Source organism: Apodemus sylvaticus, chromosome 10, assembly GCF_947179515.1.
Source record: "Apodemus sylvaticus chromosome 10, mApoSyl1.1, whole genome shotgun sequence".
In the NCBI taxonomy this organism is placed as follows: domain Eukaryota; kingdom Metazoa; phylum Chordata; class Mammalia; order Rodentia; family Muridae; genus Apodemus; species Apodemus sylvaticus.
This window is the reverse complement of record NC_067481.1, coordinates 100,250,777-100,322,865: the sequence shown is the minus strand read 5'-3', so window position 1 is coordinate 100,322,865 and position 72,089 is coordinate 100,250,777.

The following is a 72,089-nucleotide window of genomic DNA, read 5'->3' as shown; positions in this document are numbered from 1 at the left end:
ACCCTTCCCCATGTGGCATTATCTACAGAGCATGGCTCTAGCTTGAGTCTAAACATGCTGCCAGGCTGACAGACTTTCTGGCTCTGGTTTCCCTCATGCCCCAGCTTGAGTCAAGAGATAACCAAAGATGTCACTTTAAATTATAAAATGTCAAGGGACACCCTGGTCAGTAGCAGGCTTCCTCTCCAGGGAAGCTCAGATCCTCCAAAAAGCTGGACCAGGGAGGCTCCCTCTGCCTTCTGGAGGCCTACACTGGCAAGCTGATGGCTTGCCCATCAAAGCGTGTGTGTCTGTGTAGGAACTGGAGAACAGCTTGTCTCCACAGTCTAGTATAATTACCACTAAATGCTCCAGAAACTTGGCAGTTTTGAATTCCATCCCACCCATGACTGACGTTCCTAATTAATACTATTGTTTCTTTCCTCTGGCTGAATTCCCTGAATGCCAACATACAGGGCATAGACTAAAAACAGACATTAAGGGAAATAACATCAATGTTCATCTCTAGCAGAAACCGATATGGTGCCTCCATGAATGATGTGGGAAGGTCTCTGATTCCCATTCAGAAGAGACCCACTTCGCCTGACCTCCTCTCTCCTCCCACGGGAGCCAGAGGGTCACCCCACACACACACTTCTTCCTTGTGGCTCTCTACAGTTAGATTCCAGCCAGCACTTTTGGGGGAAGTACACTCTTGGCTTCTTTATTCTTTTGCTTTGATTTTAAGTTCCAGCTCAAAACTTCCAAAACAGACCTTCCAGTACATGAGGAATGGCAAACACGGGGTACATTATAAACAGGAAGTCCACCTTGAACGAAAAGAGTCATCTCACAATCTGCTTCAGAAGCTTCTGGGGATGGCTGTGAGTCATAGCAGCCAGCATCTGCAGATGGCTTTGTTGACTTTCTGGGGTTGTGCCCAACAGGGAATACAGTACAGAGCCTAAGCAGGCTGAAGATAGGACCATTATCTGCCACCTAGCTATTGGATCCCTTACTTGGCCCTTCTGAGCCATAGATCTTTCCACTGTGATGTGAATGCTAGCAATACAGATATGACAAGGCTGACTGCATCACAATGAGGAAGTCATGTGGTTCCAGTGAATGCTAAATAGATGCTAACTTTACCTAGTCCTAGGCACAACTAACTCACGCCCTTGTTTGAGGGACACGTCTGAGATCTGAGCTACAGATTAGGATCACTCTGAGCTACAGATTAGGATCACTCTAAGCTTATGTGGTTAAACAATAAGGTGGAGTATGTGGTCCCCAGGAGAGGAGCACATGGCAGTTCAGGACCAACACTGCAATGTCATGATGTACATCACATACTCTTGTGTTTGAATAATGCACAAAATTGGACACACAGCTTCGTCCAGTAGTCCAGGCCTTTCAGCCCAGCTACTTGAGATACAGTGGTCAAGGGAAGGAGATCAGCTGAAGATATAGAGCTTCCTGGGCAGCTTAACAATCCCTTATCCCCAAATAAAGAACAGAGAGAGATGCTGCTCTGTGGAAGAGCACTTGCCTAGAACTCACCAGTGAGAGGCAAGGGACTTACCGCAGTGGTAGATCGCTAGCCCAGCTTGCAGGGGCCCTGAATGCTATCCCCCCACCACCACATGCACAAAAATAGAAACATACGAGTAAAATCAGATCCCATTGCTTGCATCTTATCTTTTGATAACAACAGGCTCTCACTCTGTAGCACAGGCTGGGCTCAAACTTGATTCTACCGCTGAAGCAGGCAGCCAGTTGCTATAGTCACAAGCATACACCGCCACACTCAAGCTCTGATTTACCCTATTGGTCAGTGTTGAGTTCCCTGTGGGTGTGGCTGAAGGATGACTCCAACCACTCAGCTTTTCCGTTCTTGCTCCCTCCTTACCTTGTCCAATTAAAAATTCTATGCTCCAAGGGCACCTGAACTCATGTAGCATACATACAAACAGATACATACATACATGTTGACTTAGAATAAAACTAAAGATATATAAAAGAAATCTAAAATGGAATTAATACTCATTCTGCTGAGGTGAAGTAGATATTGCATAGAATTAGCCACTGACACACTGGTGACACTGGTGACAGCTGAGATGCTCAATAGTGATTATCATTGTTATCTCATTCTAGAATAGTCTCATCACCACCAAAGGAAACATTGCACGTACAAGTTCCTATACCAAAAGAAGAACTAGGTTGTCACAGGACAACCCTGTGGACTCTTTCTGGTCTTCACACCACAATTTTTTGTCCTTATTTTTTCCACTTGTTTTGCTTTTTGACACTGAGTCTTACTGTGTAGCCCAGACTTACACTCTCAATCTTCCTGTCTCAGCCTCCCACCTACTGGGCCAGCAGGCGTGTCACCACACCTGAGCGCTTTACACCTCACTTTTGCACTCAGGAGCCACGTCTCCATCACACTTTGACATTTGTAAGTGAGCTCGTGACCTAGGGCTGGGACAGGTGATCAAGCGGTCTAAGCTCTGTGTCCTGTAAGAACTCACTCTCCAAATCAAAAGTCACAGCTTTTGGCTGTCATTTCCTGGGGGAAAGTCAAACATAGCATAAGGACTGTGTAAACCAATGCCTCTGGTATCATCAGTGCACCCAGTTCCCTAGTACTGGGGGAGGAAGCCTGTACCCCTGGGCCATCAGTGAGTCATACTAGAGCACACTTTGGGTGTGTTCAACCTAGTTATAGTTGAGAATCCTGCTGGTTTTGGCCACCTATCATGTAGGTGCTCAGACAATACCAACAGACACCATGATTATAGAAGGGCTCTTTCAAAGTAAATTTTATAACCATTAATGTGACCTAGACCACCAATTCCAACAATGCTATTTCTAACCAGACCACAGAAATACACATCCAGAGAGGTGACAAGAGATCAAGAAAGCAAAGAAGACCTGGAGAGTTGGCTTAGTCAGTGAAGCTCTTGCTTTGCTAGCACAAGAGTTCAGTCTGCAGAGACCCTATAAAAATTGTGAGCATGGTGATATGCATTTGTAATCTGGCCCAGGGGAGGCAGAAATAGGTAAATTGCCAGGGCTTGTTGTGTAACCAAATGGTGGTCTGGATTCAGAGAGACCCAGTTTCCAAGAAAGTGGACTGCCTTCCTGAAGTCGATACCCCAGGTTCTCTTTGAGCCTTCACATGAGATACACACACACACACACACACACACACACACACACACACTTCTTGAGTTAAAAAGGAATCCCAGCAGCATCAAATGCTGGGAAAGTGAACAGGTTTACATGCCCAGGCACTTCAGGTCACCAAGATAATAATGAACGATCAAGTGTGTTAAACTAGGCACAGGAAACCCAGATGAGAGGAAGGAGAGGAGGGGCCTGCTGTCAGCAAGCTGTCACACATGCAGGAAGAACAGTGACATCTTCATAGCAGTGGAGAGAAATCAGAGAGCTAACTGGTTCCACTAAATGAAGAGTTGCATGAGGCCCACCCACCTGTCAGTTATGCAAAACCTTCCAAAACTCCCCTTCCACCTGGAGAGGAAGCGGATCTACCCTGTTTAGACTTCCACTAGGAGGTGGGTGGCTTCCTGGAGGCGTGGTGTGTTTCTGGGAGTACTTCCCAGCAGCATTTGTGGTTAGCCAAACCACCTTTGATGCTGTGGGCTTCACCCCAAGGTCAGCTCTCTCTCCCATCTCCAACGCTGCTCCTGAATCTTTGGAAGCAGATACAATCTTTGCTTCAAGGTTGATTCCACCCAAAGTTCTCAGAATGACCCTAATTTTTTATTTCAGAGTCCTTTTGAAAAGTTCTCTTTAAAGCACACAACTTGATGATGCAGTTGCTTTGGTTTTTATTCCCTGCTGGACAAAGTGCTATATTTCTGGAAATGCCTCATTAAGAAGGCAACCAACACCTCCCTCCCCCCATCCATTCGCTAAAAGCAGTCCAGAGGCTGGCTGCTCAGTCCTTGCAGGGCCGTCCTTGCCATGGGCAGTTTCTCAGCATCAATAAGTGCAGCCTGGCTTCTCTGGAACACTGGATCTTCTCATTAGCAGACACGGCCCCTTGACCAACCCAGGGAGGGAAGAATATGGCTGTGCCTTTTTCTTGTTCTTCTTTTGAAATCTTGGCTTGGTGACAGAGCTAAGCAAGAAGAAAAACTAATCCTAATGCAATTCCCCAGCAGAGACATAAACTCGAAAGAGGTGTTGAAAAGAACAGCAGAGATCAGTCAGAGAAGGAAGAGGTAGAGAGTTTGATCAAGCCCACGAACACAAAGCAGATGTGTGAAGTTCAAAGCACACTTTATAACAGTGGCTGTGTCCCAGATCAGAAGGAAAAAGAAAACAATCTCAAGAATTTTGAGAGCTTGACAGCTGATGGCCCACATTCAACCCTATCCATCCTATAAAATTAACAACTGATGGGGACCCGGAGAGATGTTTCAGTTGGCAAATGCTTTCAGCAACGTGAGGACTGATATTTGGTCCCCAGCACCTTCATGAAGGCTGTCCCAGCGTGGCAGTCCTCCTATAATCTCATTGTGGAAGGCACAGCGAGAGGATTCCCCAGGGCAAACTGACTGGCCAGACAAACATAACCCGGGAAACTCCAGGTTCAATGAGAGACCTCCACCTCAATATATAAGGTGATGAGCTACCAAACATGACACATGACACCAACCTCATGTGCACATGCACAGGCTGGCTTTTAAATAGAGAAGGTGTCTTATCCTGGGAAGAGGTTAGGAAACCTGTTTGTCAAAGGTCTTCATCTACTTTTGAAAACTCTAGATCATCCCTCGATGGAACTGGCCAAAGCCCCAAGGCCACATGCAAGCAAATACCGTCCCCTTAGTTCATCTGTGTTTAAATAGAAGACTCAACAAAACATACAGGCCAACCCTCAGCCCAGCTGAGAGATGTTTAACACACACACACACACACAGACAAGAGAGAGAGAGAGAGAGAGAGAGAGAGAGAGAGAGAGAGAGAGAGAGAGAGAGAGAGAGAGAGAGACTGAAGAAGAGCTGAGCAGGCTGTTCATCTTGAATGGCCAACAACAGTCATCTCTCTCCCACTCTTACATTTCCAAATAACTTATCAGGAGTCTTGAGCAGGAAGTGTCTGGGTGTCTCCTCAGTGAAGTGTTTGCCTTGAAAACACGTGGACCTGAGTTCCATCACCAAGAAGCACATGAAGAAAAGCCAGACATGACGGAAGGTGCCTAAAATCCAGCACTGGAGAGGCAGAGACAGGAGGACTCCAGGGACTCCTCAGTCAGCCAGTCTCACCTGCTGGGTGAAGACCCACTCTCAAAACCAAAGTGAGGAAAACCACCTGAGGAATGAAGGCAAGGTTGGCCTTTGGCTTCCATGTGCTCATGTACACACACACACACACACACACACACACACTCACACACACACACACACATACACACACACCATACAAGAGCCATGGACTGCAATCACATCCTTCAGGTTACTGGCCACATCTAATCTTTCTCTCAAGTAGACACCCCACCCCAGGGCATTATCACTTCACCCGTGTCCTTACCCATGTCCTTCTATGCAATCAAATCCACACATGTATCAAGTGCCTTCATTCCTGGGTGTCCATTGCTATATTTTCTCCCCACACACAATGGGATGAGGCTTCAAAGGAACAAACAGATGAGTGCCGCCTGGTTTACTCTGTGCCCACCAAGTTTAACACTGGACCCACATGAGTTGCTTTTCTAGTTGCTGTGACAAAGTACCCTAGCAAAGCCATTTAAGGGAATGTGTGTGTTGGGTCATGGTTCTAAGGTACAGTCCATCATGACTGGGAAGCCATGGTGGCTCCAGTGGGAAGCGGGTAGTCACATGGTCACACTGCACTCAGAAGCAGAGAGAGATGGGTGCTGGGGCTCACCTCACTTTCTCCTTTTACTGAGCTTTGGACACCAGCCCATGGAGCAGTACTGCCCAGAGGGACAGTGGGTCTTCCCACCTCAGTTATCGTCGTCTACAATCTTCCTCACGGACATATCCAGAGGCTTGCCGCCTGAGTAACCCTAAATCCTGCCAAGTGAATAGTCAGTATTAACATCCAGGACCAGAGAACTACACACTCATGTGAAGACGGTTGATGGAGCAAGTGCCTGGTGAGAATGGAAGGAGCCTGCAACCTCAGAGTCGCCCTTAGCTCTGTGTTCTGAGCCATGGATGGCAGACGCTTACCTTTGTTTTGGGGTAACAGCATGGCACAGAGAGGGGGAACATGGAAACAGGGTGATGGGGCTCCATGCAGGCACTGCTCCACATGTGGGGAACCTATGCTGAATCCCCTCACCTCGGAGAGCAGCCCTCCCCTTCTCTCTGGCCACAACCACTCAGTGCTGACTGTGTCCAGCCAGCTCATAGGAGGCTCTAAGCAATCAGACCTACCCCCCAAGCCTCCCTCAGGCACGCCCTCGGTCTCTTGTGTGAGAGCAGCTCTGCAGTTGGCATGGCTGAAAGATCTCTCTTGTAGAGTCTGACAGACCCAAGTGGGTGGCAGTTTTAACAGGCGTGGTTTGATTAGCACCCCACTGACATTTCCATGGTTCAAATCCACTGCTCACATACCCACCAAAAGGCCTTTGAGAACATGCCTCTGAGAGACTGAGGCATGCTGACACCAGCTTTCACCCCTGCAGGCTCTAAGGATTCCGAAGGCCTGGCAGAGTTCTGCCTGGCTCTGGCAGGCAAATGGCGTAAGGCTTCCAAACACAGTCAGCCAGGACCTACTGTGAGTGCTGCCCAGGAAGGCCGAGGTGGTCTGTAATTTCCAGGACCTAGTGTAAAATGCCTATGCTCAGCAAATATGGGGAAGCAACGGGAAGAATTTGAGCCTTGCATGCATGAGTCCACACATCTGCCCATCCATTGACCTGCATATTCATATACACTTCCATTCATCTACCTATATATACATTCATCCATCCATCCATCAACCTACATATATACATACATATATACATATATATATACACATACATATATATATACACACATACATACATACACCCACATATACATACATGCTATTCATCCACTTACATATATATATATATGAATCCGTTCATCAATCTACATATATATATATGAGCTTCCATTCATCCACCTACATATACATGCATATATCCATATATCAACCTATATACATCATATTTATATATATATATATATATATATATATATACATATACATATATATACCCACATATAGATTTATTCATTTACATATACATATGTGCAGCCATCATCCACCTGCATATATACATAAATATATATGTATATATGAGCTTCTGTTCATCCAGCTATATACACACACATACATATACCCACATATAAATACATACACCTACATATATGTACAAGCACTTACCCATCCACCCTTCTTTACCTACTAACATACCCTTATCCATTCATCCGTTCATCTGCCTACCCATCCACCCACCCATCCATCCTCAAAATATTTACTAGTGCCAACTAGATTAAACACTAAGCCAGACTGGTTCTACAGTGTTTCACCACTCCTGAGCATTAGCCGGCCAGAGATTCAGCGTGCATCCAACTCCTTGCATTCCATCAACTGTGACTTTTTCTAGAGGTAAAAATACTAAGACAGGGGCTGGTAAGGTGGCTCAATAGAAAAGGGGTTTGTCGTCGAACCTGATGATCTGAATTCAATCCCTGGAACCCACATGGTAGAAGAGAACACGTGTGTGCACCATGGCAAACATGCCCCTTAAAGCAAATCAATGTACTAACAAGGTGGTGTGTAAGGTAATAAACAGAGCTGCTTTAGCAGTAGGGGTTATCAAAGGAGATGTTTCAAATAAACTGCCCGTAAGGCTTCCCCTTAAGGAGGATTCAGAGCCCATTTCATGCTGCTAGAACAAAACACTCTAAGGCTGAGTTCTTTAGAAAGGAAATAGGTGTTCTTGAGGTTCACAGTCACGGTGCCTGTGGCTGACTGTCTCTGGTGAGAGTGGCCACACCCTTCCTGGAGAGTGTTCTGGTATGAATGTGTATACTTTAGTCTATTCACTGTTACCGGTGTGGAATACCGAGGTTTGCTCTGGTCATGGGTTTGCTATTAGGTGTGGGGAGGAGTTGTGTATGAAGTAAGAAGACTTAAGTTACAGCTTCACCTCTCTCAAAGGTAGCATTGCCAATGATGTCTTATTATTATTAGCCGTCAGATGACTGTCCCAGTAACAGATACCTAAGAGGAACAGTTTAAAGCTAAAGAGGAAGGTTTTGTTTTGATTCGTGGTTTCAAAGGCTTCGGTCCACAACCGGCTGGCTCCGTTGCAATGGGACCATGGAGAAGCAGAGCATTCTGGGAGTGGGAGCAGGTGACATCTACACAAGTTCCATTTCTTAGTCATTGTGAATAATGCAGTAATGAATATGAAGGGAGGTCGGCCATGTCTCAGAGCCTTGCTGTTCTTGCCCAGGACTCAGGTTTAGTTCTCAGCACCTCAATCAGGCAGTTCAAGACTGCCTGTAATTCCAGCTCTTCTGATCTCTGTAGTCACACGCACACACACACACACACACACACACACACCACTATAAATCTTTTATTAGGGTCCTGTGGGTATACTTCCCAGAGAAGAACTCATGTGGTCACTGGTCATAATGTAACTGTTTTATAAGCAACCCCCATACTGACCCAGTGGACCTGGACCAATCTGCAGTCCCTGCAACAGTGTGTCAATGAGCAGGCCTTTGTATACTCGGTGTATACGGATGTGTGGCTATATAAAGAGAACAATCTTTGTATAGGCTACAGGCGAAGTTTTCAGAGTTCAAATCTGCAGTGAGACACACATACATGCATACATTCATACATACATACATACATACATACATACATACATGGACACATCCTGTAGATAAGACATCCAAGGCAAAATTGCCAAATTCCTTAGTTCTGGGTAGTGTGTATGCATACTTTTTATTATTCATTCATTATTACTCTTTTTAATTATGTCTAACATTTTTTAAGTTGGAAAATGGTGAGATTAAAAAAAAAGCATAGAAGCCATTTTGGGGAGCACACACCTGTGATACCAGCACTGAAGAGGTGGAGGCAGGAGAATTGGGACTTCAGGGTTATCCTGGGCTAATTGGAGGCCAGCCTGAGCTACGTGAGAAAAAAAAAAGTGGATCTGAACTAATTCACCCTTGAGTTGTAAAGAGATAGATCATGGTGAGAGAAGACAGAACTGTAGACTCTTTTATTCTAAACTTACTCAGTAGAAAATGGCAGAGATGGTGTGAGCAGGTAAGTGGAGTGATGTTTCACTGCAGCTGTACCTCTGACCTTTGACCTTGCCAAAGGAAAGTTTCAGACTGACTCAACATGGTGCCTCCCTTCTAACCATTACCTCCTCCATCCTTGGATGGGCTCTGTGGGTTGGTACTCCTTTATTCCTTTATTCTGTCCGTTCCCTATTCAGTCTGCACACACAGAGACCACAGCAATTCCCAAAGCCCTGCTGGGCATTACAGTGAATCTCCCTGTCTGCCCCTCAGTCTTTGGGCATGCTGGCCCACCCAGTTCTCTGCCTGCCTCCACTCACCTCTCAGGCACAGTGGGCATCTTAAAGGATCATCCATGGCCCACTCTGCAGATCTGTTAGTGTCATCAGCTTAGCTCTAAAGTGGATAATTTAAGCACTTGATCTCTATGGCAAATAAAAAAAAAAATAATGAGCCGTGCGGGGGAACGAATACCAAACTTATCTAAGCCGAGTCATATCCCTTCAGGAGATAATGGGAACACTCAGTGGCCATGGTACCAAGGAAGGCATGTTAATAAGCCCAACAGAGCATTGTACACAGGGGTCTGCTAACGGAGATGAAATGGGAAGTCCTGTGACAGCATCAAGTGGGCCGGATCTCCCCCTGGGTTCCAGCCATGAAATAACTAACCAGATTCCATTATAACCAGTGGGATCCCATGGGGGGTTGGGATTACTCCAGGAAGATAAAATTTGACAAGGAGTCGAGAGCTTGCAAATCATCCCTTTAACATGGCACATAGAAATACCATTCAAAACTATCTACCCATTCAAATGACGTTGGAGCTAATACCACTGTCCTTACCTTGATTCTCTGTTTTTAAACTCTTTACCTGTGTGTGTGTGTGTGTGTGTGTGTGTGTATGTGTGTGTGTATGTATGTGTGTGTGTATGTGTGTGTGTATGTGTGTGTGTATGTGTGTGTGTGTGTATGTGTGTGTGTATGTGTGTGTGTGTGTGTGTGTGTGTGTGTGTTCACATTCACATGGGGGCAAATATTGAACTCAGCTCATCAGGCTTGGTAGCAAGCCCTTTGACCCACTGAGCCATCTAACATGTCCTTACTTTGATTCCCCAGATCCCCTAATCCACCTGTGCTAACATCTAAGTGCAGACAAACACCGCCATGTCTGAACCTCAGGGGTCCCAACTTTTAGTGAGTGCCTTAAAGCCCTTAGGTGTGTTGAAGACTGGGAAACTCTCCGGAATGTTCCAGTGCTTAAGAGCAGAGTACAGAACATATAAAAGGCACCACGAATATGGCAGCACAGTTATCAAAATATTTTAAAGACAAACTAGTGATTTAGAAGTACATGTTTATTAATGCTTTCAATAACAGATCGAGCAGCAGACCTAATGACCACCACAATTCCCCAGCGGTGACGAGTAGAAATAATATGTTTGAAAATTTGCAGCAACTGCAATGTGTATGAAAATAGCTATGATTTGATTGGTGACAAAGGCTCAGATTCTACTAGAAACCACTGTCATTTGCTGCCTTCCTTTATCATGAAAGGAAACTCTTGCACTTTTTGGTTACAATTAGTGTCTTTTTCCTCATATTTGAGTTTACGTGTCCTTGAGTCCTATCCGTGAACACCAGTTTAAAAGGGGTAGACCTGAAATCTGTGGTCAGAACAGACCTGAAATCTGTATGCTGTGGTCAATCTACAAGGTACAGGCAGGGGGATAAGACACCAGTATTGCTCCAGAGCATCTTCCCAGACTCCCCCTCCTACTCTTCCTCCTCCCCTCTCCTCCTCCTTCTTCTTTTTGCCTTGCATTCACTGGCATATTTCTATGTGATTTATTCATGGATTTATCCAACACATCTTTTGGGTGGCTACTGCATGACATGGATGGATGGTGGATGGTGGATGGATATTTGTATGTAAAGATACTACTTGAATAGTCAGATATATGGATGAATACATGGATAGATACATGGATGGGTGGATGAATGCATGAACAGAGAAATGAATAGGCAAATTGATGTTTCTATCTTTCATATTCACTGGAATAGCCTAAGATATACCAATCAACTAATAGCCAGTTTGGTACTGGAGCACTGAAGATCCTTCCATGCAAACCCTCAGGTCAAACCCCTTTCTATAGAGAAAAAAAATAAGAATAAAAGATGTATCCAAAGGCTGAATTAAACTAGAAACTTGTCATGTACCCATGGTCAAGAAGCATCTCCTTAAATAAATCAAGTAAGCTAATTTGATGATCCAGGTGACCTTAGAATACAGTTCAAGGTCAAGGTCATGCATTTGCAGTGTGGCCTGATTCCCCTTGCCTTGATTTTGCTTCACTCGTAATGAGAGTTTTACTCAGCTTATATCAGGGAATCTTTCAACCTAGAGTGGTACCTTGTTCTTTGAGTCTGGCTTCCTATAGCACTAATGCCTAAGTTCTCAAGTAGTCAATAGAAAAGAGCCAACATAACAGAACCTACAGCTTGTTCTATATGTGCTTGCCTACTGTGTTGCTGATTTGAAGAATTGTTTTTATTCAGCTCTGGGTTCTATTCTATCAATTATGAGATGGTGACAGAAAAACCAACCACCTGGTGGTAGAGAGAGCATAAGAAACACTGAAATGTATCTACAGTAAGAGGTTTTAGATTGTCTATTATTAGTGCCATTGCTGTAACTGCCAGGAACCTATGAATGTAAGGTCACAAAGAGAGTGGTTGGAATTTGGTGAAGTTTCACTATGTATAATTATTGCACATGGTACAGCGTTGGAGAATGGTATTTTTTTCTTTTGATTCAGTTTTGTGGTGTGTGTGTGTGTGTGTGTGTACTGATTCATGTCCCTGTGCACATGGGATGTATAGGTAGGTACACATATGCATCTATGTGGTCTGAAGACAGCCTCTGCCATTCTTCCTTCTGTGTTGTCTTTTCGTTTTTGTTCTTTTTCTTTTCCTCCTCCTCTTCCTCCTCTTGTTTTGTTTTGGAGACAAGGTCTCTCACTGGCTTGTAACACATCAAATAGATTGTCAGTCCAGGTGACACACTTCTCTCCCCATCCCCAATGCTGAGATTACAAGTGTTGCCACATCTGGTTTTTTTTTACATGGGGATCTGAGGATTAAAGTCAGGTCCATGAGCATCTTAGTAACCGTGTCATTTCTCCAGACCCAATTTCTTTTGTTTCTACAAAACATAAGAGGTTAAACCTAGACCCAAAAATTCCTCCTTGACTGGGGGTTACTATTGGGTAGTGGAGAGAAGCTTGCTACCAGAGAAAGGCCAGGAACAAGTATTCCTCCATTAATCTCCCTGTTTACTGAGTTCCAAGATGGAGGATCCCTGACTTACGGATTCCCGTGGTTTAAGCAAGTTCAGCTGCTTAACATCTGGCTCTCAAGACTCCTGAGATTTAGCATACAGCTCTCAGAAACTAGTATCCACATGACATAATGTGGATCAAAACATGTCTCCAAATACTCAGTATGAATTACCTCCAACAACCAGGACATGAGCCCATTTCTCAGACAAAGGTCAGAATAAAGTGAGTTGCACAACAGCACAGTGAGAGCAATACTTGACCTGGGTGTATCCCACTGCAGTCTGTGCATTCTCCCCTGCAGGCAGGCAGCAGGTACATCAACCAAAAGTTACCACCAGCTAGGTATCATAGCTAGCCAGGTGGGCTCTCAGGTTATGCACAAAGAGAGAGGAATGTACCAGCTTTATTTTCTCATCTTTTAGAGCCTGAGCCTTTATTCTCCTGCATCCCAGTTTTGGTTGAGCTGGGCACAGGCTCTTAACTCGGCCCCAGTACAGAGAAGGCATGTATGGCCTGGCCCAGGAACTACAGGTGAGCCAGCTAGGCCTGTGCCATCTATCTTAGTTAGGGATTCTATTGCTATGAAGAGCCGCCATGACTACAACAACTCTTATAAAGCATTAAATTGGGGATGGCTTATAGTTCAGAGGTTTAGTCCTTGATGGTCATGACAGGAAGCATGACAACACATAGGCAGACAAGGTTCTGGAGAAGTAGCTGAAAGATCTAAATATGGATGAGCAGGCATCAGAGAGAGTGATACTAGTCCTGACTCTTCTGAAAACCTCAAAGCTGATCCCCTGTGACATGCTGTTTCCAACAGAGCCACACCTTCTCCAACAAAACCACATCTCCAATAATGCCATCCCTACGAGTCTATGGGGCCATTTTCATTCAAACACCAACCAGTCCCAACTCCAACTGTGGGAAAGAACAGTTCCAAGAACTTCTGGGGAACATCATCTGGCTCAAACCAAGCCTTGCAAAGAGGGGAGTGGTTGATAATGTGGCAGAAAATCTTCGGTTCTGTGCAGGGAAGGGATCCACAAGGTGAGTCAGTAGAAGGAATCCTCCCCAAGCCCAGCACATAATCAGTACCCCGATCTTCCCACAGTAGCCTGGCACATTCACATGTATGTGAAGACTGAGGCAGAAAAGGGATAATGGGAGCCTTTCCACTCAGCCTGACATGAAGAAGAATTGGCCCAGCACTAGCCATCTGAGTGCTAAGTTCATTCTTCCCTGGGTGGTGTACATGCAGTGTACCCTGCAGCCTGGACATCATGCAGACAAAGTGTCTGAGCAGAGGCATAGAAAACCCACAACCTTGCAACTTCTAAGTAGCAGGCTTTGCGTTTAGCTGCAAGACTGTCTCCTTCCAAAGGTGGTGGGCAACTCTGTGAACCACCCTGAAATGGACACAGTGTTGAGAGCTACACCTAACTCTTCAATAGGCTTGCCCTACTTCCTGGATTAGCTCACACACTCCCTAGATAAACTTACTCCACTTCCTGGATCAACTCATTCTATTTCCTGAGTATTTTCTTATTTCCTTAAGAAACTCACTTCACGTCCTAGATAAGTTTGCCTACTCCCAGTAAAAGTTCACTCCATATCCTATATAAACTCACCCTACTCTGGATAAGTTCACCCAACCCTCTGGATAGTTCCACCCTGTTGTCTGGGTAAGCATTTTGTTCCCTGGGTGTCCATCTGCACCTTGACTGGATGGATAGAACCAGAACACAATGTGCAAAGACTTCTGAGTTATAAGGAAAGGTATGTGGTACCTTCTGGGTCAACCAGAGACTGTCTACACATACATACCTTGCTTGCTGAGGGAAGACTCTGCTAACATGATGAAGTAACACCTGCATCTTCCCTACACCCCACTATGCCAGTGAGGAAGAAAAGCCAGGAATCAAACAGGCCTGCGACCACCTCTCAGATCTGGTCCTCTGAGTTCATTAGCAAACCTCACAGAGCTTCCACTTGCCCACCTCTAAGACAAGCTGCTAACAGCAGCCGCCTTATGAAGCCCCCATAAATACTGAATGAGATTGAACATAAAGTGCTGCCCAATGTCTCTGTTGACTGCTGTTCTCTCAGATTCTGTCAGCTGTGTCAATGGCATCATCACCATTGTCCCTGACCAAGAGTGTTACCGTTAGCATTACGCCCTGCCTCTAGTATGCAAATGGGTGCCCCTCTTTGCGTAAGGATAGGCTGAAAGGAATTCTGACATATGAAGCCCTTCTGCATCCAGGGGAGAAAACACAGTACACAGACAGATGGAGAGCCAGCATGGATGTGGGTGACTGTTAGGAGTACCAGGGTTGGAGGACAGAGGCTCAGTGTGGCCAACAAGGTCACCTACGGGATAGGACAGGAGCTGCTGCTGACAACTGTGGTCAGATGCTGACACAGCTTCTAAAAGGAATCTGCACTTTGGGTCCTGTGGTTCTTCAAGATGGTCTGAAGCACAGATGGGCCAGTCTTGGCCTTTAACAGAGTCTGGAGGCCACTGCAAACCTTAGGGCCTGTCCTAGAAGATGTGCACTCTCCATGGGGAGAGGGTGGGGAGCGCAGTGGGAAGGAAATGGGGAGGGGGAGGAAATAAAGTGGGGAAGACGTTAAAAGTTAGGAAGGAGAAAGGCAGGCAGGTGCTGCCAACACACACACACACACACACACACACCCTCACTGCCCACCCTAAATCCCTTCCATGAGAGGCAAGGAAGGAAGGAAGGAAGGAAGGAAGGAAGGAAGGAAGGAAGGAAGGAAGGAGGAAAAGAGAGAGATTAAAAGAGAAAGAAAAATCTTTTAAGAGAGGAAGAGAGGAAGAGATGAGACAGGGAAGAAAGCAAGACAGGAATGGGAAGCGAGGAAGGAAAGAGGAGAGACAGAGGGAGGGGACTACGAGGAACAGACTGGCCTCCTGTGAGCCGTGGTGCAGAGCTCGGAGGCAGTCATCCATCCCTTCCCTCTGTGTTTATCTAAGCAGCTGGCACAACTCAGGCAGTTTTGCTTAAAAAATCATTTCCCAAGGGATTAGCATCCCCTTTCACACTTAAAAGCCTTCCCCAAAGCCAAAGAATGAATTGATTTTCCTATAACTAATCACACTCCCGCTTAATAGCAGGAAGCCACAGCTTTATTCTCCATCTCTGCAGCTAAAAAAAAAAAAAAAAGAAGAAGAAGAAGAAGAGGAAGAAGAAAAGAAAAATAGAAATGAAAAGAAAAAAACTGCAGACTGTGCAGCCAGGCAGCCGCCTCTCTCCCACCTGGGGCAGGATGTGGAATGATAAAGGGAGCACTCGGCAGAGGAGCACTCGGCAGAGGAGCACTCCACAGAGTCTGCTCCCGCTGCCACCATGGGCTGTGGCTGCCTCTGAAGGTCACGACAAGTGTGACCTCCTATGACTGAGAGAGCAGCAGGTCACCTCGCATCTCTGGACAGCACAGTCAGCCTCCAAGCCCAGGTACGGATCTCTTGGAGGAAGGGCCTATTCCCATAGTGTGCCAGGAGCACAGGTTCAAATTGCTCCAGATATCATGTTCCAGTGTGATAATGGCTTCACGAAGTTTCTATAGTAACAGAATAAAGAAAATCACAAATCAAGGTACTTTTAAAATACTTTGTAAAGGCTGAGAAGTTGATAGAGTAGTTTCCACGCGAGCAGGGAGTACCTGAGTTTGATCCCTTAAATGCATGTTAAAAAAATAAAAGTGGGGATTGGTGAGATGGCTCAGCGGTTAAAAGCGCTGACTGCTCTTCTGAAGGTCCTGAGTTCAAATCCCAGCAACCACATGGTGGCTCACAACCATCAGTAATGGGATCTGACGCCCTCTTCTGGAGTGTCTGAAGACAGCTACAGTGTATTTACATATAATAAATAAATCTTTAAAAAAAAAAAAAGCTAGGACCAGGGAGATGTCACTTGTAATCCCAGAGTAGGGTGCCAGAGACAGGTGGGGACTGCAGGCCAGCTAGTCTGGTAAACTCATGAAGCCCCATGCCTAGTAAGAGATACTACCTCAAAACAAAACAACATAGATAGCACCTGAGGAATGGCAAGAGAAATTTCCTGATAGCCTACACACACACACACACACACACACACACACAGTATGGATGGGAACATCAGGTTAAAACACGGTAGGGAAATCACTGCTGTAGTCCTTGGACGTTATTTGACATCATCCTTAGGCTAAGTCAGGCGAAGGATTCACCCTTCCTCTGCATTTTGCCAAGGCAGCGGGCAACCCCACCCAGCAGTCCATGGGTTCTGGCACTTATAAAGGACCCAAACATGAACTAAAAGGAAATTGAATTAAATGAAAAGAAGTGGAACGGGCAACAGACAGAGCTTATCTCTGGTCTTCCCCTTCTTTAATTGAAAATATTAGGAAAGACACATAACCACCCCCAACCGGAGAAGAGAACAGCATAATTTAGTATTATCTGGACTTTAAAGTCTTAATGGATTTATTCTGTGCATGAGCAGTCAGGTGTGTCATGGCACACCTGTGGAGGTCAGAGGACAAGTTTCAGGAGTCAGTTTTCTCCTTCCAGCATGTGGGTCTCAGGGAATGAGCTGCCTCCAGGTCCCCTTACCTATCGACCCATGTCATCTGACCAATGCTACCTGTACTTGGATGTGCTTTTAAGTAACCGAGGATGGTTATAAAGATGCAGATAAAAAGAGGAGAGACAGAATCCAAACCCAACCATCACTGTGCCCTCCATTTGAGGTCCTACCCACACATGGTTTCCTGTGTTTTGTCCTGCTTCTGGGTGGGTTTCTCAACCTAGTATCATTGATGATCTAGACGGGTAGCTTGTGGGAAACCATGATTTATAGACTAGGGCCCTGGGGGGCACTTAGGGTCTCCACGCCTCTGATGGTCAGTGTTGATTATCAACTTTACAGGAACTAGAATCATTTGCCTGAAGCAGGATTTGATGATTATGAGTGTTTACTGCTGTATCAAAGGACAGGGTGGACCCTAGCACCCATATGGGCACTTCACAAACCCTATTACACCAGCTATCTCTCCCTCTCTCTGTCTCTCTCTCTCTGTCTCTCTCTCTCTGTCTCTCTCTCTGTCTCTATCTCTCTCTGTCTCTGTCTCTCTGTCTCTATCTCTCTCTGTCTCTCTCTGTCTCTCTGTCTCTATCTCTCTCTGTCTCTGTCTCTCTGTCTCTCTCTCTCTGTCTCTCTGTCTCTGTCTCTCTCTCTCTCTCTCTCTCTCTCTCTCTCTCTCTCTCTCTCTCTCTCTGGATGAATGACTGACTGTGGATTAATGTGACCAGCTGCCTCATGCTCATCATGGTGACCCTGCCATGACAGGCTGGACCCTCAAACTGTTGTTCTTCCTTCCTTCCTTCCTTCCTTCCTTCCTTCCTTCCTTCCTTCCTTCCTTCCTTCCTTCCTTCCTTCCATTGCTCCAGTCAAGCGTAATGTCATAGCCATGAGAAAAGTCACTAATCCACCTAGCCTCCCCAGTGCTGGAGCCATCGCAGAAGCTGCTGTGCCTGGCTTGTCGCTCTAATTTTCCAAAGACTTGGATTAAGCAGAGATACTGCTGGTCTCACGTCTTCAAGCATGGTCTGCTTCAACACCAGACCCATGCTGAGTCTCTGGAAGGTTAAGTAATGCTAATTCAGTGTCTCCCACCCCTAAGATATGGACCATGCATCAAATGGAATGTCACCTCCAAACCATGCCAATCACATATGCCCACCATGCAATCGGAGCACCTTTCAAAAGTATGTGCTTGCTCCTTGTGACCTGTGTCACACACACAACCAGGGTAGTGCCCTCCTGCCCGTATCGGAGCTCTCTGGATCCTTATTAGTCATGAGTACACCCTACTGCCTGCACATCTGATTTTCTTTCATACACGGCTTTCACCTATTTAATTAGAGCCCTCATCTATTTTTTTATATATATTTAAAGGGGAGAAACCACACTTTAACTCTACAATGGGCTAAAATTATACCTTCTGGAAAGACGTGGCTGCTTCCTGGCCATGAACTTTTGCGTTTATGAATTGCTAATTTGGTTAATGGGCTCGTTCTGCTCCGAAATTTGCATCATGAAAATTACCAGCTTCGAAAGAGTCCTCTGTGTATGGCGCAGTGTGCACGTTTTGTCGGAAAGGTCACATCTGACATCGTAAAACAGCGGGGCCCTTTTGTAAAGGTAGCCATGTAAGAAATCAAGCAGGCCCATCGGTATAATGTCACGGTTAAGGAGGGGAGAAAAGATCTTTAAGTTAATTCTCATTCATATTGTTTATGCGCGTACAAGCCAAGCGCTGTTCTGTGGGAATCCTTTCTCATGCCCAGCATGGCGTTTGTGATCAGGAGACAAGAATCACTGGAACGGTTCTGAAACTGGGATGGGGTGGGGGAGGCTGGAGCCAAAGGGTGCGGGGGTAGGCTGGAGCCAGAGAGAAGGTGACTGATGATGCAGAAAGCATCGTTCTCTATATGAGAGCAGACTCCAGGTGTGGCGAGCCCAGGTATCAAGAAACCCCTCCTGTGATTTGAGGTTTGGAGCGTGTACGTGTGAGGTCAGCCTCAAGTTTCTTCCTCAGCCACTGCCCATCTTATCTTGCTGAGGCACAGTCTCTTACTGAGGGTGGAGCTTTCTGATCCAGCCAGGCAGGCTGGACAGCAAACCCTGGGGGTCTTCCCGTGTCTGCCTCACTAAAGCAGGGCTTGCAGTCACGTGCACCCACACTGTCGGCTTTGGAGTGGATGCTGGGGATAAAACTCAGATGCTCATGATTATACAGCAAGCACTTAACTGGCTGAGCCACGCCCCAGCCTTCGCCAGCCTTCAAAGCTGTATTTATTAGAACCTTTTAATTAGAATACAAAATGATGGGCTTTGTTACATTGTGTGTAATATATATACATATCATTCAACTTTGTTCTTAATTACCCTCTTTCTCTACCTTCTACTGACCCCCTATCTACCCCCAGATCCCTACCCTCTGTTTCTCCATCACTTGTCTTCCATTACCCTCTCCTGTTTCCAGGACTCCCTTCTCTCTTCCTGCAAGCATCTTTCCCCCCTTTCATGATCTACTTTCTACTCTGCACGCACATGCATTTAGAAAAAGCATGCAACATTTGTCTTTCTGATTCTAGCTTAATTTGCCTAATATAAGGGAATTGGGGCTGGAGAGATAGCCAACAAGGATCATCAGTAGAACAAGATGGTCTCAATACTTATACCAGCCACCGTTCAGCATGTGCCTGATTATATGATTTAGAGGAGGTCTGCTCTGCTGTCTCCTCTGATGTCTGGTTTTGTTTTCAAGTATACAATGGACCACACCTGGCCTCCTCCCATAAGTACTGTAGAGATTCAGGGAGTGCCTTCTGATGCGGAGACATTAATTACTAAGGCAAGGGTATGATGATCTTGCTTCCTTCCAGAGATCCAAAATGTTCTCACGGTGAAACCCGGGGGATACTCCAGGTTAGAATGGCATTTCAAGAGGGTCTGGCCAAACAGGCACTGTGTCCCAGCACAGGAGCCTGATTTCTAGGCTCCATCACACTGCCCTTTGGATGAGACATGACTTGAGGCTGCCTGGCCCAGGAGGGGGTGGCCGGCTGCATTCAGCTTCACACAAACTCCAATCACTGCACCTGACTGGGTCACACACTTGCTTATGTGAAATTTTCACTTCAATCCCAGCCTTGAATTGTGCTGTTTCCCAGCTACAAGCCTGACACTTGGGGCAGGCTTTTCATGTATCTGAGGCCACCCATACAAGTGTTACCTAATTAACCATGAGACCCCAAACCTCTGTCTCTGAAGACATACCAACCTGGAAAGGTCTGGTCCTAAGGACTCTGGTCTCCACTGGATCACTTAAGGACTCTGATCTCCAGTGGATCACTGTCATGCATTTCTGATAATTTTCACAGCTGCTTAGAGGCAGATACTCATCAGCTCCAAACAGCCCCAAGTCTGAGTAGTTGCGCATATCAAGCATCCCTTATCTGCACTGGCAGCCTCCCTCAGCTGCCTCAACAGGCAAAGGAATCGAAAGACCTCCTGACCGAAGCTTCGAGGAGCACTCGGAGGATTCCAGAGTATATCATTCTTCAGACAGGAAGATAAACTCTGAGCTCCAGAGCTAGGTGTGGCACCCCACATCTGTAACCTCAGCATGTGCGGAGGCTGAGAAGGAAGTGTCTCTAAGGTAAACCAGTAAGGTCCTGTTTCCAAAAGTCAACACAAAGCAAAACAAAATCTCCCTGCTAGAGACCCTCAGGGATTTCTAGGAACCTAGGTCACAGCCCCACAGACCCAGCCCCCAGCTTTATTCCTAGTGTGTGGTCCAGGAGAGACGGTGAAGTCTGCCACAGACCACAAAGGTCATCTTTACCACTGCAATCCACGGCCACAGCAGCACTTACGATAAAGCAAGGCCTTCTGGGAGCTGACTCTGCCTTCCTCTCCACCGCTCTCCTCCACCTCGCTGATTTTCAGGCACAGCTTATGTTCTAGTTGCTGTGATGAGTCACTTTGATCAACTTTAGATTATTTTGGTAGGAAAGGATTTATTGGCTTATACTTCTATGTCAAAGCCTATCAGTAAGGAACGTCAGGGCAGCAAGAGCTTGAAGCAAAGGCCATGGAGAAACAGTGCTTGCTCCCTGGCCCACAGGCTCACGCTTAGTTGTCTTTCTTTTACAGTCCAAGACCTAGGGAACACACAGTTAGCTCAGTCCTATAAAAATCTAGACAGTATTCCACAGATCGTGCCAATTTTATTTCTCACTTGAGATTCTGTTCTCAGGACTCCATACTCTGTTGACTTGACAGTTAAAGTTAACTTGGAGATCGTGTCACTTAGCCTCTGGCCATCAAGCATGCCCTTGAGCCCTGCATAAGCCTGTGGATGTGTGACACACCCTAAGCTGGGGAGTTCACTCAGTTCCTTCTTAGAAGGAATCCCCAGGGTCTACAACATGAATTGTGTCCCCAGGAGTTTGGCGGCACCAGGGCTCTATGTGATGGCCTACATTAGGGCCAATCTAGGAGGGAGCCTTGCTGTTCAAATTCATGTAAGGTCACAGTACCCATGTCTCCCTCTCCGTCCCTTATTCCATGGCTCTTCCTACCCAGTACAGTGCCAGATCTAAGTGTTCTATTGGGTTACTGCCCATCTGGAAACACTGGAATCCATTCCATTCCCTATCAGACACAGTGCATCCTTCTCAGCCCAGAACAGAACCTATCCAATGGCAGCAAGAACTTAACAGTGAGTATGTGTGTGTGCGTGAGCACACATATACATGTGCTAGCATCTCGCTGGGTGTGCACATGCATGTGGGCATGAGTGAAGTTAGAAGTTCTTTCTCCATTCTGCTCCAGTATAAGTTGGGGCCACAAGTGACACACCATTTGTATCGCACCTGTCCCAGTTGTTGTCAATTTGATACAAGAGCCGTTAATAAAGAGGAAATCTCAGTTGAGGGACTGCCCAGATCAGATAGACCTTTGACCGTGTCTGGGAAACTGTCTCGATTCCCCGATCAGTGCATGAGGGTCCAGGCTACTGTGCCCTCCCTGGGCAGCCAGTCCTGGGCTGAGCATGAGCTTGTGGGAAAGGCAGCAAGCAGTCTTCCCGCCTGGCTTGTTTCAGACCCTGCTTGCACTTCCACCGAGGCATCCCTCCAGGATGGATTACAGTATGTAAGTTTACGGAAACTTTTCTTCCCCAAGCTATTTTTGGAGATAGTGTTTATCACAGCAACAGATAGAAAGCTGGAACACTCTTGCTGCTCGTGGTTTCATGCGTGTCTCAAAGATGGGCAGCCTTCCAGGGAGCCCAACCTTGTCAAGCCCACCTGAGAAGCAGCCATGTCTCCCTTACAACACAGATGCCTCCTTGTTGCTAAAATTCATTCCCTAGGGGAAATGTAAAGCAAAATCTACCCCCCTCCCCATGGTCCAAATGACAAGGTAAAAGTTCCCACTGAAGAGTCAATAGGAACACTGGGCTTCCTTACAAAGCCTAAGCAAGTTTCCTGACAGGAGTGTAGGCGCCTCTCCCCCAATCAGCTGCACCTGGAAAGCTCCTACGTCTCAACGCAACTGAGGGCTTCCCCTGCAAGCGCATAGATGGAATCCCAGTTCCAGGCTTCCCTGGTCTCTATATGCTCTAGCCCCTCACCCAGGCCAGATGCAGTATTGCCAGGTCATGGGAAGAAGGTGCTGGATACTCAGGGGAAAATCTCCTGCCCAAATCTCCTTCCCTGCCTCCGTGTGGTGGTGTAAACCGTCAGCCAGCCACATATGGATAACCCCACAAGATGGTGGTTACTTGGCTTGCATGACAGTCACCCATGACACTTCTTCTTCACTGAGCTGTAGAGACTGCAAGGGAGAGCCCTAGGAATCCCCTTGATGAGGCTGAGCATCGTAGGGATGAGGAAGAAGCAAGGGGTAATCCCTTTCAGTTCAGAGAAAAGGAATAACGCTTCCTTTACATGACCACAGCATTGTGTGTTAGCAGACAGTTGCTGGTAACTGGGCTGGGGAATGGGGACCTCTGTCTCAGCCACGCCTCACTCTCCTGAGCTAGAACATGCAGCAGGAGCTGCGAGCAGGGACAGGGACTCCACAGAACCTCGCTTTAACTTCTCCAGTTACCAGATGTGGGGAGACTAGGACGGTTTTTGGATGTGAGATAGCCCACACTGGTGCGCATGCTTGAACACTCAACCCGCAGCTGCTGACATGGTTTGGGCAGCGTTAACCCTTTGGGAGGTAGAATCTCTGAAGGTCTCTAAGCCCAAGCGTTGAAGTTTTATAGCCCAGCTCACCTTCCGGATCACTTTCTAGTTTCCTCTTGCAGATCCATCATGAACATGCACATGGGCGTGTGGCCTGCTGCCCCCGTCACCACGATGGTCTGCACCCCACACACAAGCTGTAAGTCAAAATGAGCTCTCCCTGCCCCAGCTTGCTTCGTGTCAGACATTTTGCCACAGCAACTGGAAACATAACTCACTCAAGAATAGAATCTTGCCCTCCGTGCCCAAAGGATGCCACTGCTATGGTTTTTCTTATCTCTCAGAGGGACCAGGATACATAGACAAGCACCTGGGCACTGCCCCGGTGGGCTCAGCATTCCTCCAACGTAACAGTGCCAGGCCCCACAGGGGACCAGAACTGGCTCCAGCTCAGAGCTGCCCACTCTCTAGCTTGTCTGTTCTACAGGGCCAGGTTATGTGACAGAGCATACTATGTTCTCATACTGCTCATCTTCCAAGGGCCCTACCTATGCATTTCCACCATCAGCCTCTGAGATGACCGGAAATAGAGATGGGTTGATGGTTTCGATGCCACTTACAGTTTGGGGGCACAGATGAGTTACTTGCTAGAAGGCATCCTGGATGAAAATAATAGAAAATAAATTCACTGAGCAATGGTGAGGCCCGCTACACAGTAGGCACATGTTATCCCGTCCTGTAGACTTGAGATAGTGGTTGTCCCTCTGAGAAGCAGCAGTACAGAGGACAGAACCCAGGATCTCATCCATGACAGGCAGGGGTGCTGCCATGGTTTACCTCCAGACTCATTGTTACTTTGTATTTTGAGATAAGGTCTCCCTAAGTTTTCCAGGATGGCTTTAAATTCATTCTGAAATCCTCCTGCCTCAGCCTCCTGAGTAGCTGGTAAGTCAGGTATGAAATACCAGGCCTGGGTTAACCTACTTTTCTCTTTTCTAATGGTCTAAGACACTCAACTTTCAGGGTGCCTGGAGGAAAGAGCTGAGTAGCACTAAGCCTCCCCACCCCCAAATCTGGTCATAGGTCCCCCACCTGAGGCATGGCTGGCTTACATCAGCGTCTGGCAGAGCGTCTTCACGAACCTGCCACTTTGGATTACGACCCAGGGCCTAATTGAGGGAGGTTCTCTGAAAGCCCGCTGCATGTTGGTTTGCTTTTTACTCAGCAGCATGTCAGCTGGGTCCCAGAGTGATGGCTTATTTAAAATATCGGGAGAAATAAAATTCACTGTAAATTAGCTGTCGGCAGCTTAGAAACTACTAATGATGCAGAGATAATAGGGGATTTGCAGCAAATGCCGATGCTGAGCTATGATTGGTGAGCAGAGCTTTACCCCTGGATGCCCGCGGCCCCAAGCTTCCACAGCAAGAGATATACATATGCATCAGCAGTACACTTGCAGATCCTGCTCCAGGGTCAGCAGGCTCAGGGCCTCCTGGTCAGAAGCTCAGAGCTTGGCTCTGATTTGCAAAAATGATTAATCTGTGAGTTTTGAGAATGAAAAATGTTTACTTCCCCAGTTTAGGAGAAAGCAGACTGGTCCTAAATCAAATTCCCTTTTGAAAACAAAAACAAGATTTGAAGATATAGTGAAGCATTTGCCTCACAAGCCCGAGGAACTGAATTTAGATCCACAGCACCCATGTTAAAAAGCTGGCTCTGGCAGCACATGCCCGTGCTTCCAGGGCTGGGAGAGACAAATGGATCCCAGAGATCACTGGCCAGACATTCTAGCTAAGTCATAGAGCTCCAGGTTCAGTGGCTGACCTTGTCTGAGAAAATAGGGTGGGGAGCAATCAGGGAAGACATCTGACATCAACTTGTGGCCCCTATACACCCACGCATGTGCGCACACACACACACCCCACATATACATACATGCATACAAATATACATACATATACAATATACATACATATACACATGCTTAGTATATATTCATACTCATACACATACGCACATATACACACATACACATATACACATACACATACATATGCACACATACACATACATACACATATATACATATACACATACATGCACATATACACACATGCATATAAACATATACACATACAAAATATACATCCATATACACATGCATATTATATATTCATACTCATGCACATATATGTATACACACATACACCCATATACACACATACATGTAAACACATACACACATGCACACACACATACACATATACACACCTGGGATTCTACATATTTCTGCCCCCTCATCTATATAATACTCCCTTAGTGTTGAGAGGGGAAATGTGATACAAATGCCCCATTTAGGGTAAGGCCTTCCTCAGTCTCTTATTAGCTGCACCTTGACAAGTTGTGAGTGTCCATGTTAATCACCATCTTCTGGAGGGAAAATGTTCTGTAATGCGGGTTGAGAGATGCACTAATCTATGGATATAATAACTCAGAAGTTGCACCTTTGCTCATTTAGCAGAGTAACAGTGCTAGTTTCTACTAAAGGGCCTACAGGATTTTGACCCTGACATCAGTGTCAGGGGTAGGGTTTAACTTGTGAAGCAGGCCATAAATCACATCAGACAGTGGCTGGTTACTCCCATGACATCTGTGCCACTATTGCACCTGTGGACATGTGTGAGCATGTGGAGACCAGAGGTCAACCATACCTATCGTGTACACCAAAACCTCCTACCCCTGAGCTATAAAAACCTTGTCTTCCTCTCATTCAAGGACAACCTTTCAACCCTCCCTGCCTGAGGAGGAGGCAGCCCCTGTCCATGAATGAAAACAGCTTGCCTCAATTAATTGCTAGCTTTAATTGATTTGGCCATGATGATTTGATGGTCTTTCTCCTCCAATCTTTAGGATTGGCAGAACATCTCACATTAATTAATGCTACAGACCCACAGAACCTGGGTCTTACCCAGGCAAGAGCCACTCCTTATTTTGCACTAAGGTGAACAATTACCAGGTTCTCCTTTGCACCCAACGTATGTCATCTGAACAAAAGTATGTCTGCAAAGTTCTGGCAAACAAAGAAGCACATGTAGATGACATGAGTGTCAAAGACAAGACACCTGCATAATGAGAACCCAGAAAGTCTGTGGCTAAAACAGTCAGGTACATGAAAAGAAAATCACTATGGTATGCACAGTTCTTTCTTGCACATCTTGACACATTTGTCACTCACAGCCCAAAGTCCCTGCTCTGCAAAGCCCCTGCCATCTCCAGCCCTGTTTTCATGTGCCTTAATTCTCACACTAACTCTTTGCAGGACGGGGCTGCTGGGCATTTCAAACATGTCATTTCAAACATGTACCATGGCTCTGTTGTCCAGAGGGAGCCCTTGGCCATGCATACTCACTCCCACCTTGCCCAAAATGTTTGTGCAATCCATGCTCAGAATGCCAATAATTTAGTCAATATACATATGTAAGGTTGCTATCGAAAATAGCTTGGGGCTTCTGTCCGAGGGCTGTCCACCCAGGCAAACAGGCCTTTCCTTTAAAAGGAGAAGAAACTGCCCAAGAGTCAGGGATCGCTGCTGTTCAGCTCCTTCTTCAGAAAGCAGAAAAGGATGCGGGGCTCAACAACGGGCTATGTTCATTACCGTTCAGGATGCCTCGCATATTTCCCCTCTATTTCTCTCATCCTAATAAACAGACTGCCTGCAGGTTGTCCTGACCACATGGATGATCATGTGACCCATTCTTGAGCAATCACAGGAACAGAGAGATTGGTGGAGAAGTGGGTAAAGGATCCCAAGATTGCCTATGAGGATCGGTCCTGGGCTACCTGTGTGAACATAACTAAGATTCTCAGGAATGAAGAGGTAGCCTCATCCATACAATACTTTCCTTGTAATCATAAAGACCTAACTTCGGACCCATGGGCCCATGCTAAAGAAGCTAGGCAAAGAGGCGTACACTTAAAATCCCAGCATGGAGGACATAGAGGCAGGCATATCTGGGGCTCCCTGGCAGGCCAGCCCAGCCTACTTGGTTGGTTCCAGGCCAATAAAAGAGTCTATCTCAAAAACTAAAGCAAATGACACAAAGAATAACATCTGCCTCTACATACATGCATACCCATGTACATGCACACCCAGACACACATGAACACACACATCATACACATCATACACAAAAGATCTTATTTCTGTAGACATTGTTCAACATATGAGATTATAAGGCAAAGAGACCTGCTTCCTCTGCCACCCACACTGGGCAGAATCTGAAAAAATGAAGCCAATGAGAAACAAGGGATAAGTAAGTGTGCACTGGCAGTCCTGCCTCCCAGCCCCCTGCTCCGAAAAGCTCATCTTTCCCCTCTGAGTGACCCATGATCCTTTGCAACGCTGTGATCCAACAGATTTCCCTTGGCTTGACTAATCTGAAGTCTTTGCTGTCACTGAAGGCATCCTGGCTTGTGCTGGCTCTGCTCCAGGAAGCACAGATATGTATCTTTAATCACACTTAGCTATTCGATGGGATATGTTTAGCATTTTGTACAAGTCCCTTAATTTTGTGTTTCTCCCTTTGCTGTTTAAACTGATTAATTAGCTTAAACTTAAAACGGATCTAATTAAAGCCAGATAGTCCCTATTTTTGTCTCACTTGTTTCTGAGACCCTTGCTTTTTATCACATGTATCAGGATTTTAATTTGCCCGTATTCCCCTCTTTATAAAATATTAAGGGAGAAAGTGGAATAAAATAGTGCAGTAATTGCTTGAGCATTGCAGTGAGGACAAGATTACAGGCTTCGCCAAAATTGAGCCAGTAGCTGGCAGGCAAAACCAGCGTGCAATCACCCGGTGTCAATCTGCCAATGCATATTAAGTCTAAAGCTGCTCTGCTCAAGGAAGTGAGTATCTGTAAGACATAAAGAACAAAGTTGGTTTGGAGGTGAGACCTCAAAAAAAAAAATGATGCTGTTCCTTTCAGTCCCTACCATCAGGAGCAGCAGACAGGACGCCTCCTCAGCACCAGATGAGGAACTGGCCTTTAAAAACAGTGCACCCATCTATGCATGAGGTGAGAAAAAGTGCCAAGTGTGTGGTTCCAGAGCTAAGAAACTTACACAGATGTAAAAACATCATTAAGAGCGCAGGCCTGGAAGTCAAAACAACCCTGAGATTCCACCTCACACCAGTCAGAATGGCTAAGATCAAAAACTCAGGAGAAAACAGGTGCTGGCGAGGATGTGGAGAAAGAGGAACACTCCTCCAATGCTGGTGCGGTTGCAAACTGGTACTACCACTCTGGAAATCAGTCTGGCAGTTCCCAGATAGTTCCCTGAATGATAGTTCAGGAGGACCCCACTATACCACTCCTGGGCATATACCCAGAGGATTCCCCAGCATGTAATAAGGACACATGCTCCACTATGTTCATAGAAGCCCTATTTATAATAATAGCCAGAAGCTGGAAAGAACCCAGATGTCCCTCAACGGAGGAATGGATACAGAAAATGTGGTATATTTACACAATGGAGTACTACTCAGCAATTAGAAACAATGAATTTATGAAATTCTTAGACAAATCTATGGAACTGGAAAACATCATCCTAAGTGAGGTAACCTAGTCTCAAAAGAACAATCATGGTATGCCCTCACTGATAAGTGGATATTAACCTAGAAGCTTGGAATACCCAAGACACAATTCACATATCAAATGATGCCCAAGAAGGAAGGAAGGAGTGGCCTCTGGTCCTGGAAAGGCTCAGTGCAGCAGTGTAGGGGAATACCAGGATAGGGAAGTGGGAAGGGGTGGATGGGGAAACAGGGGGAGGGAAGAGGGCTTATGGGACTTTCAGGGAGGGGGGAATCCAGGAAAGGGAAAATCACCTGAAATATAAATAAAGAATATATCAAATTTAAAAAAAAGAGTGCAGGCCTGGGGACCTGGGGAGACACTCTTCTGTGAAGCATTTGTGGAGCAAATATGAGGACCAGAGTTGGATCCCCTAGGACTTACACACACACACACACAGTCAAAGAACAGAGAGTACAACTGAGAGCAGCAGTTGTCTATACAGCGTCTGAGGCTGATGTTCACAGCATCAGCCAACTTGACAGGAGTCGCCCAACTGAGGAGGTACCATTTTCAAATCAGAAGCTCCCAACGTCCAGCAGAAATCACCAGAGGAAGTCCCACTGAGGCCGTCAACTGGAGTTTCTGATTGGGGGTCCTGGGCAGAGCAGAGCTTCGGTCAGTTTGTTCTAGAGAACATCCAGAGACTGACTGCTGCCCTTGTCACTGACCTGTCCCTAAGGGATCGTGATGTCCATTGCAGGAAACACTAACAAACTCTGGTCCCAAAAGAGGAGCTCACTCAAGCAATGCTCAGCCTGACTCTATTTCATTCACAAATACACCTATCAGATGCCCTCAGTGTGCTACAAACTAATGCCAGGACCTGGGTCAAAGCATGGAAAGAGGTGACTACCAGGAACCCCCATTCTAGGAACCCCCATTCTAGAAGCTTCAAAGGACAGCAGAGCATACAAGACAAATGAAGACGAAAGAGGGGCCCAGCACGATGGCCCAGTGCATGAAGGTGCTTGCCGCCAAGTCTGGCTACCTGAGTCCACTCTGCATGTCCTACACTATAAAAGGGGAGAGCTAACTACCAAACGTTGTTTTCTGACCTCCACACACCTATGACGTCACCCTTACACACTGAGGCATCACAGCAGCCCACTCTTTCTTCAGCTCTTGACCTTTGTTACATATAGTTTACACTATGTGCCCTATAAGCCTCACTCTGTAACCCAGGCTGGCTAATAACTCAGAGATCCTCCTGCCTCAGTCTCCCATGTGCTGACATTACAAGCATGAGCCGTGACATCTAGCCTACCAGAGATGTCTCCCTCTGTTTCGTTTCCCTTTCTCCCTTATTTAAAACACACATGCAATGTGCCCAAGTACTGGTGAACACAGTTTTGAAACTGACTTGGCTATTTGTCATGGGCAAGCTCCAGACGAAAATGTAACCTTTCCAAGCAAAATAACTCCACCACCCCTTTCCCCATCTTAAATGTCAAATATTGCTGTTATACTACTATCTTTCAACAGGTGTAGAAAAATAACATCAGAAACTAACCAAAAAACACATTTAGTCATTAAACATCAACAAGCAAAAAAATAATGCCTCTAGCGTTCAAGAGACCCCTTTGTGCAGTGACCCCTTTGTCCGTGTGTCCTACTTCCTCCTGCCTCTCCTCTGACACTAACGAGGCAAGGTGAGAGCAAGGGCTGGTCCCTCACTGTGCCTGGGCTTGTGTGACAGCCCATGGCATCATGGCTTGTGTCAGGATAGAAAAAGCAAGTGTGGGTTTGTCTTGGGAGGCACAGCTGAACTAGCATGGAGACAAAGTCCTACCCGTGAGGAATGCAACGCGTGTCACGTGTCAGGGTGCTCGGTAAATGAAGCCTGGGGACAGTGCATAGGCATCACAATTGTTCGAGGAGAGAATCGATGTTTACAAGTTGTCCTCTGAGACATGAGAGATGACTCAACAATTAAAAGCATGACTACTTTTGCAAAAAACTTGAATTTGGCTCTAAGCCCCCAAAGCAGTTGATTCATAACCACCTGCAACTCCACCTTCTGGGGATCCAACACTTTCCTGGGGCTTACAGAGTTGCTGGTACTCACATGCACACACACACACACAAACACACACAAATGTACACATACGTACATGCATGCATACATACATACACACACATATACATAGACAAACACACACACATACATACATACACACATATACATAGGCACACACAAACACACACAAACACATACATACACATATGTACACACACATACATACATATACACTTATACATAAATACACACAAAAACACATACATACACACATATACATAGACAAACACACACAAACCACACATACACACACATAGACAAACACACACACAAACACACATACATACACACACATACAAATAAAAAGAAAAGGAATTTTGAGACAAGGGAGAGACTTAATTCATATATATGGATGCTATTATGTCAAATGTTCTCCAAAAGGCCCGCCCACCACTTAAGGCTTTGACCCCGACCTCGAGGAGGTGCATCTAACTGCCTTGATGGAGTTAAGAAGCAGATACCAAGGCCTCAGCCACTCACACCCCTCTCTGTCAGCTTCCTGACCACCATGAGGTGCAAGTCTCCTCTCCCATGTGTGCCTCCTAAACAACATGACAAGGCCATGTGACCAGACTAACACCTGTGAAACCATGAGCAGAGATCAGCCTTTTCTCTTTTCACACTGGGCATCCCAGGCAGTCTGTCCTGGCGACAGAAGGCTAAACCATTGGGTGGGGTGCAGAAAATGCCTTGCTTCTCAGTTCCCATCACCTCTCTGTAATGTCTATTTGTTTACTAAGCCCGACATACCAATTAGGTGAGAAAATGTCAGAGGGAAAATGGCATTCTGGTGCCATTGTGTGGGATAGGGCAGGATCAATTTCAACTCAAATTATTAAAATTACACAGCCGTGAAGCTGAACTTACAAAAGAAGGAAAAAAAAACCCTAAATTATTTCTAATAGAAGAATTTTTCAGCATCTTAATTTGAGTAAAAGAAAAGGTTTAAATAGATTTGAGGGCTTAAATACTTCTGAGGGAAGTGGAGACAGCAAAGCCCGCATGTCTAATTCACCTAAAAGTAATTAACCAAAAGTAAGTTAGATCATTATTCCCTCCAAGATCAGTGTTTTAAAGAGAGCTGATTTATCTGAACTGATTGGGGCTTTCAATCCCAGCAGAAACGGAGATGCTTGCATGTTAAGGGACTGCAGAAGCGAAGTCCAATTAGGCAAAAGTCTTTCTTATGGGGAGAAAATGAGCTAGATAAAGCAAATGCTCACGTGTGCTCAGAAAGACACCCGGGAAAGCAAAAAGAGGGCTTGCTGCTGCTGCTGGGGCTGCTGCTGCTGGGGCTGTTTAAGTTAAAACCTCAGTCTAGGTCCCATGAGAAGAGAGAACCGGTTTCTAGCTTGTCCAGAGACTGCAACCAGAATTTCACAGTTGGGGACGTGTGGGAGCACAGGAGTATGTGTACACACTAGTCATCTAACTCTAATTGGGGGCAAGACCTGGCATGAGTCTTATAAAGCTATATAGTGAAGTGCCCAGCCCGAGGCTGCTTCCTAAGATAAGAGTACTAAGGAATAGGAGAGAATCAGCCCTGTAAATATGAGGACACGAATTTGATCCTCACAATCCACAACTGAACAGCTGTGTCTAGTGGGAGGCATTTATAACCCCCATGCTGGGGACATGGCGACAGGAGGAGTCCTTGGGTGTGATGGCCAACAGCCTACTCCAGGTCACCTGTCTTAAAATATTAAATGGACACTGTTAGGTCACAGAGGCTGCCCCTAGAGAGGGAACTGAGTCACCCCTATATCCTGTCTAGTTCTTTTCCTCCACCAAGCTCCCAGAAGGTAGCGGCAGCTCGAGGTGGAGGTGTGGGGGGAACAGTAGGAATACCTTCCTGTGTCACCATCTCATGTCCCACCTGATGCTAAACTCAGAGATGCCCTCCCTCCAAAATCCCAGACCTCTGCCCAGCTGAGCCCAGATGTCCTTGCCCTCTTCGTTTCTAGAGCTTGGCACATAAGAGTGCTTACTGCTCTAGCAAGGACCCAGGACTGGTTCCCAATGTCTATGTGGCACCTCCTAACTGCCTGTTATGCCAGTTCCAAAGGACCTGGCAACCCCTTCTGGTCTCTCCGGGCTCCACGTGTATATGATACCTGTAAACTCACACAGGTGCACACACATACACATGAACTTAAAAATAAGAAATCTTCAAAGGGGAAGATTTCCTTTCTACTGTGGATTGCTATAGGATCTCCTATCCCAGATTCCCCTGCTGTAGTTGGCCAGCATTACTAAACGATACTTCACCTAAACCCAAACCCATTCCAACATGCCTTTCTCAAACCTGAACAAAAGTCATTATTCATATATATGTATATATATATATGAATAATACAGTATATATATATATATACATATATATACACTGCTACATTTACTATTGCTGGATTACTAGTCTGCTGGACTGCTGGATATTCTGCTGATGAAGATTGGACTTGCCCCTAGGAACCTGGTGCCTCTAATCATTAGTAAGTTGTCTAAAGAGGTCTATACCCCTCTTTTCCCTCTAGCCTTCTTTCTTTCCTACCTAGTGTTGGGGGATTGGAAGGGATTAGGGTGGAATAAGGGTTGGAAAGGTGATAGCTATAAGAACCTAATAAAATAGCCAAGAGAAAAAATGTCATCACTGGCGATGGAGCAACTTTGAGGCTGGGTTATCTGAGAGAGAGAGAGAGAGAGAGAGAGAGAGAGAGAGAGAGAGAGAGAGAGAGACAGAGACAGAGACAGAGACAGAGTTAAAATGAAGCACCTGGGTGACAGGAGTCTGGCTTCAGATGTCTCTAAGCTAGAAATCTTTGCAAAAAACATTCAGGGACAGTGGCATACAAGACTTTTAACACTAAAACATTAAGCAAATAGATAAGGTTAAGTGGTGCTATGGTTTATAAAGAAATTATAGCAAGACTAAAGGGGACAGGCAGTGACTGACAGCGAATGACAGCAATTGGGAGAGGGCATAAAGAATGTTTGAGGGGAGACCTAAGAGAAGCAGTGGCGGTTGTGGAGAGGGGATTTGCTGGTCACCTGAGACAGAGATGAGGCACAATTCATTGTAATAAAATTAGTAATGATGACAAGAATAAACTGTGTGCTTCTATGTGTTCTCACCCTGATAGAAGGGGGGCTCCCAGGATCTCAGGTAAATGGTCCTCTTGGGCAATGACTTGATTGTCACAAGTGTCACAGCTTTCTAGTGTTCTAGTGAGGTGGGGGAGTTCTTTTTTTTTTTTTTTTTTTTTGTCTTCTGATCTATTTTTTTGGTTAGCCTTTCATCTTTAATTTTTTTTGATTTTTTTTGTTATTCGATATAATTTATTTACATTTCAAATGATTTCCCCTTTTCTAGCCCCCCACTCCCCAAAAGTCCCGTAAGCCCCCTTCTCTTCCCCTGTCCTCCCACTCACCCCTTCCCACTTCCCCGTTCTGGTTTTGCCGAATACTGTTTCACTGAGTCTTTCCAGAACCAGGGGCCACTCCTCCTTTCTTCTTGTACCTCATTTGATGTGTGGATTATGTTTTGGGTATTCCAGTTTTCTAGGTTAATAACTACTTATTAGTGAGTGCATACCATGATTCACCTTTTGAGTCTGGGTTACCTCACTTAGTATGATGTTCTCTAGCTCCATCCATTTGCCTAAGAATTTCATGAATTCATTGTTTCTAATGGCTGAATAGTACTCCATTGTGTAGATATACCACATTTTTTGCATCCACTCTTCTGTAGTTACAGAAGCGAAATGACTGCCTAAGGCTCAGAAACGCATGACTCTCCACCCCCAGCCAGAGCCGGAATTCAGGTTCAGGCAGGGTTTACCCAAGGTGAGTGGCCCAGAGACCACCGTAGAAACCCAAGGTACCTCAAAATCGACCTATCATGTTCCCCCTAGGCTCTCCAAGCTTTTATTCAGCCCCTCTGCAAATAATGGAGTGGAAACAACCCATGCCATTCTGCTCAGAAAGTTCTGGAAAGGAGAAATAAGGGTGTCTGCACGAAGCCTGGGTGTGGGGTTTCTTGGGAGGTAAAGATTGCAAAGTCCACCTTAGAGTTTTTACCCCTCGGGATTGACTGAATCTGTACTTTCTAATGGGCAACTTGAGCTGTGTGCAAAGTATGACACTATTATAGCCAGCCTTGGGCTTAAAGCCAACTCAAATTCAAGTCCAGATCAGGATAGAAAGAGAAAGAGAAGGAAGATGGAGGAAGGATGCCCTCAGATTGTTATTGGGAACAGAGGAGGCCAGCCGGAAATCTAAGGCAGCAGCAGGATGGTGGTCAGGCTGGGAGACCCTGCTCAGCTTTTGAAGGCCTCTAGCCTCTCTTCTGCTTATTCCTAAATATGCACAATTATTGCCAGAACCGAAACTTTTAAAAAATGTTGAAGGAGAACCAGAAAGATTGTTCCATCTTGCTGTGCCACTATGCCTAGCTAAAGCAAGTTCTTCAAAGCCCTGAGCCTGCAAGAAAGCCTTGAGCTCAGGTCTCTGAAGGACATGCTCAGGGCTGACTGTCTGTGGAGACTCCGGCAAATGATAGCACACATCGCAGAGGTAACCAGGGACACAGAGTGAAACGCCTTGCTCAGGTCTTATCACGGGTCACACCACAAGCTCCCAGCCCAAGTCCTCTGTGAGTTTCTGACAGCTGCCAGACAGGCAGGGAGCCCTTCTCTGTCAGCGGCTAATGGTGTGGAAAGGAAGGCACTTCTCCCTGCAATCTGGTCACTCACAGCTGATAGGAAGGCTCCGTCCAGAGGCAGCACCTCGAGATTTTTCAATGCAATTCCTCTGGAGCAAGAGGCTAACAGGATAAGATCGCTTCCTGTTAACAAGCTGGATTATGAGTGAAGTCCCAGGGCTGGGGCCACAGATGAGGTCATAAAATCAAGAGCTTACCTCGCAGAGCAGTCTGGTCCAAGCCCCATGTCCTTGGGCCCTTCTCTCATGCTGTTAATCTTTGCTGGACATCCCCAGACATTTGCTGTCTAGGAATGTAGGCCATCTGTCCTTAATGGGCAGACCCCCATCCTGCTGTGGCCAGCCAGAGTGGCCGGGCCTGTCAGTCAATGTCCTGCAGTCTCTGCAGTGGGGAGAGACTGAGGCCAAGGCCATTTCCAATAACAAACATTGCCTAGGACTCAAAGACTCTCCAGGGGCCTCTCTGGACAGCTTACAAACTGGGTAGCGTTTCTGTGTCGCTCCTGTTCCACTGCAGCTCAAGAAGGGCTGGAGAAATGGCTCAGTCAGTAAAGGACTCAACCCTCCTAAAAACAAGCTGGGTGTAATGGGGCAGAATCCGAGGATGGAGAGGGCAGTCCTGGTACTCATGGGCCGGCCAGCGAATGGGTGAGTTCCTGGTGAAACTGAGAGACTCAGACTCAAAGGCCAAGGTTGATGGTGTTCTGAGAAAAGATACCGGAGAATGACCTTTGACCTCCACATGCACACGAGTGCACAGGCAAATGTACACACATAAACACACAGAGATAGGACAGAGGGAGGGAAGGAGGGAGGGAGAGAGGGAGGTAGGGAGGGAGGAAAGAGAGAAGGTGATATTAACTACAGAGCCTAGAAGCATGGTAGCATCTTGTTCCGTCCTGGGTGGCAGCTGGACGCTTCCTAAGAACCCTGGTCTCCCTGAAAGCAAATAACTGGAAGCAGCTACATCCATCATAATCCAGTGCCACAGGCACACACATGCATGTACACACACACTCACATACACACACACATACACATACACACACACATACACACACATACACACACACATACACATACACACACACATACACACACACATACACACATACACACACACACACACACACACTCACACTCACACGTGGGATTCTCCAGCTCCCAGCAACCATAGCGGCTGGTTGGCAAATCCACCATGCACTTCAATCCAAGTGCAGTAAGGTCCCTGTTCAAGTCCTCTCAGTGGTGTAAAAGTAAATTATTCAACAAAACCCAACCCAACTCACCATCCTAAGCTGTCTTCAACTTGGAACCAAACTCTGAAAGTGATGAGTGACTAGGCTACATCACTGAGATGGCTTAGAGGAGCCTTGGTACAAGAACAAGGGCATCCACAAAGCCACCCCAGGGAGGGTGACAGCACCGTCACCGAGTCAGGGTCTTCTTTATGTAGAGTTCAAAGACAGATTAAAGTGAGGTACCGTGGAGGCAGAGGCGGCGGCCGCAGCAATGGTTCTGACCAGAACGGGCAGCAGAAAGATGCAAAAGCCATCCTGCTGCACACTGCAGATATGTGGTGGGGATGGAAAGGATTCCTTTATTTTATTTCACGTGTGTTTTATGTGCATGTATGTATGTATGTGCCTGGTGCCTGTGGAGGCCAGAAAGCAGCATCAGATGCCCTGGAACTGGAGGCATGGATGATTATGAGTTGTCACGTGGGTACTAGGAACCAAACCGGGGTCATCTGGAAAAGCAACGAGTGCTCTGTCCAGACCACAGGTGTATGCATTTTACAAACACTGCGTCTCAGTTTTAAGACCTGAGACCCATCTCTTGGAACCTTGCAGCTTTATTGCTGGCAACCCGCAGGTCAAAGAAGAGTGTTACCTCCTGATGCCACAGCTGAGCCTGTGTGGTGTTGCCAAGGAAGACCAACCCTGCCCTCCTCCTGCCCCTCTCGTGTGACTTCTGGTCACCTGAACTGGACTCTGTAACAGCCCCTCAATCAGTGAGACTTGTGCTCCCACCCCCAGCCCTGGGCTAGGGACTGCAGAGAAAGCAGTCAAACCAGGACATCGCCTGAGGTTTCCAGGATGGAAACCTTGCTGAAGACTGTGTCCACAGGGCGGAGAAGTTGGAGAGAAAATCAAGGCAGTCGCTCTCCTACCAACACGCCAGATGCAGAGCTGAGCCAGGCTGCGTGGAGAATAGCAATAGGACCTGCTTGACTCATTGTGGCCCCCTCTTCTTGGAGGCTGCGGCAGTTCCTGAGAAGGACCACCAGGTGGCGATGCTCCTGGCCTTCCCTTAGGTTTCTTTCTGTGAGAGAGCCAAAGGCTTCAAACTGGAGATTTCAGGAAGGAGGGACCACACGGGAAAGTAGCTTGTGGGGACATTGACCCTAGAAGTCATCCATGCTGCCCTCTGCAGGGCTTGCCTAACAGACACCTGGCAAAGAAAGGGCGGGGGGGGGGGGGGGGGAGCGGGGGAAGGCGGGGGCGGGCACTAACCATCCCACTCACAGAGGACAAATCAGTTCTCTGTAGGTCCAAAGGCAAGACTGGGAAAGGAGAGCCCCATACACAAAGACAAGGACAGTTTCCTTGAGCCAGGTGGCAACACAGGCTTAGGTAAGCTGTGTTGGAGGATTGGGTCAACTGTGTGATCTAGGATAGCAACGGGCCACCTGGTCAAAACAACACACCAAAGGGGTCATGTCCACCCTCATCAACATGGCTAGAAGCACCCATCTTTAAAGGCATTTGTCCGCATAGACAGACTGTCTGCAGGGTCTGAGGACTTGAGTGGAAGTTACCACTTGCCTGTGATGCCCAACAGTTGATCAAGTTCACAGCATCAAAAACTAGCAAACCTGCTTTATCCTGTCAGAAAGATCAGATTACAGTCAGGCCTGACTTACCACCAGCATCCAAGACTTCTGGGTATCAAGTGTCGACCACACCCTTTCCCCCATCCTTACACACCTTCCTGTATCTTTCTCTGTCTATTTCTTCTGTCTCTTTTCCTGATTGGGTCTCTCTGTAGCGCAGACTCACTACATAGCCTAGGCTACCTTTGAACTCACAATTCTTCAGCCTCAATGTCTCTATCGTGGTGATTGCAGGCATCTACCACCAGACCCAGTTCCCACCCACCTTCACTGCCAAGTGAGTTCCCCTTGAAGCTCACGGTCTGAACCCCAATGGCTTGCTTGCAGCCTTCGTCTCGGTAGCAAGTGCCACGGGGGCCCATGTATGAGCACCGCCCTCAGTCTAAATAACAACAGAGCCGTTGACAGCAGTGCGCGTTGTTCTAAACAGCATCAGCACCCGTGAAGCTCCACTCACCCACAGCGTCCAGCACCGGGCCTTGCACGCGGCAAACGCTCGATCCACATGCCTCCTCGCTGTCGGTACAGGATGCACACAGGGGTTAGGGGGTGGAGTGTTGACAAGAAGGGAATGAAAGTGTTTTGAAATCACGGTGCAAATGAACAGGGAGATGGCTGATGTATGATAATACACCTCTGAAGAGCCTTAAAAGGAATCAATGAAGCACAACATCAAAGTCCCGGGAGTTCCACGCCAGCCGTCTGACAGACAGGCCTCGTCCAGAATCACTCAAACGTCGAAGTAATTAGAACATATCAGAAAGACTCCGTGCCATTGAACTGAAATTGAGCAACATAATGCTTCTGAAACCTCCAAGGGCTTGGGGAGGAACAACAGAAAGATGAAAGTTGCCCAGCGAAGCCTCCCACATGCCCAGAGCCTCTGCCCAACCCCCAAGGGCAACCTGCAAGGATATCAAACTGCTTTTGAACTGATGGCCAAAGTTGGCATTTTTTTTTTTTAACTTCTGGATTCAACGGGTCTGCAGCCCCAGATACTGACAGGGGGAAATGCCTCGTGAAGGTTGTATACAGCCAAACAGGATCCCCTCCCACATCTGACCCCACTTCCCCACCATTGTCTTAGACAAGGATAAACTGCGGGCTAGTGGGTAATTTTTTCCCACCAAAGGGAACCATTCAAACAGCTAACCAGTGCTCTCTGGGAGGACACAGATTCTAGCTCCCTGCTGTGGGTGTGAACTGCACAACCACTGCGATGTCAATCAAAGCCTCCCCACAATGTTAAATCAGAGCTGGGGAGTAGCTCAGTGGGTGGAATGTTTGCCCACCGTGCACAAAGTGCTGGGCTCCGTCCCAGACACCATGACTTGGCATGACAGAATTTGCCTATAGCCACAGCTTTTGTGAGGTAGAGGAAGGAGGAGCAGGGATTCTCTGCCAGCATGGGCTACATGAAACCTTATCTCAAAAAATTAAAATATGTAGATAAATAGATAATAGATAGATAGATAGATAGATAGATAGATAGATAGATAGATAGGTGGGTGGGTGGGTGGATGGTTAGATGAATGGATGGATGGATGAATGGATGGATGGATGGATAGACAGATAGACAGATAGACTATATAGACAGATGGACAGAAGGACAGATAGACAGACAAACAGATAGTAGATAGATGGGTAGGTAGGTGGATGGATAGATAGATAGATAGATAGATAGAAGGGTGGATGGATGGATAGATGGATGGATAGATAGATAGATAGATAGATAGATAGATAGAAGGGTGGATGGATGGATAGATGGATGGATAGATAGATAGATAGATAGATAGATAGATAGATAGATAGATGGGTGGATGGATGGATGGATGGATGGATAGATGGATTGATAGGTGGGTGGGTGGGTGGATGGGTGGGTGGATGGATGGATGGATGGATGGATGGATAGACAGATATACAGATAGACAGATAGACTATATAGACAGATGGACAGAAGGACAGATGGACAGATAGACAGACAGACAGACAGATAGTAGGTAGATGAGTAGGTGGGTGGATGGATGGATGGATGGATGGACAGATAGACAGACTATATAGACAGATAGACAGACAGACAGACAGATAGTAGATAGATAGATGGGTAGGTGGATGGATGGATGGATAGATGGATGGATGGATGGATAGATGGGTGGGTGGGTGGATGGATGGATGGATGGATGGATAGACAGATATACAGATAGACAGATAGACTATATAGACAGATGGACAGAAGGACAGATGGACAGATAGACAAATAGATAGTAGATAGATGGGTAGGTGGGTGGGTGGGTGGATGGTTAGATGAATGGATGGATGGATGAATGGATGGATGGATGGATGGATAGACAGATAGACAGATAGACTATATAGACAGATGGACAGAAGGACAGATAGACAGACAGACAGATAGTAGATAGATGGGTAGGTAGGTGGATGGATAGATAGATAGATAGATAGATAGATAGATAGATAGATAGAAGGGTGGATGGATGGATAGATGGATGGATGGATAGATAGATAGATAGATAGATAGATAGATAGATAGATATATAGATAGACGGGTGGATGGATGGATGGATGGATGGATGGATGGATGGATGGATGGATGGATTGATAGGTGGGTGGGTGGGTGGATGGGTGGATGGATGGATGGATGGATGGATGGATGGATAGACAGATATACAGATAGACAGATAGACTATATAGACAGATGGACAGGACAGATGGACAGATAGACAGACAGGCAGACAGATAGTAGGTAGATGAGTAGGTGGGCGGATGGATGGATAGATGGATGGATGGATGGATGGATGGATGGATGGATGGAAGGATGGATGGATAGACAGATAGACAGACTATATAGACAGATGGACAGATAGACAGACAGACAGACAGATAGTAGATAGATAGATGGGTAGGTGGATGGATGGATGGATAGATGGATGGATGGATGGATAGATGGGTGGGTTGGTGGGTGGGTGGATGGATGGATGGATGGATGGATGGATAGACAGATATACAGATAGACAGATAGACTATATAGACAGATGGACAGAAGGACAGATGGACAGATAGACAGATAGATAGTAGATAGATGAGTAGGTGGGTGTATGGATGGATGGATAGATGGATGGATGGATAGATAGATAGATAGACGGGTAGATGGATGGATAGATGGATGGATGGATGGATGGATGGATAGATAGATAGATAGATAGATAGATAGATAGATAGATAGATAGATAGATAGATAGATGGGTGGCTGGCTGGGTGGCTGGGTGGATGGATGGATGGAAGGATGGATGGATAGACAGATAGACAGATAGACTATATAGACAGATGGACAGATGGACAGATAGACAGACAGACAGTAGATAGATAGATGGGTAGGTGGATGGATGGATAGATGGATGGATGGATAGATAGATAGATAGATAGATAGATAGATAGATAGATAGATAGATAGATAGATTTAAAACAAAGCTACCACATGATCTAGCTATGCCACTCCTGGGCTTTTACCCAAAAGGTCCAGGACCAGCACAGCAGTCATCCTAGCCCAGGGAGAGTAAAGACAAGGATTATAAAAAGAGAAGGCCTGAGGTCCCTCCTCCTGTCCCCTGAGTGTGAGCTGAGGGAGATGCCCTCCTAAATCTGGAAAGCTGAAGTGGGGTACAGAGCCCAGGGCTTGCTGCAGGAGAGAGCAGGGCTGGGTAATCTGGGGAAGAGAGTGTGTGCCCATCTAAGGACCCAATGTCCGCCAGTGGCTGAAGGGAGATACCTCCCACAGAGCCACAGGCGGAGGCATCTGTGGAGAGGGGCCTGATATCCTGGGATCCTTATCATCTAGAAGTGGAAACCGCTGCTCGTAAGGCTCTTCAGCCATTGAGGAGAGTTCTGGGCAAACGCAAAAACCAAGAATTAGAGTCCCTAGAACCCGTGTACAAGGCCAGACCTGGTGGCCTGTCCATGCAATCCCAGAGCTGGGGGGATGGGCGGGCAGGCAGGTGCCTGGGGTGAACTACTTGGTGAGTTCCAGACATCTGAGAGACCCTGTCTCAAAGACAGGGAGAAAAGGAGTGAGTGATGTTTGAGACTAACTTCTGGCCTCATACAGCATCACATGTGTTCCTGCACACTTGTGCACACACACACACATACCCATAGACAAGAAGAGCGAGGGAGGGAGGGATGGAAGGAGGGAAGGAGGGAGGGAGGAAAGGACAGGAGGGAGGGAGGGAGGGGGTGGAGGAAGGGAGGGGGTGAAGGGAGGGAAGGGGTGGAGGGATGGAGGGGTGGAGGGAGGGAGGAAGGGAGGAAGAGAAGGGGGAGGAAGAGAGAGAGGGAGGGAGGGAGGAAAGGACAGAGGGAGGAAGGAAGGAAGAAAGGAAGGAAGAAAGGAAGGAAGGAAGGAAGGAAGGAAGGAAGGAGGGAGGGAGGGAGGGAGGGAGGGAGGGAGGGAGGAAAGGAAGGAAGGAAGGAAGGAAGGAAGGAAGGAAGGAAGGAAGGAAGGAAGGAAGGAAGCTGCCCCTTGGGATGGGATACCTTCCTACCACCTTTAGTGGACAAGGTGAAGCGACACTAGAGCCCACATGCAGAAACGTCCTTTTGCTCCTTATACAGAAGCCATCAGGCTTACCCTGTCTTATACACGCATAGCTGCACCGTGGACCCGGAAGGCCATACCCCGCACTGTGGTACAGGCCCCACCGTGCCTGAAGGAGACCACCATTGCCAAGCCATGATGGGCTTTCCTTCTTGGGACATCTGTCCTCCTACCTACTTGCTTCGGGCAATGTATAAACAAGATCACCCCTCCCACAGCCTGCAGACCCTCCGGTGCTGTGGGACAAGACAGCAGTCTCATAGTGCCCTGGCCTACAGAGACGCTGACATCATTTAGAATACCTTCCCTCCTTCTCTGAGCTCCAGCGCTCTACTGGCGTCTCTCAGATCTCTAAGAGGACTCCAGTAATCTGGGTGCAGGGCCTTTGCACATGCCTGGTCCCCTGAGTAAATCCAGAGTTACTCAGGATTCCCTCTGGGGGATGCTCACATGCACCCACCCTCTGAGACAGGCTTCAATGTAATGTAAGTCTTTTCTAGAGCCACCATCCACCACACGGAGCACATATGTAGACATGTGTCCGCATGGAAATCCGTGAAATGTGGTAATCCACTCATGTCTACTTCCTGCTCTGAACAGAAGGCTACATGAGCGGGAGCTCAGAAGCATTATAGACCACACAACCACCTCAGCAGGCACGCAGGAGGTATGGCGGCTACCTGACATCGGATGGGTGCATGCGGGCATGCTTGGGCCATATGGTAAGTGCCTGGTGTCAGATGCATGCAGGCATAGACTCGCGGACAGCTGCAGGCATGCCTGCATGAACGGATGGCTAAGTGCATAGCTGAGTGGCTGGTTGGCTGCATGGATGGGTGAATCGTTAGATTTTATTGACAGTGTTTATTAAACTGACCGTTTGTATCAGTTAAATGAAGATGAACACACTGGGATAGAGTACAAAAGGCCATCTCGGGGTGAAAGGACCACAATGCAGGCGGTGTCACCGGGACTCGGGCCACCCGCTCAGCCTTGAAGTGCCTCAGCCCTGAGGTAGGCTGGGCCTGCAGAGAGATGTGGAGCAAGAAACTATCTGAGAGAACAAAGTCAGAATGGGTGTGGCCAGCGCACCCCTGTAAGGAAGAGAAGGACTGGGATCCTGGGACCCCTTCCCGACAGTAATCCAGACAAGGGGTGGCTTCCCAGCAAGCCTTGATGGGGAGCTCCCAGTCTTAGAAGAAGCTAGACAGGGGCGTGGGTGAACGGGAGAAACGTGAACCTGTGTGGGATCTGATGGAATCCACACACACCCCACCCCTGTGTGCCTGTACCACAGCATGAGCCAGTACCAAGCTGAGGTGACAGGCTGAGGTCAAGTGCTCCACAGATGATGTCAGAGAGTGTGGCTCCTACCGAAGAGCCGCCTCATAGCCCGTGAGTGCCTTGGCAGGGGCAGAAACACAGAGCATCTACCAGGGATTTGTTCAAGGCATCTAGTACAGTGCCACGTACCAAGCTAGACCTCCCAAGTCGTTACAAGACAGAAACAGCTCGCCTCACTGCAGCCGTGCACCTGCTGACCGACCTGTGTCCACTCCCTACCGGACACCACCCGTGTCCTCAGCTGTCCTGACTGCAGCTTCCTCTGCTTCCTCACCTGAGGGAGACCATGTGGCATTTGTCATCACATGCCTGGCCACCATGAGAAAGTCCCCATGTCACTGAAGAGCAAAACTTAAAGATGGCTCCCTAACACTATTATGGATGACAAGAAGTGTATACCAAAGGAACATGTCATGTTGTTTCTGGAGGGTCCCTGCCAGAGCCTTACACATACAGAGGCAGATGACAGCCAACCATTAGACTGGGCGTGGGGTCCCCAATGGAGGAGCTGGAGGGTGGTCCAGAGGAGCCGAAGGGGTTTACAGCCCCATGGGAAGAACACAGATGTCGGCCACCCAGATGCCCCAAGACTCCCAGGGACTAAACCATCCCAGGGACTAAATATGGTTCCACCCAAAAGTGTGGCAGAGGAAGGCCTTGTCAGGCATCAGTGGGAGAAGTGGTCCTTGGTCCTGTGAAGGTTCAATAGAGGCCCCAACAAAGGGCAATTGAGGTGGGGGAGGTGGGAGTGGGTCAGGTTGGAGGGGCATATACTTGGAGGCAGGGGGTGGGAGGAGGGGTTGGGGGTTTTCTGGGAGGGGGAAAACCAGGAAAAGTTTTAGCATTTGAAATGTAAATGAAGATTATATTCAATTAAAAAAAGGAATTCTGAAGCCATCACAAAAGACCAATTGTGGAGGAGGATCACAGGGAGCAGAAGGTCATGTTATTGTGTGTGTGTGTGTGTATCCGAAGGTATGTGTGCAAGCAGGTGTGTCTGTGGGGGCATGCGTGAGAGTTTTTACACAGGTGTACACAGGTGTATAGGTGTGTATGTATACAGAGCACATGTGTAAGACTATGTAGTATTTATGTGCAGACGTATGTGTGTGCATATGTACATGAGTATATGAATGCATGTATTCTTATGGTATTGTTAACATTATCACCACAGATCCCCACTCTCAGAACCTGTCCTCACTGGTAGCCTGCAAGACCTCTCCTTCCTCTCTCTGTACAACCCTTCAGCAACTCCTATGCCTGATTTGGCATCAAATGGACAGGAGCTACAAAGAGTGGGGCAGGCTCTTGAGACTGACAGTACCCCAGCTTGTGCACACATCCCTGAAGACACGAAAACCATCCACCCTCACCCAAGCCTCCCGGCAAGCTGAAGTGTGGGCACATCGGTGCTGGCACCCAGTGTTAACAGGGGAAAAGGAGGAGAGAACAGATCAAACTCCACCCTCCCAGCAGTGGGGAGAGACAGTAGCCTGGGGTCTCATTGCCTTGTGAAGCCTGGGTGTGTCTTGAATTGCTGCGGAAGAAACTCAGCAGAGACCCAGCCTGGGCAACAGAGTGGAGCTGCCCTGGAGGTGTAGGTGTGGGTGAGCCTGCCCCTCCCCCTCCCCCCTGGAGGTGTAGGTGTGGGTGAGCCTGCCCCAAGGGCAGGAGAGCAGGAGAGCTGACCCAGCCTGCTGCTGATAGCACAGGGAGTGGCCTAGCTGGAGCAGTGCTGGAGCGCTCATCGCTCATCGTGGTGGTGGGGGTAAGAGAAAGCTAGCACACTGACCAGCCAGCTCAGCTGCCACCCAGACCCAGACCCAGACCCAGACCCAGACCCAGGCCCGTGAGTTGGCCCACTCCAAAATCTATATCATCTGCAAACAGTTGGGACATGTAAAAGGGCCAGTCCTGCTGATCCAGAGCTGCAGGATCTCCACAACACAAGGCAACAACAGGATCACCGGGAGGAGTCCCAGTGAGGATCCAGTATTGGTGATGTCACAGAAGACAGATCTCGACTCGAGCCAGAGCAGTGGCTCATTGCAGTGAGCATTTTGCAAGTGAAAATGTGTGCACGGAGGGACATACTGTGGGACACGCTGTGACACACTGCAGCTTCCACGATGAGATGTTTTCTGTGCTTTGTTCTGTTGTTGGTGGTGGTGGTGGTGTGCGTGTGTGTGTGTGTGTGTGTCGCGCGCGCGTATGTGTGTGCATATGTGTGTGTGTGTGTGTGTGTGTGTGTGTGTGTGTGTGTGTGTATTTGGGGAAGGGAGTTTGCAAAGATAAAGGATGGATATGAGGGCACAGGCAGATTAGTGGGACTGGGGTGCCTGATGTGAAACTCACAAAGAATCAATAAAAAAAAAGTTGAGAGAGGGGGTGGGAAGGAAGCTGAGGTAGGGAGAAGGCTGTAGGGTGGGCTTAGACACTGGGAGAGGGTAGTTGAGAATGCTCTGTGGAAATGTGGGAATCAGGAAGAAGCCTAGAGAGACATGAAGATGCTCAGCCAGTGAAGGGATTTTTCCTCCCTGGGAGGGGCTTGATCTCCAGAATCAAGTAAAAAATCTCCATGTGGTGGCAATGCGCGATCCAATCACAGGGCCGCTAGAGACAAGCAGGTCCCTGGGACTGCGGCAGGTTCACCCTTCTTGCCAGGTTCCAGGTCCATCTCCACAGAAAGTAGACAGTGCCTGAGGAACAGCACCTGAGGCGCTCCTTGGCCTTCACAGGCATGTGGACACATGTGTACCTGCACACGCCCGACTGTAAATACACACAAAGACAGCAGTGAGGGGAATAATGAAGTGAGGGTGTCTGCTGCCGCCCTCCATCTCTCCTGGCACAGTGCCACACACAAAACAGGTGAAGAAGCCAGGTTAGCCGTCTTGAGAAGCAGCATTTCTGACCCAGGGAACAGCGGGTGCCACAGTCCTGAGGCTGAATGAAGGTCGTGAGGAATAATCGGAGAGCAAAGCACCCAATCCCCAGGACGAACTACTCCTGAGAGCTCAAGGCAGGATCCGGGATGGGGCTCACTCGGAGCCACATACCCCACACCGCCAACCGTGTGGTGGCGGCCGGTACTCTAGATCATTCTGTCCTCTGTGTCCCCGGAGGGAAATATGAAATCCTGGAATCCAACTTCCCCTCAGCCCCTGGGGGCTGCCTTCCCTCCTGAGTGTGCCGGGGTGGTGGGGGCTGTCATGCACTGGCGTCTGCCTCCCATCCTAGATGGCAGAGAATGGGAGTTGCTCGCTGCAGTTGCTGGTAATGGCGTAGCCTCACAGCACATCAGACGCTCACTATGAAAATGCAGTTTTCCCGTCGGGAGAGCCAGCTCCTGCCTGCGGACCCTGGCTCTGAACACCACTTCAGTGGGCGCTGTGTCGGGAGTGATGTCTGGGAGCTGCTACCGTTTCATGTTCCCCTCAGAGCCGGCTCCTTCCCACTGCTCCCTCCGTTCTGTAGTAAGCTCATTCTGAGGACTGTGGGCTCCAGAGCCGGACATGTTTGCTCCCCTCTCTTCCCTGTTCCGCTCTTGATTAAAGGCCTGATGTGATATTTGTAGTTACCAAACATCAATATTTGGCCTGGATTTGTGAGATTGAAACGCGGAGAGGAAGAAGACCGCCCGTGTCTGAAAGGGGGCCGTTCCGATCGGAGAGACTGAACTCCTGATTAGGGGCACGGAGGGCAAAACTGGGCCCCAGTGGGCTCTGTGTAGCTGCTAGCTAGCGGAGTGCAGACCCCTGCATTCCATCAAGAAAGCAGCTTCTGACAGAGGGGAGGAGCCGAGGAGAGCCCCAGCCAAGCTGGCTGAGCCAAGGCTGATGGCGACGGTAACAGTGAGCACAAGTTCAGCTCGGATGTGTGAGATTACATTAGTAAGTGATGTCTCATTTAACAAAGGAGTTAACTCTGCCAGGTTACCCTTTCCTCAGACTCTACCTCGCCAAATCACGTCACCCTCACAGCAGTCTTCCTCACCAGCTGCTTTACTGAGAGGCTTAGTCGCTGGAGCAGGCTCACACAGCCAGAAAGCCACAGAGCTGGGAGTCTGGTCCCCAGAACAGCAGTCCCCTCCCTCTCTGTCCCAGGGTTATCCCAAAACGCTCATCTCTCTGGAAGAGCCTGACTCACAAACCCCAAGGTGCACTGTGGTTAGGTAAAAGCCTGGTCCTGAAACGACGTTTTTCATCCACTGAAGTCCTTTAGAACAATGCTTCATCCCTGTTAGCTTGACCTGCAGAGTCTAGCAGGACCATCTGCAGCAGTCACCACCCTGGCCACTAGAAGGCGCTACAATGACTCTAATTGTCCTATGCTATGTGTAATATGCCTCGTGTGCTGAACATTTGGTCCCCAGCACGTGGTGCTGCTCTGGGAGCTTGTGGAAGACACAGGAGGAGGTGGAGCCTTGCTGGAGACAGTAAATCCTTAGAAAGAGGAGGAACGCGAGGTTTTTTGTTTTAAGTCCTGCCCCATTTGCGGTTTAGCCATGTGACCAGCTGCCTCTCACATCCTGGCTGCCACCCCTTTCCTGCCAAGATAGATGTAACCCCTTGAACTTTGAGCCAAAAGAAACCCTCCCCAGATTATACTGCCTCTCAGTGGGAAGTTTGCCTCCAGCAGTAAGACGAATTACAGAAGTCTAGCCTATCCCCGACAGCAGACAGCCACGCGTGGAAAGCCTTGTTCCCCGGCATGTGGAGGCGTTTCGGAATTGTGGCACTGTTAGAAGATAGGGCCTGCGGGGCAGGAGGAAGTCAGCCACAAAGGGAGGGGGGATCTTAGTCGGAGGAGACTGTTTCCGGCTGCTTTCCACTTCCTGCCTGCCAGGCTCTTCAGGGGACCCACCCCCACCCCACCCCACCCACCGCCAGGATGGAAACCCTCTGAAACCACGAGCCAAGTGCTTGGCTCCCATATGTTCTTTTTGTCAGATCGCTCACTGGTCACTCAGCAGTTACAGAGACTAGTGAGGCCTGTGGGAATGAGAAGTCTCCTGTGGCAGACGGGGGCAAATTCCACACAGAGCAAGGGCTCGTTTGCATGAAGCTCATGAATGACTCAGTGTCAGCATCAGCACTGGATCTTGATCGCTGGGGTTACAGTGGGAAAACTGGGGAGAGGTACAGGGACCCTTCTGTGGAATCACTAATCAACAGGATTGATTGTTTACAGCAGTAGCAAGCATTTACTGAGGGCTAATTCTTACCTACACTATCAGGGAAAGACTGCTTTCCGGCCTAACACTGACAGTCACCTATCAGTCTGAGCATGTCTCCAGTGGGCATAGACATCCTCGGAGGGTTGGGGGATCGCTAAGTGGGTTTACCCTTTTATCAGGCAGGAGGTAAGACAGCTACCGGCAAGGATGGTCACCAGGGCAGCAGACCCAGACAGGAGCTGGCCAGGCGGAGAAAGCGGAAGCCACTCAGCCCCTCCCCGCACCAGCCTGGCTTGCTTTAATCAGAACAGTGTGGACAAAATCATGTGTGGCTCTTGAAGGGACAGACTCGATGCTACCCGGATGGGTCTTTGCGCCTCGAGTATCTGCTTTGTCCTTCTGTTCCTAATGCTTTTATCTCGCGCATGCAGCAGTTCTCAGCGTAGCGGGGGCGCCCTGAGAGGTGTGTTAGCGAGGAGAGGCACAGCATGCCCAGGATCCCGGGCAGCGAAGCAGTAACCCCACAGCACTGTCATTTCCCAAGAGGGGCAAGGATTCCTCCAGTCCCTCGGGTTCCTAAGACCAGTCAGACAATGGCCCTCCAGTGCCTTCAAACTGGAGCCATTCTAACCTGAGCACAGACTCCGCTCCATCCCCACTGGCCAGCTGCAGGACAATCCGGTCTCCGACGTCAAGGGACACCACTGAAGCTAGAGAGACTAGAATCCTATCCATCTTACTAATGGCAGTGCCCTACCTCTGGAGCCCCACCCCCACCCCCTACCCCACCCTCACCCCGCCCCCACCCCACCCCCACCCTCAAGCTTGCTGACTCCCTTGCTCTTATAGGTCCTGCCCTCTCTTCCAGGAAGCCTTCCCAGACAACCTGTGTGTGCTCTCAGTGAGTATTGGACTCTTCCTCAGCAAAGAAGCAAGCTAGCTGTGCCTGGGTAGCATGTTTGGTTGGTTGGTTTTGGTTTTTTTTATTTTACATTCACCTCTGTTCTCTGAGGAAGGCCTTGGGTCTTGCTCACTTGAACATCCCAGTAATAATGACAGCGTTTTCAGGCAAAAGGAAGGCAGAGATGAGAAGAAGGAAAAGACAGAGGGGGGAAGATGGGATAGGCCTCCATGCCTGGGGTCGGTACAGCTCCAGGGATTAACAGTCACTTTGGATCTAGCTTTTCTATTCGGATGGGCTTGAAGTTCCCAGAGTCATAGCTAAAGAGTGAGTTCACACCGACAGGTAACCTAAGCAGGGTCTGCAGTCAGGGGGCTGACCAGAATGGACAAGGAGCAGTAGGATGGGGTCCAGGCTGGGACACAGAGAAGGTGAGTGTAGCAGTCCCCTGTCCCATCGGGAGGGCTGCTAGTCTACGCTCATGGAAACTCCGCCTAACAAGTCAGGCTGGTCTGCCAGGCAGGGCTCCGCTGGGGGTCAAGGGAAGAGGAGCTGGGCTTTGCTGACTCGGATTTGAGGAAAGTAAGGTGCGGAGGATGCTGGGAAGGGAGGATAGCGGTGTGTGGGAGTATCCAGGATGACCGTCAGCGGGCAAAGAGCAGGGTGATACCTTGTGCTGACTGCTTGGTTTCCTGGAGACCCTGGAAGAGAGGACTCCGACGCCTTTCTCCCTTCCTGCATCCAGGACAGGCATCACTAATCAACCACGCTTGCTCCTCCTGCTGAGTGCAGATAGGTCCTCGGTATGCCTTGCCTAGGACTATGTTAGTCTGCCATTTGGCCGACGCCTATTAAGAAAAGTCTACCAGTTTCTGCACCTAGGCACAGGTGGTGTAACAGAGATCTGAGAGTCAGTTCAGACGCAGGCTGAAGCCCTTGGCAACTTGCTGGCGAAAACTGAAACTCCGTGGGTGCCAGGACATCATTTTTCCCCCTGTGCTGTTTTGTCTCTTGGTGTGAGGACTGGGGCGGAAGCCTGACTCCCAGCGTTTGTGGTGGTTACAGGCGAGAGTGTAAATGCCAGGCACGCCTGCCTCCTGAGAAAACCTGGCTTTTCCAATCTTAGTCACTTCCTGAAGAAACAGGCTGGATGCTTGGGCACAGGCCCACCCACAGGAAGGAGAGCCTCGCCTGCATCCCTCTGAATGACAGAGATCATTTGTGCTAAAATCCAAAAGGTGGCAGCATCCCATTAAATATTCATCTGCTGCTCAAGGCTGCAGCAGGGGCCTCCCGACCAAAGAAACCAGGCAGGAAGTGAAGACTTCCAGAAGGAAAGAGGAATGGGCTACAGTAGCAGGAAGAATTGGGGGTTGGGGGGGGGGGGGGTCTGGTTCCTGCCAGGGAGAAAAGAAAGATAAAGCTGTAGGCCTGGTCCTAAGGCAGGGAGAAGGCTGCATGCATCTTGGGGGTGGGGGGTCTCTGTGTACATGGATGCCAGGGTGGTCCCGAGTTCATGCTGGGTACGGGGTGGGGCAGGACTCAGGATTGGCCTCCAAGCAGTGGAAAGGAGAGAGGCAAGTGTTTGATTGTCGGGCTTGCGTGTGCACAAGTCTGCCCCATCAGCACGTGCCAGGGACTGGTTCTGAGAAGGAACCCCAGTGACCTCCTCAGGATGCCACAGCCTGTAGGCATGGCGACGAAATAAACAGAGCAGCAGCTTTATCTAAGTCTGAGGTACCTGTGAGGGGGCTGTGAACAGTCACACAACAACGAGGCAGTGGCACCTGGCCCTCGCCTGACACCCCAGCTATCACTGCCTTTCGCCCCAGCTGCACTTGACCTTGCCTCGGTGCCACATACAGCACGCAGGTGGCAGAAGACTGCCTCCTGCAGATTGGAACTCTTCAATTCAGAAAACTTCTCCAAAGGGGCAGCTTTCTCGCCACAAACCTTCAGAGCCATCTACCCACGCCGGGGTGGGGACTCTCAGTGACCCAGGAGCTTCTGAGTCACCCATGCGTCTGCTCATGGTTTGAACTGAAATGTCTCCACGGGCCCCTGTGTTTGAGTACTTGGGCCCAGTTGGCGGTACGACGGTTCTGGAAGCTTCTGGAACCTTTGGGAAGTGGAGCTTCACTGGAGGAAGTGTCTTATAAGGAAGCCCCACTTCCTGTCTGCTCTCTGCTTCCTGACTTCAGCCATGGCATGGTCAGCAGCCTCTCGCACCTGCCACCACACCTTCCTCAGTATGGACTGTAAGGCCTCCAACTGTGAGCCAACAGAAACCTCCCCTCAAATTGTTTCTTGTCAGGCATTTTGCCCTAATGGCGAGTAACTAATACACAAAATCCTTCTCTGGGCTGTGGCCAATCCAGCTGGAGTGAATACAAGTGTCTTTACATCTCCTCAGGAAAAGTCACCCTTATTCCCAGAGCAGGAGAGACACCCTTCCAGGAGGCAGTGGCAACCACAAAAGTTAAAGTCAGAGAGCAGAGCTGACTGTTACCACACAACGGTGTGTGAGATTGGTAGAAGGATAGCCAAGGCTTTCGGCAACCTGCGTCTTGGTGCGGACAATGACCAATAGCCCAAGGCAAGACCACACAGTGTGGCTTCGTAATCCTCGGTTTCCTTTCTTCAAAGGATGGCAGCATTAATAGGACAGCCAAGAGCCATATATATGTCCATGCTCTGAAAGGCCTCCTTCCCAGCCAGAGCAGCTGGTTTGTTTAACAAAAGACATCATCAATATTATTACTACTGCTATGACTAAGGAAAATAACTACCCACCATAAAAAAAATTAAAAAAGAAAAGAAAAACAGTAATAAGAGTCCAAAGAAAAATGCACAAAGCTTCTATTGAGCTGAACTTACCATCTGCCTTGCTGACGTCTCTTTCAACATTCAAAGCAAGTAGAAATCTATGAATATAATTGTGTGCAAATGGAACCATGTGATAGATTCTGTATTTCTCCCTCAGCAATATGTCATGAGCATCTTTCCAAGCCAATAAACATAAATCCTCACCAGAGAATCCTAGCAGCAGCTTGGAATTAGTTTTTATGGATGCGCACAATTTGCTTAAACAATGCCTTATTGATGGGTATGGGAGATGGGTGTTTTTATTCAAAGCATTTTTTGCCGTACCAATCATCCATTCAGTAAATACACAGATGCTTCTTCTCACACGTGTACTGTCCTCCCCCAAGGTACCAGTACCTGAAATTCCTTAGATTATCATCTGCAGGCGATGGGATTTTGGAGTCTGTGGGAAGAATGCTTAGTAGACCAAAGAGTGAACGGGCTTTACATTTGGAAATCCACAAGGCAAATGGCCTGCTCCAAGTGGCTTGCCCAACGGACACTGCCAGCAACCAAGGATACAAAGATAACACTCTTTCATCCCAAAGCTCTATAGAGACCTGGGCTGGGGAAGAAGAAACAGGTGAGGAGCCTGAGCCTTCACAGGGGGAATCTCGACAAGCCCCACACTCCACAGCTCAGCAGAGGAACCAGGGGGGCCCGTGACATCTTCCCTTCCCACAGAAAAAAACGCATCAGCCTGACTGGGTGGCAACTCGGGCTACACCACCTGGAACACACGTGGCCGAAATGCTCGCACTCTGCTAAGCACTGGAAAAATGAACTCTTCAACCTCAGATAACCAACTCAGATGTCAACAGCTTGTGGTAATTTGACCGAAGGCTTTCTCAAATGTCCTGTGATGCAAAACGGCCCACAGGCAACAGTCTAGTTTCCCCTTTCAGTACAGTTCGTTGATTACCAGGATGGGTCAACAGCTGGTTGCCAGGCAGGTCTGGTGGTGGTTGACCTTCCCGGCTGTGGGGGCATGCCTGTGTTCCCAGAGACACTGGGGTAGGCTAGGCTAGGCTATGATCTTTGGTGATCATGTGTACGAACTGTATCTTCTACTGAAGATACCTGTAACTTGAGCTGGTTTCTTCAGAACCTAATCCCATGTACCGGCTAGTTTTGTGTCAACTTGACACAGGCTGGAGTTATCACAGAGAAAGGAGCTTCAGTTGAGGAAGGGCCTCCATGAGATCCTGCTGTGGGGCATCTTCTCAATTAAGAGATCAAGGGAGAAGGGTCTATCCCCGTGTGGGTGGTACCATCCCTGGGCTGGTAGTCTTGGGTTCTATAAGAAAGCAAACTCAAGCCAATAACATCCCTCCATGGCCTCTGCATCAGCTCCTGCTTCCTGACCTGCTTGAGTTCCAGTCCTGACTTCTTTTAGTGATGAACAGCAGTGTGGAAGTGTAAGCTCAATAAACCCTTTCCTCCACAACTTGCTTCTTGGTCATGATGTTTGTGCAGGAATAGAACCCCTGACTAAGATACCCATCACAGCTCAGAGCTTCCCTTCACAAGCATCTCTACCACTGGGGTGCTTCACGGTAATCATGAATTTCACAGGATCTAGAATCACCCAGGAGACAAGCCGAGACACCTCTGTGAGTTTCTAGATTAGGTGAACTGAAGAGAGAAGATACATCCCCTCAAGCACGAATGGCACCACCCTGGTCCTGAAATGTATAAAGGAATGTGAGCTAAGCACTGCTTCTCCTCTCTCTCTGATTCCTGACTACAGATTCCGGGAGGCCACCTGCCTCTCCAGCCCTGTCGCCATGTCTTCCCCACCATGCATAGTATCCTCTCAAAGTACGAGCCAAAGCAAAGCTTTTCTCACTTAAGTTGCTTCTTGTCAGGTTGCAGCAGTAAGAAAAGGAGCTGGGGTCCGGTTTCGTCACTCACACAGAGGGCACACAAGCAGTGTCTACCATGTAGGGTCACAAGGGGACATTGTGGGCACCAACAGGACACACTCATGCAGCCTCAGAGTGGGACAGGAAAGCCAGGACAAGCCTGTCACTTCTCAGTGTCCTTTTCTGCCTCTTATCCATCACAGGAGAATGAGATTCACTGTAATGGAGCTAGAGGGGGACTGACCAAAGCTAAGTAACAGTTCCTACAGATTGAAGCTGGAACCAATCGGACACAGAGTAAGAGGGAGAGGTATGTGAAATACGAAGTCCCAAAGGCACGGCCGACTCCAGCCCGGGCCTCCCCAGCACCAGCGGGCACAATCACCTCATTTCATCCACTGTCCACCACCACTGGCTAACTTGTCCAATCCAGTTTGCTGTTGTTCCCATGACATGTTTAACTCAACTTCTTGAATTAACTAAGTCCTCACAACGGAAATCACCTACCACCGTCCCAAGGGAAGCATCAGAATAGCTTGTTGTAAATATGAGAACATAGTCACAGGCTAAATAGATAATGTGCGAGAAGAATGGCGTGCCAATGGAATGAAGGCCACAGCCTCCACCAGTCTCCAGACATCGCCAGACAGACCCACAGAGGAGAAGCACCATGCATCCATGAACAGCACCCAGGGCCTTCTGCATAGAAGACGGCAGAAACGCCAGGTCAGGAGGCTCACGACCATTGTCCCCATAGACAATCCTCAGAGGTTGCATGGGAACATACCTCCAGCCTTGTTCACAGCCACATGACCCAGAGACTCTCAAGTCAAGAACATAATAGACTGACTCAGCCTTCAGAGAACACCCCACCTTCTCGTGACAACCAGTGGCAGGAATGTCTGTCATAGTTCTGCCTGCTAGCCAGGGCCACTCCATATCAGCAAGGAAGAGGCCTTATCATGGCCCCTTTACCAATCAATGCTCCCCAGAACGTCTCTCCAGTTGGCCCCAGTCCTCCTTGGCTGGCAGTACTGGGTTTTCCACTCCCAGAGACAAAGGTGTGACCTGGAGGATTCCTGACAGCGACTGCAGGAGGAGGGCTTGGAAACCTCACACCCCTCGAACCCTCTTACATCTCCAGCAAAATCTATTTCCGATTTTTAAAAGCCCTGCTGATTGATGGGAACAAAGGGACTGGGAAGGATGCGAGGCAGGCTTTACGCTCTGATCTTCGGTGAGAGCTGCTGCTTAGAGCCTCTTGTGAGCTACTCTTGACGTGGGAGGAGGGGCCTGGGCTGCTGTGCTCCGAGTGGAGTGTTCACAGAACGAAACCACAGAAAGATGGGAAGCAGAAGCAGGAAAATTCTAATCTGGCATAACGAGACTCAGCAGAATGCCTGATTGTCCCCATGGTTACCCTCTGTGTCCCTCCCAGTCCACTCTGAGGTCCAGGACTGAACGACCCACTACAGTGACCACTATGCCATGTGACTGGCCTGCACCAGAATGCACTTTCTTTACATCACCCTGGGTTTTGAAGAAAACACAAAGAGATGCAGAATAAAACATCTCATTAATATTAATATCTCATTAATATTTCTCTACCAATTACATGTTAGAATAACTTTTAATAATATATAAAATATATCATTGATTAAAAAACATGAATTTATTATGAGTATAAAAATTTAAATTTATGATTACAATTAATTTCATATGTTTCTTTTTACTTTTTTAATGTGTCTATCAGAAAAATTTAAATTATGAGTCTCCTAACTTCTCTATCTGGCAGTGGATCTAGAGTCTTCTTGCCGTGTAGACACTCCATCTTAGAATGGGCTAAGGGTTGTCGGAGCCATGCCCAGCTGTTCGTTACTGGGGTGGAGTCAATGTACCATCGGCTCGCCCAGCACCAGCCCATGTGTACAGAGCACCCATAGTACTGTGTGTTAAGTACTCCCTGTGTGGATCACCTGTGCTGAGTGCTCTCTCTATGGAGCACCTGCAGTGCTGCTTAGCACTCTCTGCATGGTTCACCTGTAGTGCTATGTGCCAAGTGTCTCCCTTATGGAATACTGGAAGTGCTGTGTACCTAGTGCTCTCTACACAGAGTTAAGTACCTGAAGTTCTGCGCCTGTGTGCATGCTTAGCTGTGTGTTCACCTGTGTGTGTTCACCTGTGTGCAAGATCAACAGTGTGTTCACCTGTGTGTTCACCTGTGTGCATGCCCAGCTGTATGTTCACCTGTGTGTGTTCACCTGTGTGCATGTCCAGCTGTGTGTTCACCTATGTGTGTTCACCTGTGTGCATGCCCAGCTGTGTGTTCACCTGTGTGTGTTCACCTGTGTGCATGCCCAGCTGTGTGTTCAGCTATGTGTGTTCACCTGTGTACATGCTCAGCTGTGTGTTCACTTGTGTGTGTGCTCACCTGTGTGTGTACACCTATGTGCATGCTCAGCTGTGTGTTCACCTGTGTGTGTTCACCTATGTGCAAGCTCAGCAGTGTGTTCACCTGTGTGTGTTCACCTGTGTGCAAGCTCAGCAGTGTGTTCAGCTGTGTGTGTTCACTTGTGTGCATGCCCAGCTGTGTGTTTGCCTGTGTGTGTTCACCTGTGTGCAAGCTCAACACTGTGTTCACCTGTGTGTTCACCTGTGTACATGCTCAGTTGTGTGTTCACTTGTGTGTGTTCACATGTGTACATGCCCAGCTGTGTGTTCGCCTGTGTGTGTTCACCTGTGTGCAAGCTCAACACTGTGTTCACCTGTGTACATGCTCAGTTGTGTTCACTTGTGTGTGTTCACATGTGTGCATGCCCAGCTGTGTGTTCGCCTGTGTGTGTTCACCTGTGTGCATGCTCAGCAGTGTGTTCACCTGTGTGTGTTCACCTGTGTGCGTGCTCAGCTGTGTGTTCGCCTGTGTGTGTTCACCTGTGTGCAAGCTCAACAGTGTGTTCACCTGTGTGGATTCACCTGTGTACATGCTCAGTTGTGTGTTCATTTGTGTGTGTTCACCTGTGTGCATGCCCAGCTGTGTGTTCACCTGTGTGTGTTCACCTGTGTGCATGCCCAGATGTGTGTTCACCTGTGTGTGTTCACCTGTGTGTGTACACCTGTGTGCATGCTCAGCTGTGTGCTCACCTGTGTGTGTTCACCTGTGTGCGTGTTCAGCTGTGTGTTCACCTGTGTGCATGCTCAGCTGTGTGTTCACCTGTGTGTGTTCACCTGTGTGCATGCTCAGCTATGTGTTCACCTGTGTGTGTTCACCTGTGTGCATGCTCAGCTGTGTGTTCACCTGTGTGCATGCTCAGCTGTGTGTTCACCTGTGTGTTCACCTGTGTGCATGCTCAGCTATGTGTTCACCTGTGTGTGTTCACCTGTGTGCATGCTCAGCTGTGTGTTCACATGTGTGTTCACCTGTGTGCATGCTCAGCTGAGTGGTCACTTATATACATGTTCTCCCCCAGAACTTCGCAACAAGTTTTATTGAGACCCTTGGTCTTTTGGTCCCATTCAGCTCCTGTCTTAGCTCTGAATTCAAAGTCAGACGTTGTTCTAAGTCACCACCCTTCTCCTAAGCCCTTTGTTGCCTCTCCATTCTCCATTCCCACCTTGGGAATCCAGCAGGCCTGGATCTTATGATCCCTGCTCACTTTGCCTTCGTGTACACCTTACAGATGCTAGGCTGTAAGTCACCGGCACATGGAGAGCTTAGAAGGCTGTTGAAGTCTCCAGGAGGCATGAGCCAGAATCAGCTCCACAGAAGAGTTGCCAACATTGAAGATGTCCTCTGCATAATGTAAAATGAGAAGACTGGTCCACAGTCAGGGCAGCCTCCTGAACAATGACTGAAAAGCATGGGACACAGGGTTGTGCTGGGGGATGGTGTGCCCTGATGGTGGCTCAAGACCAAGACCTCCTGACCAAGAGAGGAAGTGTGGGGAGAGGTCATGGTGTTCACAAGGATCGAGCCAGTAATGTTCACAGGAACCAAAGTTGTGAAGGACAAACAGGATCAACATGTATGTTCGGAATCTCTGAGCCCACTGCACCCTAAAATGTACTGACCACAGAGGAGTGCTGATCCTGGGCGATCTGGATGAAGGTGACAGAGAGGGAGAAGGAGGAGGTAGAGATGGGGAGAGAGGGAGCACTTAGATCATCACAAGTGACATGGGCTTTTAGGACATCATGGAGAATGTGCTTGCTTGTGCGTGTCTATGCATATGTATGTATATATGTATATGTATATGTATGTATATGTATACACATTATATATATATATATATATATATATATATTTCATTCCCAGTGCTCAGACTGACTGCAGTGTATAACTTATTCAATCAATTTGTATATATTTCTATCTTCTCATAGGACAGAAAGAATTTCTCAATGTATGTCCAAAATCTTAAAATACTTCAAATCTCCTATGCAGAGGATCAGGGACTATGGCTCAGTGGGGAAAGTGCTTCCTGTAAAAGCTGCACGTGTTACTGTACACCTTTAATCTCAGTGCAGAGAGGACAAAGGGGTAGGCAGGAAGACCCCCAAGGCTTACCTGCCAGCCAGTCTAGAGAAAATGGTGAGCTCAGGTTCACTGAGAGAGCCGTCCTCAAAACAATAAGTGGAGAATGGTAGAGACACCTAGTGTTGACCTCTGACCTCCACAGGTGCATGTTCACACAGACACACACAGGTGAACATACAAGGGGAATACAAACACAGATGAACACATACAGGTGAACATGTGTGCACAGTCAGCATGCACACAGGGGAACACACAGCCAAGCAAGCACATATCCATCACCAAAAAGTTACACATAATACATTATAGATGAAAAAGAATGCCCTACAAAGTGAAAGACCAGGGATAAAATGAAAAGACGGTGGCTCACTCACGGAAGGCAAAGACAATCAGAGTCCCTCAGAAGTTCAGACTGGTTTTGCACATGCTCACTGCACACTGAGGTCCTCAGCTTTGCATAGAGCAAAAGAAAGAAAAGATAGTGTGGTGGTCTGAATAGGAATGGGCCCATAGATTCATGTGTTCAAGTGTTTGGCCATAGGGAGTGGCACTATTAGGAGAGGTTTCCTTGTTGGAGTGGGTGTGGCCTTATTGAAAGAGGTGTGTCCTGCAGAGAGCAGGCTTTGAGATCGTATATGCTCAAGATACACCCAATGTGGCTTTTGGTCTCCTTCTGCTGCCTACAGATCAAGATGTAGAACTGTCAGCTCCTTCTCCAGCGCCATGTCTACCTGGATGCTGCCAGGCTCCCTGCCATGATGATAATGGATTAAAATTTTGAAACTCTAAACCAGCCCCGGTTAAATGTTTTCCTTTATAAGAGTTGTCCTGGTCACGTCATCTCTTCACAGCAGTGGAAACTCTAAGTCAAATAGTGCATTGCTGGGTATGGAGGTACACACATATTCCCTGTACTTAAGGGACTAAAACAGGAGAAATGCTGACATTTCAAAGTCATCTGGTCACCATAGTGAGTTCCGGGCTAGCCAGGACTACAGAGTAAGACCATGTCTCAAAACAAGACAAAAAGCAATATATAGTAGATACTATTATAAATACAAAAATTTTCATTTCAATGATTTATTTTAATTTTAGTTATGTGTATGTCTGTGTATGGTTATGTGCATGCAAATTCAGGTGTCAAGAGAGGCCAGAGGCCTGGAGATCCCCTAGAGCTAAAGTTACAGGTGGTTATAAACCCCTCAGTGGGGATACTGACAGCCAAACTCAGGTCCTGTATAAGAGCAATATGTGAGCTACCTCTTCACACACACACACACAAACACACACACACACACACACATATTCATACACATTCATACACACAAACACACATACACACATTTATACTAGATACTGTCTATTATAAATACAAAATTTTTCATTTCAATGATTTATTTTAATTTTAGTTATGCATATGTCTGTGTATGGTTATGTGCATGTGAATTCAGGTGTCAAGAGAGGCCAGAGGAAGAGGGGCTTCCGTGCGGTCAGCGGGGAGAAGTCGATGTGCTCTGGTGAATACAGCGGGCCCCAGCGGGAGCCTTCGGGTGCCTGCTTTGGGATATGAACAGTCAGGGCCACAGCGCTTGGTCTCCAGGAAGTGCGGGAGACCCGGTGTGCACCCAGAGGCAGTCTGGGAGCTCGCAGCACGGCTTGCACCTGTGGCCCAGAGCTTGGGTTCCAGTCCTGAGGCCTCGGGCGGGAGCCCTCAGCTCTCTCCCCTTCCAGATCCAAATTAGCCTGGGTGGCATCACCACATCTCCAGGTCCTGCAAGAGGCAAGAGGGGCTTCCGGGCGGCCAGCTGGGAGAAGTCGGTGTGCTCCTGTGAATCCAGCGGGCCCCAGCGGGAGCCTTCGGGTGTCTGCTTCAGGATCTGAACAGCCTGGGCAACAGCACCCTGTCTCCAGGCAGTGCAGGAGGTAAGCTGTGCACCAGAGGCCACCTGGGAAAGGGCAGCTTGCACTGGTGAGTCCAGCATTGACAAGACCAACTAACACCAGTGAGAACTAGATGGCAAAAGGCAAATGCAGGAACGTCACTAACAGAAATCAAGGCAATATGGCAACATCTGAACCCAATTCTCCTCTACCAGCATGTCCTGGATACCCCATCACACCAGTAAAACAAGATTTGGATTGAAAAACACTGGTCATGATGCTGGTACAGGAACACATGAAGGACATACTTAAAGAAATTCAGGAGAAAATGGATCAAAAGTTAGAGGCCCTCGCAAGGGAAACACAAAAATCATTGCAAGAAATCCAGGAGAATACAAAAGCCAATAAAGAGGAAACGCAAAAAACACTTAAAGAAATACAGGAGAACTTTGGTCAACAGGCTGAGGTCATGAGAGAGGAAACACAAAAATCTCTTAAAGAACTACAGGAAAGCACAAACAAGCAAGTGAAGGAGCTAAGCAAAACCATCCAGGATCTAAAATAAGAAGTAGAAACAACTAAGAAAACTCAAAGGGAGACAACTTTGGAGATAGAAAGCCTTGGGAAGAAATCAGGGGACAGAGATGCAAATATCAACAACAGAATACAAGAGATAGAAGAAAGAATCTCAGATGCTGAAGATTCCATAGAAACCATGGACTCAACAGTTAAAGAAAATGCAAAATGCAAAAAGCTTGTAATCCAAAATATCCAGGAAATCCAGGACACAATGAGAAGACCAAACCTAAGGATTATAGGCATAGATGAGAGTGAAGATTTACAACTTAAAGGGCCAGCAAATATCTTCAATAAAATTATGGAAGAAAACTTCCCTAACCTAAAGAGAGAGATGCCCATGAATATACAAGAAGCCTACAGAACTCCAGACTGGACCAGAACAGAAATACTTCCCGTCACATAATAATCAAAACACCAAATGTTCTAAACAAAAAAAGAATATTAAAGTCAGTAAGAGAAAAAGGCCAAGTAACATATAAAGGAAGACCTATCAGAATCACAACAGACTTTTCACCTGAGACTATGAAGGCTAGAAGGTCCTAGGCAGATCTCATGCAGACTCTAAGAGAACACAAATGCCAGCCAAAACTACTATATCCAGCAAAACTCCCAATCACCGTAGATGGAGAAACTAAGATATTCCATAACAACACCAAGTTTACCCAATATCTATCCACAAACCCAGCCCTACAAAGGATAATAGGAGGAAAACACCAATACAAGGAGGGAAACTTCACCCTGGAAAAAGCAAGATAGTAACCTTTCATCAAACACAAAAGAAGTTAACCAATCAAATTTAAAAAATAACGTCAAAAATGACAGGAAGTAACAATCACTATTCCTTAATAACTCTTAACATCAATGGACTTAATGCCCCAATAAAAAGACACAGACTAACTGACTGGATACGTAAACAGGACCCTACATTTTGCTGCTTACAGGAAACACACCTCAGGGTCAAAGACAAACACTACCTTAGAGTAAAAGGCTGGAAGACAATTTTACAAGCAAATGGTCTCAGGAAACAAGCTGGAGTAGCCATTTTAATATCAGATAAAATTGACTTTCAACCCAAAGTCATCAAAAGAGACTCTGAGGGACACGTCTTGCTGGTCAAAGGAAAAATACAACAAGAAGAACTCTCAATCCTGAACATCTATGCTCCAAATGCAAGGGCACCCTCTTTCATAAAAGAAACTTTATTAAAACTCAAAGCACACATTGCACCTAACACAATAATTGTGGGTGACTTCAACACTGCACTTTCCTCAATGGACCGATCAGGAAAACAGAAACTAAACAGGGACACAATGAAACTAATTGAAGCTTTGGACCAATTAGATTTAACAGATATATATAGAACATTCTATCCTAAAGCAAAAGAATATACCTTTTTCTCAGCACCTCATGGTACCTTCTCCAAAATCGACCATATAATTGGTCACAAGACAGACCTCAACAAATATAAGAAGATTGAACTAATCCCATGCCTCCTATCAGATCACTATGGAGTAAAAGTGGTCTTCAATAGCAACAAAAACAACAGAAAACCCACATACACGTGGAAACTGAACAATATTCTACTCAATGATACCTTGGTCAAGGAAGAAATAAAGAAAGAAATTAAAGACTTTTTAGAACACAATGAAAATGAAGACACAACATACCCAAATCTATGGGACACAATGAAAGCAGTGCTAAGAGGAAAACTCATAGCCCTGAGTGCCTCCAAAAAGAAAATAGAGAGAGCATACATTACCAGCTTAATGACACACCTGAAAGCCCTGGAACAAAAAGAAGCTATTTCACCCAGGAGGAGTAGAAGGCAGGAAATCATCAAACTCAGGGCCGAAATCAATCAAGTAGAAACAAAGAGAACCATACAAAGAATCAACAAAACCAGGAGCTGGTTCTTTGAGAAAATCAACAAGATAGATAAACCCTTAGCCAGACTGACCAAAGGGCACAGAGAAGGTATCCAAATTAACAAACTTAGAATGAAAAGGGAGATATAACAACGGAAACTGAGGAAATCCAAAAAATCATCAGATCCTACTACAAGAGCCTGTACTCAACACAACTGGAGAATCTGGAGGAAATGGACAATTTCCTTGACAGATACCAAATACCAAAATTAAATCAGGACCAAATAGACCATCTAAACAGTCCCATAATGCCTAAAGAAATAGAAGGAGTCATAGAAAGTCTTCCAACCAAAAAAAGCACAGGACCAGATGGTTTCAGTGCAGAATTCTATCAGACCTTCAAAGAAGAGTTAACACCAATACTCTTCAAACTATTCCACAAAATAGAAACAGAAGGAACACTACCCAATTCCTTCTACGAAGCCACAATTATGCTGATACCAAAACCACACAAAGATCCAACAAAGAAAGAGAACTTCAGACCAATTTCCCTTATGAACATCGATGCAAAAATACTCAATAAAATTCTTGCCAACTGAATCCAAGAACACATCAAAACGATCATCCACCATGATCAAGTAGGCTTTATCCCAGGAATGCTGGGTTGGTTCAATATATGGAAATCCATCAATGCCATCCACTACATAAACAAACTCAAAGAAAAAAACCACATGGTCATTTCATTGGATGCTGAAAAAGCATTTGACAAAATTCAGCATCCTTTCATGCTTAAAGTCTTGGAGAGAACAGGAATTCAAGGCCCATACCTAAACATAGTAAAAGCAATATACAGCAAACCGGTAGCTAGCATCAAACTAAATGGAGAGAAACTTGAAGCAATCCCACTGAAATCAGGTACTAGACAAGGCTGCCCCCTTTTTCCTTATCTTTTCAATATTATACTTGAGGTACTAGCTCAGGCAATTCGACAACATAAGGAGGTCAAAGGGATACAAATTGGAAAGGAAGAAGTCAAACTATCATTATTTGCAGACGACATGATAGTCTACCTAAGTGACCCAAAAAAACTCCACTAGAGAGCTCCTACAGCTGATAAACAACTTCAGCAAAGTGGCAGGTTATAAAATCAACTCAAGCAAATCAATGGCCTTCCTATACTCAAAGGATAAGCAGGCTGAGAAAGAAATTAGGGAAATGACCCCCTTCACAATAGTCACAAACAGTATAAAGTATCTTGGTGTGACTCTTACCAAACATGTGAAAGATCTGTATGACAAGAACTTCAAGACTCTGAAGAAGGAAATGGAAGAAGACCTCAAAAAATGGGAAAACCTCCAATGCTCATGGATCGGTAGAATCAATATAGTTAAAATGGCCATTTTGCCTAAAGCACTATACAGATTCAATGCAATACCCATCAAAATCCCAACTCAATTCTTCACAGAGTTAGAAAGAGCAATTATCAAATTCATCTGGAACAACAAAAAACCCAGGATAGCTAAAACTATTCTCAGCAACAAAAGAAAGTCTGGGGGAATCAGTATCCCTGACCTCAAGCAATACTACAGAGCAATAGTGTTAAAAACTGCATGGTATTGGTACAGTGACAGGCAGGAGGATCAGTGGAACAGGATTGAAGATCCAGAAATGAACCCACACACCTATGACCACTTGATCCTCGACAAAGAGGCTGAAAACATCCAATGGAAAAAAGATAGCCTTTTCAACAAATGGTGCTGGTTCAACTGGAGGTCAGCATGCAGAAGAATGGGAATTGATCCATCCTTGTCTCCTTGTACTAACCTCAAATCCAAATGGATCAAGGACCTCCACATAAAGCCAGACACTCTGAAGCTAATAGAAAAGAAACTGGGGAAGACCCTTGAGGACATCGGTACAGGGAGAAAGTTTCTGAACAGAACACCAATAGCGTATGCGCTAAGATCAAGAATTGACAAATGGGACCTCATAAAATTACAAAGTTTCTGCAAGGCAAAGGACACCATCAAGAGGACAAATCGGCAACCAGCAAATTGGGAAAAGATCTTCACCAATCCTACATCAGATAGAGGGCTAATATCCAATATATATAAAGAACTCAAGAAGTTAGACTCCAGAAAACCAAACAACCCTATTAAAAAATGGGGTACAGAGTTAAACAAAGAATTCTCACCTGAAGAACTTTGGATGGTGGAGAAGCATCTTAAAAAAGGCTCAACTTCATTAGTCATTAGGGAAATGCAAATCAAAACAATCCTGAGATTTCATCTTACACCAGTCAGAATGGCTAAGATTAAAAATTCAGGAGACAGCAGGTGTTGGAGAGGGTGTGGAGAAAGAGGAACACTTCTCCACTGCTGGTGGGGTTGCGAATTGGTACAACCACTCTGGAAATCAGTCTGGCGGTTCCTCCGAAAACTGGGCACCTCACTTCCAGAAGATCCTGCTATACCACTCCTGGGCATATACCCAGAGGATTTCCCACCATGTAATAAGGATACATGCTCTACTATGTTCATAGCAGCCCTATTTATAATTGCCAGATGCTGGAAAGAACCCAGGTATCCCTCAACAGAAGAGTGGATGCAAAAAATGTGGTATATCTACACAATGGAGTACTATTCAGCCATTAGAAACAATGAATTCATGAAATTCTTAGGCAAATGGATGGAGCTAGAGAACATCATACTAAGTGAGGTAACCCAGACTCAAAAGGTAAATCATGGTATGCACTCACTAATAAGTGGATATTAACCTAGAAAACTGGAATACCCAAAACATAATCCACACATCAAATGAGGTACAAGAAGAAAGGAGGAGTGGCCCCTTGTTCTGGAAAGACTCAGTGAAGCAGTATTCGGCAAAACCAGAACGGGGAAGTGGGAAGGGGTGGGTGGGAGGACAGGGGAAGAGAAGGGGGCTTACGGGACTTTCGGGGAGTGGGGGGCTAGAAAAGGGGAAATTATTTGAAATGTAAATAAAAAATTATATGGAATAAAAAAAAAGAGAGAGAGAGAGGCCAGAGGCCTGGGGATTCCCCTAAAGCTAAAGTTACAGGCGTTTGTAAAGCCCTCAGTGGGGATGCTGACAGCCAAACTCAGGTCCTGTATAAGAGCAATATGTGAGCTCCCTCTTCACACACTCACTCACACACACATACATTCATACACACAAACAAACATACATACACACATTCATACACACATACACACACATTCATACACACACACACACACACACTGTTCCTTTTCACCTAAGATTGACATGGATAAAAGTTGAAAGTGTGAACGAGAATGGAGCACGTTCTGACCCAGAGTAGAATTCTATTCTTTGGACTTTGGATTCCGTGCTTTGGAGCGCCCATGTTTGACAGCTGCCTGTGTTCAAGACAACCTGAGCCAAGGAAGTGATCCTGAGATGACAACATTCTGAGAGCAGCTACATATTTTCCTTCACCCAGAGTCCACGCAGAGCAGGTAAGTTCAGCAAAGACACAGACATTGTGAAAACGGCTGACTGTGGAGAGCTGAGCGTGAGCATACGCGAGAGGGAGAAAACCATTCTGCCTGTCCAGCTCTTGAGTTTTGCTGTCTGGACATACTTTAGTGACAACTTGTTTGTTCTTAAACTTTTTACTGGCAGAAGACTAGCCAGATCACTGTGGACACAGGTACCAAGTCAACTTCTTATCTGATAATGCAGTCTGTTAATAAAAATGTTAAGCATAAAAGTAAAAGGTCTATTTTTTATCCACCTTATTTTTTAAAAAAAACATTCTCTCTCATTAGCATGGCGGTCACAAATATATCTAGACTGACTGGTCAGTGAAACCCAGGATCCACCTGTCAACACTGCCCAGGGCCCTCTGGGTAGGAATTCGTTTATTGATGTTTTGAAACAAAAAAATAAAATGAGCTCTTGTAATGTGCGAAATTTTAGAAACTCCTTAGAGTTTGTTCATGTGGTCTAGGCAAGAAACATCCTATTGATTTTTTTTATGAGGAAATGCAAAGAAACCACATATGTGCTGCCCTCCCCCACCAGTTCCAGAGCAGGCAGCACTAATAGATTGCTGCATTTTGCTGCCGCGGTAGAAACAGCCACAGAATCCATCTCACCCTGTGAAGCATGTGCTATGGATCCAACCCAGTGAGCAGCCCAACTAACAGACATGAGGTAGGGGGAGGATCCCAGACCCAAGCCAAGCCAAGCCGAGTCAGTTCTTCCGTATCCCACCCAGGCCTGGCTAGAATTGCTTTCTTTTTTTCTTTTTCTTTCCTTTTCTTTTCTTTCTTTCTTTCTTTCTTCCTTTCTTTCTTTCTTTCTTTCTTTCTTTCTTTCTTTCTTTCTTTCTTTCTTTTTTTTTGGATTTGGTTTTATTGAGACAGGGTTTCTCTGTGTAGCCCTGGCTGTCCTGGAACTCACTCTGTAGACCAGGCTGGCCTTGAACTCAGAGATCCGCCTGCCTCTGCCTCCCAAGTGCTGGGATTACAGGCATGCGCCACCACCGCCGGCTCTAGCTAGACTTTCTCTCAACCAGCGTTTCAGTTACTTTCCTGTTGTTATTATTTAAAAAGCAAAAGTGCCCTAACAAAAACCTACTTAAGGGAGAACGGGTTAAGGCGCACAGTTTAAGATACCAACCACCACGGTAGGAAAGTCAACGGACCAAGAGCTTGAAGCAACCGTTCACAGTGTGTCCGCGACCAGGAAGCACCGAGCAAAGAAGGCACGGTGCTCTCAGCTCCCTCTCTCCACTCTGGAAGGACCCAACTAGGAAATGGCGCTACCCACAGAGGATGGGTGATTCCATTATTTGATAATATAATAAAAAAAATCCCCCACAAGTATCCCTGGAGGCCCATCTACTGGATGATTCCAAATAGATTTTGTCCTGTTGGCAATTAGCAGTAAGTACCACACCCAAGATATCCCATGTCCATGGCCAGCACAAAGGCAGCCAATGCTCCAAGCCTGTCTTCATGTGATCCGCATGTCTCTCCAAATCAACCTATACTGAGGAGCCCAGGCTGCCCTCACCCTGTTCAAACTCTGAAAATGCCCAGCAGGCAGGAACAATCCTCACCACTCTGCTTTGAAGATGGGCGATTAAATTTAGCTCCTATTCACAGATGTTAAAATCCTGGCCTTTCTCCGGGCAAAGAAATCAACCAATGCGCCTACACGCTCTGCACCCCCCACCCCCCCCACCCCCGACAGGACTGCTTCCAGCAATTCATTTGACTGACTGTGTCTTCTATTACCATGTAAATTGTTTCAGACTGCAGGAAGAAAAAAAAAGTGTTAATCTCCTCTCAGTAAGTCATAAAATAAAGAAATCAATTTCAAGGTCAATTTAGCCTGAATAACACCTGCTGCCCTTCCCCGTCACACACAGGCTCCTCAGGAAGGCTACGCCACTGTCATCTAAGGTGTCAAGAAGCCGACGAGAATATGGATGTCATGTCAGGTGGGGTCATGCCAGGGGAGACCCTGACCCTATTGCCCATTCATCCTGGGTGTGAGCTTGGGGTGGACAGGGTTAATGAGATCCAGTAAAGTGACCCTCTGCAGACCCAGGCAGGGAGAGAGAAGGAGAGCCACATAGCCACCAGACAGAAGACTCCAGTCATGAGTCAAGGTAGGTGGTAGATGACTTCCTGGGAAGTTAATCAACCTCTCTGAGCCTTCAAGTCTGCATATGTAATTACTGAAGATAGACTGACAACCAAGTCATTTTGTAGTACTACACAAGCCATTCCACAGTAGAATTTGTCACGTGTTAGGCAGCCCAGGGAACTGTCCCAGACCGCCAAGTTTGTGTAGCTCTCCATGGTGCTGATATACGGTGTTGATGAGCCTTGAGTCTCCCTCCCTGAGTTATTACAGGCTTGGTGCTGTTAGGAAGTGATGGAGCCTCTGTGTGGGAAGTCCTAACACACTGGAGGCACCATCTTGGGAGTTGGTTCTCTAGAGACCAACTGGTAGTCTTAGTGGGTCTCACCTCTCTGTCACCTGACTCCTAAGGTGGTTGGTCACCTGCTCTCTCTCTCTCTCTCTCTCTCTCTCTCTCTCTCTCTCTCTCTCTCTCTCTGTCACACACACACACACACACTCTCTCTCTGTCTCACACACACACACACACACACTGCCACCATTCTCACCTATCTGGAATGCCCACGCCACGGCTGTGACCTTCTAAACTGTGAGCTCAGCAGGGACTCTCTGTCTGAGAAGTAGCTGGTAAGTCAGTGTTTCTCACTAACAAGCAGCTGACGGTAGCCATCAAGAAAAGGGGCCCAGGAATCCCATCTGGTTCGAGCTGTCTGTAATCTGCATCACATCGAACGAATCATTTGACCTCTATGCTCTGGACCTCCTACTCCAGAAGGCAGAAATCATGATGTTACCAGTTTCTATAAAAAGAACCTCTTCCTCCTCCCCTTCCTCCTCTTCCTCCTCCTCTTCCTCCTCTTCCTCCTCCTCTTTTGTTTTGTTGTTGCTGTTTTGCTTTGTTTTGTTTTAAAACAGGGCTTGCTTTGTAGCCCAGGTTGGCCTTACACTACTGACCCTTCTGCCTCAGTCCGATGCTGCCTCACCCAGCCTTATCTTCCTTTTGTGAGTAGACTAGACTCAGAGAGCAGGAGTGAATTCTTCAGAGCTGCCCAGTGTAGACATGGGTAAACCTAGAACTATGGGTTGGCAGCTGTTTACAGCCATAAGACACTTGATCTTACCCACCATAAGGAGAAAGGGCACGTCTAGGACACCCTTGTGTTTTCTCCATTGATCCTTCATGCCAACGATGAATTTCCTGTAATGGGACAGCAGCTACTCAGGGTGGGTCCACTCAGAAGGATTCTCAAGGCATTCCTACAATAATGTGTCTCTCTTCCATCCTCTGCACACCACTGTTTCAGTCCTAGCCTCTGCCTGATGCCCTTGCTGAATATACAGTTGACCAACACACCCAAGTGACTCACATATCCCCAGGGGACTTCAACAGCGCAAATCACCCTTAAGATTTCTGTTCCCCAAGAGCCTGCCCTGCATCCCCATCCACCTATGCAATCATCAGCCTCACTACCCATCCCAGAACTAACCCCTAAACTCAGTTCAATGTTACCACAATGACTTCTGTAAGGTCTCCTCAACTCCACCTTGTTTTCCCCAAAGTCCATTCCCCACCTCACAGGCAGAGAAGTCACTTCCCAGATCACACTGGCTCCTCCTGTCTCTCCCACCAACACTCACCACCAGCCCCTTTGTTCTGCAGTGTCGCTCACGGTTTCCATGGAGATGTGCTGAAGCCTGAGGTCCCTCAACAGTGAACACGTGGAACACATATCCAACGGTACTGACACTGGCACTAACCCAGCAGAGGTGCTGATGGGAAACTGGGAGGGCAACTGACTGTGTCCCTCAATTCAAGGGAAAGACAAATGCCAGAGGGAGGTACTCAGTTCTGCGCCACAATTCCCGGTCAATGTCTTCAGAGACACTTGGATTGAAATTTTAACTTGAGACACAGTCACCCACTTAAATACTAAGTTCTTTGTTATGCTCCCAGACAGAAGTGAATATGACTATGCCTTCACCCTAAAAGGTCTCCATCCCATTGCTTTCACCCAGTCTGGATGTCCATCCATCTTCTGTTGACATGGGCATGCATGATCTAGACTTTCTGTAAGACATGAGAATCTCTGTTTCTGGATACT